This window comes from Peromyscus californicus, unplaced genomic scaffold (assembly GCF_007827085.1).
Source record: "Peromyscus californicus insignis strain IS unplaced genomic scaffold, ASM782708v3 Scaffold_6__1_contigs__length_162567912, whole genome shotgun sequence".
Taxonomy (NCBI): Eukaryota; Metazoa; Chordata; class Mammalia; order Rodentia; family Cricetidae; genus Peromyscus; species Peromyscus californicus.
Window position 1 is genome coordinate 28,582,879 of NW_026294584.1, and position 72,089 is coordinate 28,654,967.

General features: G+C 36.6%; 1 protein-coding gene across 1 annotated transcript; it reads right to left on the reverse strand.

Annotated features, from left to right (window-relative positions):
• Positions 1-11,461: 11,461 nt before the first annotated feature.
• Ppp1r3a (protein phosphatase 1 regulatory subunit 3A) lies at positions 11,462-51,057 on the reverse strand. Its single transcript, XM_052722347.1, has 4 exons — positions 50,270-51,057; positions 15,891-15,949; positions 15,671-15,795; positions 11,462-13,780 (listed from the first exon to the last, which is right to left on the reverse strand). Exons 1-4 carry the CDS (start codon positions 51,055-51,057, stop codon positions 11,462-11,464), a joined length of 3,291 nt encoding a protein of 1,096 aa, XP_052578307.1.
• Positions 51,058-72,089: the final 21,032 nt, after the last annotated feature.

The window sequence follows — 72,089 nt, forward strand, 5'->3', positions numbered from 1 at the left end:
ATTGACATGCATCATACAGTTTCTTAGCATCAGCCACTGATCTGAGAACCCAACACGGAATCAGGATTTAAAACTAGGCAGTCAGTTCCAAGAGATTTGTTTTAATGATATAGGTTCTATAGCCTGACACCTCAGACTGAATTCTGGTTCTACCTCTTAATGACTGAGTGACCTCAGTGTTTTGGAAATTCATGTTTAGAATAAAAAATATTGGTAGTATTTAGCTTATAATTTTTTTTTAAAAAATAGATTAACTTCAATAACTTATGTGAAAAGCTTTGAGCAGTGTCTATCTATTAGTTTGTCCTATGTATTAGTTGAATTAAATAGTTCAACCCTCTTGAGGAAAGCATTTCTTACTTTCCTACTTCCTGGGACAATACAACTGTAGCATCACTACAGTGGTTCTCAGCCTTGGGTCACAACCCCTTTACAAATCTCTGTCTGTGAAAAATATTTACATTATGATTCACAACGGTAGCAAACTTACGGTGATGAAGTAGCAATGAAAACATCTGTATGGTTGGAGGTCACCACAACACAAGGAATTTTATTAAAGGGTCATGGCATTAGGAAAGTTGAGAACTACTGCTTTACAAAATGGCCTATATTCCAATTCCTTTGTGAAATTATTTCAAGACTATTTATTCCCACTGTTATGTGGTAGTTGAAGGAAATCTTTATAATCAACTATAGTTTGTTGACATGAGAAATAATTATAATTTCTCTTGCAATTTTTCCTATAATAACAACAAAAAAGGATCATCTAACATTCTCACATTTTGTGTTTTAGATTCATCTTTCCAAAGGTTGACTTAAACATGCAAGAAATAATCTGGTAGTAAGCTAGACATTGTGAAAGACCCAAATGGGAATATACAAAACAGTACTTTGTACCTCATCATATGTACAGCAGTATTCTACATTATAAATTTAGGCAAGACAATCTCTCAAGCTCCCCAGGCTGTGTTAGCATTTCAAAGGTAAAGTGTTTACTCAACATGCTAGTAAAAATCCCAGTTTAACTGAATATTTCCCATACAGGAATTGTTTTAGTTTGAGGAACCACACTCAGTTTTCCAGGTTACTTTAAAATATGCTAAAGAGGGACTCTATAATGATTTATTTTCCTATAATGAAAACTAAACATGTGCCAGGGATTTTCCCTAAACAAGATCAAAAGGATTTTATAATAATTGTGTGGACCTGGTAGCTTATTAGCTCTACCATGTTCCACAATATGGTTTGGGATGGAGACATAAATGAGAAGAGAGGCAGCAATGGGTTATATTGGCACCACCGTATTTTAGCTTGGTCTTTTGAAACCAAAACACATTAACTTAAGCCAATCGTTAGCTACATGATTTTTAAGATGAAGATAATTTTCAACCCTTTTCTTTGGTGGAAATGATCTACATAATATTAGATATTGTTTTATTCTTTAGTGATTTCATAGTGGGGTAATAACAAGCACTAATGGGTTTAAGTCTTGTCCTAAAATTTTGTGAGACACTTTCTTTTTTAGTGCCTAAAACCATCTCGAGGCAATAGTAAATATTCTTTGTGGCAACAATTAGGAAGAAAAGAGAGAGTGGAATATAAAATGGATAAGTTAAGGGCAGAAGGAATGGCAAGGAGTCCAAACTTGAGTTCCCTCTCAAGGCTTCTCCATGGGATTCCATGCTTCCATGCAGGCTTTATCCTTGCTACTGTGGTAGGCATGTGAAAAATAATGTTGATTTCAAACACACATATATGGATCGATCATATAGCAAAGTTGGTCTGGTTTGCCTAGTCTTACAGACATAGATGACCAAGCTCTGAGAATTCTTGGTGTTTAAAAAACAAGCTGTTTTATAGAATGTTTCAGAACCATTCCTAATAAGCCATTTCCTTCTTACATGAACAGTATATATTTCAGAAACAATAGAATTTTATGTATTTTAAAAATATCACAGAAAAAATACATTATGGTATGATTTATTAGTATATCAGATACATTTGAGAAATTTCTTCTCTACACTGCAAATTCTAATTAGTTTTAAGATATGCAGTGCTCATCAATAAAAACAAAAAGCAACATAACCGGATATCACTTGCTTTTGTTAAAAACGGTGTTGATTAATTAGATCTTCTAAATAAGGTCTTTCCTTGGAGTGCACTGGCCAGGGATGATCTCAGATATGTATGTTAAAACTGAAGCAGCTGGTACACCTCGTGTCCTGTTTTCCTCTTGCATCCACTTTAGCGAGAGTGGTGTGGCTTACTTCTTATTCCCCCATCGGCCTCCACTCTGCCATATCCTAGAAATGACACAGACAACAAGGGAACAACTGGAAGGAATATATGCTAATGTGATTCAAAGCATAAGTGCATACAACCTGAGAACAAGGCGAGAAGCTACAGCTAAACTCTAGAATAAAAAACGATCCTCCTGCAGGTGCCAGGCAGTGCATACTGACTGAAAACAGCAAACTTACTTTTGAGACTCTATGGCATTTTTATTACCCATGTAACTTACATGACTCAGACCCAGTTAATTTATCTGATTCTACATCAGAGTACCAAAAAGCTGGGAAGAGACTACCAACAAAACAAAACAAACAAACCAAACCAAACAACAAAACAAAAACAAAATCAAACAACCTTGGAGAAAGTTTAGACGGAAAAGAGTTGATGAAGTCAAACATCAAACAAGTGTAAACAACTAAGTCCAGAACCAGGACAAAAAGCTACTCTAAGTTAGATGGTTTCCATGAAGCATTCAGATGAAAACTATGTATATCTGAATGGATAAAGGGAAGAGAAACTTTTCATTTTTGGAGCAGTGATGAGGCATGTATTGTGTAACTATTAATGCATTGTTTGTTTGCTTTACTGTATCTCCTAGGCTTGGCTTTGTTTTCTATCTAGCCTGCTGACCTCAAACGCATAACCCTCCTGTATCCTGAGTATATTGTGTTGAAGGCATAAACCAACAAAAAATTGTTTAAGAAAAAAAATCTAGTAAGACATGAAAAATTCAATTCAATATTCTTAAATATAATTTGTAATCATGAAATTCTGAAAGAACAATCGGTACTAGGTATAAAAAAACAGAAAAATAGTAAATTGGAAAGGTAGTTAATGAAATTATTAAAAATACAACCGAAAATAGAAAACATAAAACATGAACAGAGAAGTATTGAAACAATGAAATACTTCAAAGAAAACTCGATAGGAATTCTATACAGGAAAAATGGTAGAGCATTATTATCTTAGAGTTATAGATAAGAATTACTGATGATTTAGAGAAAAACACACATTCTTAAGTAAAACATATGCTCTGGCTCCCAAAAAGAGATGCTCGCAGGCATCATGTTTTCTCTGGAAGCTTCTGTGGATGGCTTTCTCATTTCCAGAGTTCTGAAATTTTATGATGCTAAGCATCCATCTGTACAAATGTTTAAGCCTTTGCTAGGATTGCCAGTGAGATTTTCCTATACAGCCATCCAGGTTCTTCAGTGCCAGAGCACCTCTCCTGATTAGCAGGCCTCTAGTCACCACAGTTTCAGTTACTGTGTCTTTGCTGGGTATTGGGTCTCTGGATTGATGCTGATTCTCTTATTTATTTTTATTCTTTTACATTTGGTTTCTTGTCAATTCATTCTATGCACTGTGACATTTCCTCTTTTTTAAATCAACCTTTACATTTTTAAAAAGGTTCATCATTATTTCCTTTCTGTACCATCTCATCCTTCACAGTGCATCTCCTGTTTTTAGTGTCCGTTGTCCAATTTTAGTCCAATTGTGTACCAGTAACAATTGTTTTGGATTTATTTTCTGTTCCTAACTTGGTCTCTTTTGATTGGTCCATTTGGTTTAGATGTATCTTTATGTTTCTGCCTTTATTTCAAAGAATTTCTTCAAATCACAGTGGACATCAGCTTTCTATTAACATTTAAGAGTGTAGTGCGGTACCAGAGAGCAAAATGGAGGCTGTGCACGCTGAGAGGGGGTCGGGGATGGGTTGGTTGTTATTTTTCACGGTAGGGTGTTCTAACAGAACTGTTGCAATGATGAGTTTCCAATAACCCTTCAAATATTATTATCCCTAAAGGCTTTTTCGCTTTCTCTCTCTCTGGATAAGTTTATCAGTTTACACAGAAAAATAAAACTGTAGTCCTTCCAGGACTGAGGAACAGAGTTGAGAGGCTGTGTAGAAGCAGTTTCAACTGAGAGTCTATGCACCCTACGTTAAGATCTTGTACCCGTTTCAAATTTCTCCAGCTGTAAATGTCTTAGACCTTTCAGAAACAGCTGGTGCCCTAAAGCTGTGTTCCTAGTGGAATGTGGTGCCAGTGCATGGCCTCTGTGCTCCTTCTGCTGCTCGGATACGTTTTAACCCTGTTGGGGCTTTGGAGTCAATTATGACTTAGCATGTGCTAGAACTCAGAGAAGTTTGCTGAAATGTCTTCTCAAGTATTTTCAGTGCTGGAGGTCTTTACATTATTTTGTCCTTTCATCTCATTTTTATGGAATGTTAAGGAGAAAAATTAATAATCATCTTGACTCTACCATGTGGTTCCCATTAAGGAGAAAAATGTTACAAGTTCATCCACGGGATAACACAGAATACCTGCTGAGAAGCCAGTGGATGAAGCAGCATCTTTTAATTTCAATGTTATATTTTAGTAATATGAACTAGTTACACTGCCTCAATTTTTGTTCCTATTTATGATGATGGGCAGAATCATATCTATAACATAGCTTCCAGCAACATATACCACTATAAGTTTGTGGTTTGTGTAGCAAGCACAGTGGCCGACACAATGTTCTCAAAAGTTTCTTCCACTTTATTCCACTTTGGGTATCTTGGATCATAGAAAGATGATGGCTTAAGCCCTCTAAATAGGCTAGAGTACGTAGCTCCATGATGCAACAGTCATTGTCTGGCATCAGTTTGTAAATAATATTTGACATACTATGACCAGCAACTTCTTTTAAAAATGTGTCTCCCTTCCCTGGTCAATTGCCCTCTATATTACTGAATCTACAAAAACGTTGCTGAATTTTCCTGGCTGACCAGGAGCTGATGCATCTTAATCATGGACTGTGGCCCTGAAGACAAGAGCTGTCAAGTTACAAATGATATTCATGTTGGAAACTGCTCCTCCTGTTCATGTGACACCTCATTATTCACATCCACTCTCCAAGTTCATTTGCTTGATTTTTTTTTACTTGAAGTTCTTTTTCATTTGTTTTATTTTAAGTTCATTTTATAATTTGTTATTCAAACCATGCTGCTTTTTAAAGTTTAAAGGGATACTAGTATTTGTGTCCTCATTCTTGTTAATATATAAGCAAAAGTTCATTGCAAGTAGGAATTGAGTGGGTCTTGTGATTTTTTTTTTGATTTCTTATGGTGTCAAAAACATGGCCTATCCATGAAAAGGAAAATATATATGAGACTGGGAAGTCTTTTTTTGGTGTTACTTCTAACCCTGAATTTTACCTTTCCTTCTGATTTCCCTTCACAAATTCCAAAGACTGTGAATGTATTTAAAATATTTCCACTAATGTCTGTGAGAGCAGAGAATACAGAACCTTAAGCCTGGGTCCATTAGGTGGAACTCAGGATCATTTCACTCAAGAAATGGTGAAAATTTATATTCACCATAAAAGAATACAAATGGATCTCCCAAGAACACTAATTGTGAATTTGTCTACTGTGTAGAAAGGCAATACAACATATTAAAGTGTATAAAAGTGATTCAAACTGCAATGTTTTCTTATATTTTCCTTGCTAAACATAAACTCTATTGTTCATACCTCCCACATACAATTGCTAAAAGTACATTATGGTTTATTTAAGTATTTTCAGAGAGAGCTTCCAGCTTCTTATGATTTTTAATTGTCATCTCTTTGCTGTTTGATATTGTATTTTATAGAGTGTGTCTTTTGTATTTTAAATGTTTCCATCCAGAACCAAGTCAAACAATACAAGACGTCAATGAATTCTAAAATGGAGTGGGGTGTGTCTGGTTTTCCTTCAATTTTAAGTGACCAAGTCCCAGTTAACTTGAAATGTTACATAACAAGCTATTACATTCCCTGCCTGCATACTGCTTTTCTTTGGCCTAAACCTCTAAAATGAGTATATCTCTACAATACTATTTTATCTAATTGATGAAAAAAATAAACTTTCAAATATTACATACAACACTATGTGAATTATTTGTAGATTGATGTATTGGTGTATGTTATATCTGTGTGTGCTTTCAAAGTCTCTCTTAGTTAGGCAAATGCTTTCCTCTTTAAAAAAGTACATGGACTGTTTTCTATCCCAAGTTCTGTTTGCTTACCCTGAAGGTTGACATGCATAACAGGTGTGGAGTGGAGAGATCAGCCATTTTCAAAGGGCATGGCAGCAGCTGGGCAGATTGGGTTTCTTGCACTTTATCCCTTGTGATGTTTGTTGATTTAAACCACTGAGCCATTTTCTCTGACAACATGCTGTGTTCCATTAATTTCCACCTTAGCCAGTTAATTAAGGGATGCATTATTTTCCCCTAAACTCAGAATACTTTGTTTATTTTCCTTAAGATAAAATGATAGGAATGTTTTATGTATGAGAAATAAATTTTTAACATGAAAAATAAATGTTAAGAGAAAAGTGAAGAAAAGGCCATTTTTCTCCTTCCACATACCAAATCCGAACACGTCATTCTATATTGCTTCTCCACATTCTCTTTGCCTTTTTGATATTATCTTCAGGAATTTACTAATCATCACAGCTACAGCTTAAGGAAGTTTAGGAAGTTTTAATTATATGTCAGGAGACAAAAGGAAGAGACATCATTGTGACAAGTACTGGCTCAGTATCCCTGCAAACTAGACCATGTAGGGTGACTGGGAAAAAAGATAAAAATCTTTGTTTATTTCTCAAGCTTATAGTCAGTTCACTTGGGATAGCCAAATGACAAATGCAAGCAATGAGAAGGATCACATAGGAAGAAATAAAAAATGAAAGATGTTGTAAACTAAGAAAGGAGATATGACAGAAAGGATGGGACTTGAATTATGCAGAGAAATTGTGCAGCACTAAACAGGAAGAGAAGAGTAGCACAGCCATGCAGTCTAGGTAGAGGGGTACACATAAGTAGTGCTCAGAGAACTAATGTGATTTGTTGAGTTTGCAAGGGGACTTCAGGGAGGGGACAATGGAGAAGGCTGAATTACTGGAGTAGTGAGATAAGAAATCTGCACCAATTTCAACCAAGAGATATTTCATTAGATATCACAGGCTATTGTAAAATCAGATCTTGGAGGCACCACAGCCAATTTAAAATGACTCCATAATCCTTTACCCTTATTGACCTTTTACTTTATTTTCTAGCAATTTGCAAGAATTGAATGTCATAGAAAAAGACTTGGGGAAACTTTTATTAAAGTTTTGCACAATGTATTGTCTCATTTAAAAAAACAAAACAAAAAAAAAACAAACCAATGTCTTGTGTATGCATTTGAAAATATTTGATGCTGGGCAGTGGTGGTGCACATCTTTAATCCCAACACTCAGGAGGCAGAGCCAGGCAGATCTCTGTAAGTTCCAGGCCAGCCTGGTCTACAGAGTGAGATCCAGGACAGGCGCAAAGCTACACAGAGAAACCCTGTCTCAAAAAGCCAACAGAAAAAAAAATGAAAGAAAAGAAAATATTGAAATGATATAAAATGAAAATCTTGTACTTTTTGAATAGTTGTTTGTTTAATAAGGTTTCAGCAAACCACAATAGAACAATTTATTGTAAAATACAAGCACATTCAAAGCTAGGCCGGAAGCTTCGTGGAATTTTTATTTATAATTTTGAAAGTTTGGGTTATGTGATAGAAACATTAGATTCTTGACTAAATGTGTTTTAAATGATGAAAATTAAGTTGTGTTGACAAGATTTTTATTATAAAATTTCCAAAAATACACAAAAGCAACCGTGGTTGAGCAGGTAAATACCAGTAGCCTTTTTGGCTGCTCTCTTCAGAGACACACAGCCGAGAAGGCACCTGGCCTTTCATTTCACACCTCGTAGAGTTAAAATGGATCTTCTTCAGTTCCACAGGAACTGGTTAAGACAAGATAACACCAAAAGGAGGTCCTTATAGTAAAGTCCAACTTCCAGAAGCACTCAATGGACTCGTGAAAGAAAAGCCTGTATCATAGAGGACATCAGTAAACAGACCACCTACGATTTTACTAGGCCTATTTGATTTGTTTAGTTTTTATTTTATTCATATATAAAAGGGATCTTGATAAAGAAGATAAGGCCTTTAAGATGAAAAAAAAATCATTGCTGTAAAAGAAATAATTTTCAACCCTCCATGAATACCACTGGAGAGAGATAAAATATCTTACTTTTTTCCCCATATTTTGTCTGGTCACTTAAATTTTTTCTACTTAACCAGAGTACTGGTGTCAGATGAGGTGTAAGAATGTCCTGTTTTGACAACATATTGAATAACATTTGAATACAGATAGTCTGAAAAACTTTACTATTGACATATTAGAGCTACTCAGGAAATTATTGTTCCATTAACCTACTGTTCCTCAATGCTGGAGAGTGCATGTCACCCACTGATTCATTTCATCCTGGTGGAGAATTCTGTTGTGACATTGATAGCTTACAGAAGTAAGATTTCTTAAAAGAGGATTGCTTTTACTAATTATACTTCCTGGACTTGTCAACTAATTTTTAGAGTTCCATGTCTAAGAGTGAGAAACCCAACAAGATAAAACGTGATAATGGTTATATCAAATTTCTCATTCAAATGAGAATGGGGTAGTCAAAGCTCCTCATTGCTAATTACCATGCCATGTCCTCATTATGCCCAAAGTCAATATCGGTGAGACATGGAACATGCAGCTATGCATTTAAAAAAAATGGCCTTTACCAACATGGTCCATAGCCAAATTCTTCTTAGCAGAGGCCACAAGTTCTTCCTACCACCCACTCTTCTTATTCAGCATAGAGATGTGAGCAAAAGAGTCTATTGAACTCTGTCTCCTCATATAGCCATCATTTTACATGTTCTTGTGACTTTATTTCAAGTTCCTCATACATAGTGTGTTGAAGAGTCAGTTCAATCCAGGTTTTAAAATCTTTTGAATCTTGTTCCTGTTTTATTACAAATGCATGAGAACCTTTTGTGAGTTAATGTTACCAGAAATCAAATAAAAGAGATAAAAGAAGTTGCATTGATCATTTCAGAGAAGAATTTCAGTTTGGGCACCTGTGCTCATAAAATAATAGTGTTCTTTGCATTAAAGAGAAATGGCATATTGACTAAAACTCTTAAAACATAGAATTAAAGAAACTCTAAGCCATAAAACACTGGAGGAATGCTTGCTAACTTTAACTCTAACTTAACTTAGTCCTGACAACAAAATATGATGGCAACAATATTGGAGATAATTTCTAAGGACGGCTTAAAGACATTCCACTTGTATTTAATGAAAATATGCTTCTTAAAAGCTCAAATATTTGACCTACATTCTACTTCAGGATATTTGTTTTTGGTCAACTAAAGAGTTGAAGCCAGTCATTCATTTTCAAGGGGACTTAAGAACAGCATGCAATTACAAGATTGAGAAATGGTTGTGTACATAAAGAAATTTAAGCAAATCACTAAGTATCAGATGAAAATCATTTTAAACATTTTTATTATTTTTTCATCAATGTATATTTCTAAGATTCATGAGATGGCATGTAAGTTTATCATTATAAGTAAAAATATCATACCGTTTTCAATTAAAGATTCCCTGAAATAAATACCCATGAAAGATGACCATGCCAATAGGCTCCCTCTATGTGACAGTTTTCGTGCTCTAAGCAAATTAAAAATATATTATTTTGCTATGTAAAGGGGTCCATATATTCAGTGTATGAAAGGACTGCCATAGAATAGAGCACACAGTGCCTTGTATATTACAGTCATACAAAAATTGCTGAAATAAATTGTATATGAATTTTGGTAATATCACCACCTAACCAAAAAAATTATATTATTTCACACTTTTACCATAATTACAGTACTCAAAATCACTGCTGTATTTGATGTTTAGTTATTTTCTAGTTAGCCTTCAACTCTACCTATTTTTCCTGCTTTCAATTTTGAGTCATCAACCTAAAGATAATATAATGAGCATTACCCAGAAAAGGTGTTTTGTCTTGTAAGTGCACGTTGGGGAATAATTCATCTCCTCACCAAGAGAAAATATTAACAACTAAATTAAAGGCAAAAGAAATATCATAAAGAACAAATAATTCTATTATCTGTTTTATTATTATCATATAAGACCTTATCCTTCATAGCAGTGGTTCTCAATTTTCCTCATGCTGCAACCTTTAATACAGTTCCTCATGTTGTGGTGACCACCAACCATAAAATTATTTCGTTGTTACCTCATAACTATAATTTTGCTACTGTTATGAATCATAATGTGAATATCTGACATGCAAGACATCAGATATCTGATATGTGACCTCAAAGGAGTCATGGCCTACAGGTTGAGAGCTGCTGCTATATAGGTACAATGTCATCCTAAAACAACACTTGCAGAAGGTTTTAATTTTCATGTCTGGACACCACTTAACTTTGAAGTTGTTCAGCTGTGTTACTGTCTACCCTTTCAATTGAAAAACATTGCTTAAAATGGGCTACCCACATGTTTTGTATAATTGCATGGAAATTTCCAGTTTGTTACAGAAGTATTGGTCAAATTTGGTTTATAAACATTCTGATGTTGTATGTGTAAAGAAATACAAGGGTGTACATATGAAATATAACATGAGTGTGCATAATATATGTCTCCACCTTAAGTTTTGATATTGTAACATACATTGGCATTTTCTTGAAGGTGTAAAATAGAAATTTCAGTATTTGATCTATAAATATGTGTAAAGGTATGAAATACAAATCCCAGTATTTAATCTATAAATATGTGCTGATAAATGACACAATGCTAAATGAAAATATCCTGGTTAGTTCTAAGGGTTAAAAGAAAAAAATTCTCTGCTATTGTCCATATTTTATCTATTTTTAAAAACCATAGGGGGAAGTACTTTCAGGGAAAAAAAATGTCCAAAGCTTTACTGTGAAAGAAATGAATGCAAGAAATAGCGCTTTAAGTAGTGAGATGTGAAGCGTTGCAACTTCACAGCCTGCTAAGGAGCAACAGCTGTACCTAATTTCAACTTGACGTGCTTCAGATCTCATATTCATATAGTTATTTAATGATCCAAGCATAATGGTCCTATATAGAATAATTACTTATATGAAGGAGCAAACTTCATACGCATTCCTTTTTAAATGTTCCTTCAAGAGAAAAACTGTTCTGACTCTGAACAATGAATATTCTCTCTCACCAATCCAAATGTTTGCGACTAAATGGCTTATCTTTCAGGAGAGAACAGTCATTGTGCCATGCTCACTTCTTTCTGACAGACTCTCTTTGCTTCCCCCCTTCCCAGTATAACCAGTACAAGGAAAAAAGGTAGAAGGCCAACCCAATCATTAAGTCATAGTAATAGATAGTGGCAAGAAATATCAGAAACAAAAGGAGATAAGGTATTTTAGAGTTGATGTATCTTGAAAGCAGAGAGTCCCTGCCCTGAGCTTCGACTTCCTGGGTAGGGAGGGTAGCAGAAGCAGGGCTCTCTGATCCTTTATCATCCGAATAGCATCGTGAGTGTCCAAAACACATCAATTCTTCAATGTCAGACCTTGCCTCCTCCAGATTCTCAAGAGGTTCACTGATTAAAATCATTGGGCCTTGGGATTTTTCCAAGCTACCATCTTTGTGTTGGAGAATCGGCCCCACATGTCGTTCTCTTCCACTACCTGATTCCATTATTTCCGAACTTTGGGAAACATCATTAGGTTTAGACATGGCATGGCCCAGGATCTCACTTTCTGGGTGGCAAGTATATTCCGATTTGATCGGAATAGATTGGAGTATTGAGTTAGTAACTGCTTTCTCTTCAGCAACTCGCCATCCAGAAGAGGGTACTGAATTTTTAGAGTGGCATCTGTAGACTTGAGGGCTGCCCTGAGAAGTGCTGGGAGTGTCCGAATTAAATGCAGAATGAACAGCATCCAAGTCTGTTCTCCGTGGTAATTCTTGAAGCAGCTCAAGATCTTTATTTTCTGGGAATATTGCTTTGTCTGTTGGTAAAACTCCCAAATGTAAATCCAGCTTTGACGTAGCTTTTTGATTGCCTGTAATGACCTGCGAAGGTTCGTCTATAGATGTTACAATTCCAATTCCACGTTTCTCCTTGTCATATGTCTTCCTACGATTGTATGTAGATGTGGTTGCCTCCTTCTCCATTTCATCTACATGTACATTACAAATAGCTGAATGTGACTCCCTTTTAAAATCATTGTCATGGATTACACCTGCTGTATCTCCATGACAAAGGGTATAATGTGAATCATCCTTCCTCCCTTCATGAGGATCAAACGCTGTTTCTTTTACCTCGATGGGCCTGTCACTGCGTGCTGTCTCTTGAGGTAGCTTAGCAATTATTGCTTTTCCTCTAGCAGACATGCTTTCTGGAGTACTTTCTAATGTTGTCTTAATTATATAAGCTGTAACTGCTTGTGCTTTTTCAGTAATACCATGATGGGCTAGAGAAGACAGTTCATAGCTCTCTGTCTCCTGGCAGGTAAACAATTGTTCTGTAGGAGTAGCTTTCAGACCTCTCGTGTTATCTCTTTTTTCCCACACATCTTTACACTCTGCTTGTTCTTTGATCTGCTTGGTTATATTTGTTTCAATCCCTCTTGTTTCTGGCTGACTTTCCAGAACATTCCAACTTTTTTTATGCTGTGCATTCATATTCTGATCTTCAGGATTACTAGAGTCTGATTTTCCCCTTTCAGCTCGAAAAAGATAATCATCCATCAGAACACTGCCATTTCTTGGTGAACCAAGATGAGTAGTTCCTGGTTCTAAACTGGAACCTTCGCCAGCTTCTCCCCAATTCACTTTTGTCTTTGTTGAAGGAGAGGGATCTACTGTTACTGTCCAGGTGGTAGTTGTAGTGTCTTTGCTTAGTAGGGTGGTTGTGGTTAAGTCCTCGTTCTTAGCTTTAGTGCCCTCAATGCTTATTTTGGGGTGCTCCATTTGCCTCTCTTGGTTCTGGAATATTGATTGAAAATTCTTGCTTTGGTTTTCACTAATACCTAAGCATGTATTCTGCTCCTTTCCATCATTGCCCTTGGTATAATCATTTTTGGAAGATGCACTTGATTCTTCCAGGTTTGTGGATGCCTCTAAATAGAAATCACTTCTTGAATATCTGTAATCTTTTATTCCAGGTTTCTTGATTCCTGCTTCATTATTTTTCTTAAGGCCATCTGCCATTAGTAGGTCAGAGGATGAACATGTTATTTGCACTTTGCCACTCTCATGGGCTGGGTTGGCATTATCATCCAGGACTTCTTTGCTGCAGAGGTTCAATTGCATTAATTCATCAGAGCTAGCATCTCCCAGTGATGGCCCCATTTCTCCCACATATGAAGGAATCTCCTCTGAAGTTTGGTGACCACATTCATTTCCTGGGGAATGGTTTTTGCTATGGTAGGCTGGTAAACTTGGAGACAAAGGCCTTCTGAACAAGTCAGTATGAATTTCATGATAATCTTGCTTCTTCTCTGACCCCTCAGCTGTATTTCTGAAATTGACTCCATCTGTTGAAAATGTATTCTTTTCATCCCAGGAAGTTGTTAGCCGTTGGTTTATCTTATGGAATAAAAACAACAAAAAATAAGGACAATATGATCTTTTAAAATATATGAAAAGTGAATTACATTTTATTAGCTCAAGTAATTATCTGGTAGATTTCCTTGGCTCAATTCATTTGTGGATTTAACACAAACTCTGAAAGTTGGATGTTTGGGGCAAGATCTTTGTAAGGTATGACTTGGGAATGAGATCAGTGGGAAAAGGCCCAAATTAATCACTCTCCTTCTCAGCTTCCAAATATCAGATTGTATTATTCACCCATTCTGCTTGTCAGTGCATTTTTTCCTCACTTAGGATATACACATTGATAGCTCCATGCTAATCAATTAGAGAGCAGCTTCCTGGATGCCCCTTGCCACGTTTATATGTGCTGTAGGTGCCCCCATTACAGTTTCTCTTATTAATATGTTTTCTGCAAAGCCTCTGCAAACTATTAATAGCAAAACGTCACTCAAAGAAAAGTGAGGGAGTTAATGTTTCTGCAAATTCTGTTTTAATGACCCTCTGCCAACTGGTACTCAAATGTATTTGAGCTCTTCAGTGATGCCAACTGTCAGGATTTAACAGTGAGATGCCTGTGTTTTTTTTTTCCTCCTCATAACTGACATTTGCATGATCTCAATAATTATATGCAAATCTTACGTTTTCCCCTTCTTCTCACATAAGGCTCATGTTACTTGTCAACTGCACAGCTGTCTTATAAGCCAATGCCTGTGGGTTCTACAGATTTGGTTGTATTTCCATCCATTATGGAGCTTCATTGTTTTATGCAGTCACGTCAGCATGGAGCAAATTAGCATCTAAATTACAGCTCCCTGTTCATTTACTGGGCGTATACTCTCAGTAACTTCTAAACAAACTTTTATATTTGAGGCCGCTCATGGTAATGAGGTGTATTGGTGAAGTATGTGATTTTTCAGGGGACTTTCATTATATTCTGTGGTTTGAAAAAAAGGAGATGTTAACTTTCTGCTGGTAAGAACTCTCACAATGGGTGACAACTTCGTACTGCCTTAAAGTGGGAGCCCAGTAAATTGCATACGTTAGTGGTGCCGTTGCCATCTCAAGATCGCAGAGGTGAAATGTGTGGGCAAAGAGAAGAGTTCTAGTTCCTTTTGGCTTCAGCACTGACACTTGAAGAGGGAAATGTCATTTTAATCAAATGTGATTATGAATCCATGTATCCCCATGCTATGAGCTCCAACCGAATACAGTAACAGATAAATTGCATTATGTGACTCATTTACTTCTATTTCTCATTGTGTGTTCAAAGTGCAAACTAAACCATTTCCTCCAAATTTCAGAACAGATTTGATGTGCACCAACTGTGAAATTTGTGCTAACAAATATTATACTAAATTGTACATTACCAAATTTGATTCTTGTTTTAAAATTATGTAGCACTCAGTAATTTACTATTTTACCATGATAAAGAACTTTGGGATTCTTACTCTGACAGAAATAGTAAAGCAAAAGACTGCAAAACATAAGAATTATAGGCTTGTCAGTTGGATAGGGCCTTAACCATTTTCTATTCCAGCCCTCTTATTTTACAGACGAGTTTATTCTAAGTGTACACTTGTTACAAAGATTAGACGTACACATCAGGATAGTGCCCCTTGCTTCTAATTCCCTCAAACTATTATTCAGAGCCAGTGGCAAAGAGATAGGAAATGAATGTCATTAATTCACCACTGCAAAGCGCAGAAGCAACACGCTGAAATCAAAGTGCCTTGTTGCTCTAGCTCAGTAGAGATGCTGGGACAGAATAGGCTTTCTACATTTGCAAATTATATTAACTGAGGCCATTGGAAGGCAGGAATTGCAGCATCTTTGAAGCATAAATAGATTCATCTTCTCTAATACCGTGGCAACTAAAACACTTACCACCAAGTCTAATTCTTTTTCATTATGTTCGTCATGCTCCCTTTTGGTATCTTCTACATTCTGATGACTGGCTCCCAAGTCATCCTTGTCTTCATGAGAACAAATGATTGTTGGGATGTAGGCCTCTGAAAAGTTAATATGATTAGTTTTTAAGTCGAAGATTGTTTGCATTGCAGAGTTTAACAAAAATGGATTTTGTTTAATTTTAAATAAATATTACCTGTGAACTTCAAATTCTCAAACTTATTTTCTCCAGTGGTTAACAATGATTCTTCTTTACTGCTAAAAGTCAGAAAAACAGACATTTGTTCTGAAATGACATCTTTTAAAGTATCTTTACATAGTGGAAAATGAACAGTAAAACAAATAAATATTTTTATAACCTTTTGTAATTCTGTATTACTGTCTATAATTTTAAATAAAACTTAAAAATTTAAGTTTTTAATAAATTTTTTAGGATGGCACAGTAATCAATACTGATTCTAGAAAAATTTAAATAATTATGCAATGACATATTTCTAAATGAGATTTTTTTGTGCTTGTTATGCTTATTAAAACATATCCAGAGTGAAACTATAAGCAAAAGTGTACCATTCATTATATTTTTTTTAACCTTTCAAATTGAGAGCATTTCCCTTTTGGTTTAAATGACAGTAGTTTATGAACTGATCTTCCATTGTTGTTATGAAATTGTTTTCTAGCTTTTCAATAATTACGTTTTTCATCTTCTTTATCTTTCAATTTTATTGAAAAATAAAGAAAAATAAAATAAAACAAGCTCACTAAAACCTGAAAGGCAGCTAAATTTATACTCAAAAATTTCATGCATGAATTGCCACTGGCCAGTTGTAAAATGGAGACTTCAGAGTGCTCACAGGAAAACACATAACTTCACTTTCAAATTATTCAGATTACATTGCGTTTTCTAGTGTATTCTGCGTTCTGACTAGAAATGGTAAGTACTTTTCCCTCCAAATGTCAGTAGGCAGATTAATGATGCCTTTATAATTATATTTGTCTGTGATATTCAATATGAAAAATGTAATTAATGAAAATTGCAATTTATGTATAGTTACTCAAAAGTTAATTTGTGTACCTTTAAATCATTTTCTTTTTAAAATATTTTATTTATTGCTATTATTATTGGGTGCATCTGATGTGCATGGGTAGGTTCAAGTGTGCAATGGCACAAATGTGGATAACAGAGATCAACGTTTTGGAGTTGATTCTCATCTTTCTATGAGTGCTGGGGATTGACCTCAGATCATCAGCCTTGCATACCAAGCACTTTACCCGCTGAGTCTTCTCAGCCTTCTAGTCTTTATTTCTTCCTTCCTTCCTTCCTTCCTTCCTTCCTTCCTTCCTTCCTTTCCTTCTTTCTTTCTTTCATCATCATCATCTCTCTCTCTCTCCCTCCCTCCCTCCCTCCTTCCTTCCTTCCTTTCCTTCTTTCTTTCTTTTTAGACTGGGTATCTCTATGTAGCCCTGACTGTTCAAGAATGCTCTATGTAGACCAAGCTGACCATGAACTCACACAGAGAGCTCCTGTCAGAGAGCTGACCCTGCCTCCCGAGTGCTGGGATTAAAGGCTTCTACCACCATGTTTGCCACACGCCAATCTGTTTTTCTTGTACTCACTTTTGTCAGTGAGGTTTCTGCAACCAACCAACTAACAAAAAAAACCAAACAATAATAATAACAACAAAACAGCAAACAGGACAGTGTCAATTGCTGATAAACTTCTATGCTCGAGTCTAGTCTGTTTGTATTGAAACTTTTATATAAATCCAGCATGGCTAATTTTACTTCTACAAGTCATGTGAAATTTGTACATTTTTCCATCCTGATAATGTAAGAAGGTGACTTAGTTTTGCATATATTTTTGTTATTTCATTTTAGCTTTACTGAAAACAACAGTAGTGAGCATGGCAAAAAAACCCAATGTTCTATGTACATAAAAATTTTTAGACGATGGAGCTTGAAGTACTGATACCACATTAATCTAAAAGTTGTAGTGTTTGACAAGATCTACAACTATGCAATGATTTTATTTTGTGAAATTCACCTACAAACCAATACATTTTGCCTCTCTGACTATATAATATCTATCTATTTTAAGAACATGTAAACCTGAAGCAGCCACCACCTCTGGCTCTTCTAAGCTATCTACCTCCCTTTTGAGCAAAGTTCTCTGAGCGGTGGGGGAAGTGAAATTATATACACATCATAATAGGGCTGAAAACCATGCTATCTCCTGTTCTTTACACTTTGATCAGTTGTAGCTCTCTGTGTTAATTGCCGTCAAATTCCCAAAGAAGCTTCTCTGATGAGAGTTGAGAGACACTGATCTATAGGAATAGCAATAAGTTATCAGTGGTGAGTGACTCCAAAACAACTGTCTTACTGGCACAGCGAGCGAACAACATCTGTGTAAACTCAAGCCAGGTAAAATCCCAGTAGGTAGTGGACATGAAGTCCCACCTCAAGCAGAGGAGTTATTGGCATTTGATAGCTGCTGGGAAAAGAAGAATCAGTTTTCTTTAATGGTACACTTTCTGGTAAGTCAACTACATTCCAGGGAAGGCCCTATAGCTAAGAGTAGTCTATCAATACAAAACATTGGACACATGATTTTTTTAAGATAGATGGATAGATAGATAGATAGATAGATAGATAGATAGATAGATAAAGAGAGAAAATAAGTATGAAGTTGTGTGGGTAAAGAAGTGGGAATGGATCTGGGAGTAATTGGGGAGGAGGTTGAATACGATCAAAGCACAATATATGATATTCTCAAAGAACTAATAAATATTTTAAAAGAATGTGTAAACTATTAAAACAATATTTAACTATTCTTGTTTCTTATTTGTTCTTAATTAGAATTAGGAACTTTCAGAATTTTATTTGTAGAGAGAAAATATTTGCTATCAAACAATGTTTTATTTTTATTTGCCAAAATACCATCCCTGAATTTTCTAATTATTTTAATTGCTTTGTTAAAAAGTAGTTGTTTGGAAAAGATAAGAACTTCATTTTTAAAAACTCATTCCAGAGACAATTGATTAGGGTTGAAACCACCTTAATGTGACTGAGTCTCATCAAAACATGTAAATTCAGGAATACAAGGGAAAACATTATAGTCAAGGATACATGCAAGGCAGAAAACTATATACCCATGGAACATAAATATTAAATAGAACAAATATAGAAAAAATTTACAGAAATGAAAAAATTCCTATAAATAAAAAGTGATAAACTTATATAAACAAATATTAAAGTAACATATACCATGTTTATAGATAGTAATGAAATACTGTGAAGGTATAAATTCTCTCCAAAATTGATGCATAGATTCAACAAATTGTAGTCAAAATTATACAACCATTTTTTATAGAGTTTGGACATGTGAGTCTACAGAGAGGAGTGGAGGGATGGTTAGCTCTATAGCTGTGGGAAATATAGGGGGGAACCTGCTGTAGCTAATTTCAAGAGTTCTTACTCAGTATGAACATCGAAGATAAAGTGCAGCTAAAGCGCAACTCATTTGAGAAATCAGACTTGAAGTTTAGTGGGAAGAAGGATGTGGTATGGTATTCCCCCAAATATTGTGCATGTTAATAAACTTATCTGGGGTCAGAGACAGAGTAGCCACAATATTAAACATAAAGGATAGGCAGTGGTAGCACATGCCTTTAATCCTAGCATTCTAGAGGAAGAAATCCATGTATTCAAGGATACAGACAAGCATGGTGACTCATCACGCCTTTAATCCCAGAAAGCAAGCCTTTAATCCCAGGGAGTGGTGGTAGAAAACAGAAAGGTATATAAGGCGTGAGGACCAGAAACTAGCAGCATTTGTCTGGTTAATCATTTGGCTGCTTAAGCATTTGGCTGGTTAAGCTTTCAGGCTTTGGAGCAACACAGTTCAGCTGAGACCCATTCTGGATGAGGACTCAGAGGCTTCCAGTCTGAGGAAACAAGACCAGCTGAGGATCCAGCGAGGTGAGACAGCTGTGACTTGTTCTGTCTCTCTGACCATCCAGCATTTCACCCCAATACGTGGCCCGGGTTTGTTTTATTAATAAGAACTTTTAAGATTCCTGCTACAGAAGGAACTAATACATCAGAAAATAGGGAGACAATGGAATCTTCAGAAATGAAGACATGGAAACAGCTACACGTAGAGAAAGTAATGACACTAGAACATGTGCAAAATCCAGGTGGACTGAATTCTTAACATGTCAAAACCTTGAAAATTCCTAGGAGAAAATATGTATGAATATAGACAGCAGGAAGTATCTTCTAAATGATGAAAAAAGACAACAGACATTAAAAAAAAAAACTTGGCTCTATTAACATTTAAATATTTTAAGGACTTATTTATTTTGATACTTTTAATTTTATGTGTATGTTTTGTTACATGTATGTCTATGAACTGCATGTCCACAATGCCAACAGGAACCAGCAAAGAAGCTGTGATCTCCTGGAACTGGAGTTACAGGTGATGATGAGCCACCATGTGGTTTCAGGGCACCATATCCAGGTTCTCTGCAAGAGCAGCAAGTGCTCCTAATTATTAGGCTATCTGTTCAGCCCCACTATTAAATTTAATCCCTTTGTTCATTGAAAGACATTGTAAAAGGGGGCCTAAGAGGTGGTTTAGTGGTTAAGAGCACTTGTCATTCTTGCAGAGGACCCAGGTTTAATTCCAAGCACCCACATTGCCGCTCACAACAACCAAAAACTCTGGTTTCAGGAATCCAACAGCATCTTCTGATCTTTAAGAGCACCAGGCATGGGTGTGCTGTACAGACATACACGCATGCAAAGTACTCGCTCTTATAGAATAAAACAGAATAAATTTTAAAAAGTCTTCGTAAAGTTTAAAAAAAAGATTAAAATTGGGGAGAAGATGCTTACATTGCATGAAATCAACACAATCAAGAACCAGTAATCTATATCTGTATACAGAGAAAAACACAACTTCAAATGAATAAAATTACAACTTATCTTGATAGCAAAGGGAAAGGATGCAGAAAGCAGAGCACACATATCCATATAAAGGGACAACTAGCATTATTAGGGAGCAGAAATGAAAATCAAAACAAGGTGGTAGCATTGATCCCTGTTCAACACAACAAAGTCAAAGTATATCAGTCCAGAAAGAGGAAGGTGGTCTGGAGACTCGGGCTTTCTTGCACATTCGTGGTGTGAAAACGATTAGGGAAAAGCCATTTTGAAAATCAATTTAACATCATTTAAAAAATTTAGCATCTGTATACTTCAGTACCATTACATGCATTTCATGGTGTACACTAATGACTTCTCTATGTGCCACCTGAGATAATTACAGTAATACTTGGAATGGCATTGGTGTCCAGCTGTCAGTTTTGAGTGAACATAAATACACATTCACAGAAGACTAAATAGAAAACTACAGAGTATCCTAAAAATGTATATTATATACAATTAAAATTAATAAAATATAAAAACATACAGAAATATAAACCTATCTTAGCAATGTAGTATTAAATGAGAAACCTGGAATGATTATTTCAAGGAATTTTTCCCCATAAGTTTAAAGCAAACTAACATGATTCCATATGATTACCAAGGAAGACAAGGCTATAAAACAGTTGTACCCAAAGGAAATCTAGATTTTAAAGATTATAGTGACTTCAGGTAAAGCAGTTTATGAGGAAGGAATCAGTACATGTGATGACCAAAATCTGTCATTGTTTTGTGTAGAGTTAATAGATTATTTCAAATGTCTAAACAGTTCAGTCCTCATTTCAGATAATCATGAAATCAAGTGGCTTGCTCTTTGCCATATATTATAGGATGTGTGTAGACAGAACACCACTCTTAAAGTTGAAGTAACACTTTTATGACCAATTACATATAAAGAGTTTAATTAAACAGGTTTACAATTGAAAACTCTATTGGTTGTTTACGGCAAGTCCTACCTACATCAGTACATCTGACTATGACATAAATAAAGTCATCTTTACTAGCTCTTAGATCCCTTTTGTGTTCCTGAAAATTTTTTGATCAAAAGATTTTCTTTCTTTTCCTTTTTCTTTTTTTTTTTTTTTTTTTTTTTTTTTTTTTTTTGTATTCCTGGTGATTGACACACTGCCTGGTACAATCTAATGGCAAAGAAGTGTTGTTGAATCAAAGCCTAGCCTTCTTTCTACCTTTCATTTTCCTTTCAGTCTCTTGCCAGCATTTTAATAACACTATTTCTTCTTTACACAAAATTTACTCAGAGAAAAACAGCACATGTTCATCTATATACCTTCTACAGATTAAATTATTACCACTTCCAAAGTTTAGAATTCCAAGGTCAAATGATTAAATGCAAATGCTTTAAGTCAGGTTTTTAAATTTTAAATTTTGTTTAAAGCTATTCTTCTGAATTCAGAAGAATAATTAAAAAATAACAAGTAGTAAAAGATACACAGCACAAAATGCATGCATCCAAGAGTAATAAGACTGTCAGAGAGTTTGAATTATGTTTAAAGGCAGAACATCAAGGATGAAACTGGAGTTAGCTTAAGCCGGATTGTGAAAAGGTTTACTGTATGTTACTGTGTTGCGGGGTATTTGATCACACTGAGAACCCAGAGGTTGTGTTGTTTACTGGAACCTGCTTCTAGCTGTACTGTGGCTCAGCCTGAGCACATATCTTTAACCCAAAAGCTTTCTGATTGAATATTGTAAACAGGATTAAATAAAATCAACCATTGGTATAGAGGCAGAGCAAGCAACCAGTTGATAGGAAAAGCTATAAACACTGAGAGGAAGTCAGGAGGACAGAGAAAGAGGTGCACAGGAACAGAAGGGAGTGACATCCTGTTGGAGGAGTTTTTGTTTGAGAAAGTGTAGAAGAAAGCTCTCTTTCTGGGAAGATAGCAAAGGAGGAAACAGTTGCATGCTTTCTCTGTCTCTATGAGCTAGGAAATTTTTACCCCAGCATCTGGATCCAAGTCATTATTGGTAAAATAGAATGACACTTAGTTAAATACAACATTACTGGACAAGCAGAATGTGGTTAAATAAATTCCACAGTTGTTATTTTTGTTTGTTTGTTTGTTTTGCTTTCCAACAGGTGGACTCTGGTAAGGGACATTAAATGGAGACAGATATGGTGAGTTTATTTTTATCTCTTAGCAAGGTTTATCTAATTTACATGGGATTTAGATCTACAAGGGACCTTATACTAAGATAATATGACCAAATTTTCTTATAGAGAAAGCAAAGTTTCAACTCCACAATGTTGGCAAAATTACAAAAAGCTAACTAGTGTCCAGACTAGTGATCCTATTGTTCTGGTCCCCAGGCAGGGGTTCTTCTGAGAGGATCAACACCCTCGGAAAGAGCACTAATTCTTCCATTCCTATGTGCCTTTCCAGTTACTAAGCTTGCACTTAGCCGCTGCTAACCATGTCACTTCAAACCAGACACATGGCATCTAGATGCTTAGTTTTCCTTCCCATATCACTTAGTCCCTTACAGAGTGATTATTTGGTATAATTTCCAACACAGGGACTTTTAATACAATTATTATCACTGATACTATTACTAACAAGGATATGAGTAGGCACATGCTGATCACATTTTATAGCATAGCCACTGACTCCCATCTCCCTTTTTACTAGAAGTTTTGTTTTTAATATCTACTGCATTTTTCATCAATTCATAACCTTCTTGTAAGACAACAACTTATAATCCGAGGCATTATACTCTCTTAAACTTTAAAAATAGTCTCTCTTTATCACTAGCTCACATTCCATGAAAACGCACCAGACATTCTAAACAAGCAACTTTTATTTAAACATATCCTCTCCAAAAAAAGGCCTGCTTGGGTGCCAGTTTCCACCTTCCTTCACTACTCTACTGATTTATTTGGTATGAGAATGTCACCACCAAATTACTAATTCTAGAGATTTGAGGGCTGCTGTTCTTCCATTCATGGGGTACTGTTTATTTTATCACTGTCAAAACATAGCAGTTTTAGGATAATTAATAATAGAATTTTCCTAAACTCCTGTAATACCATTATGCTAAAATCTCATACATGTCACTTAACATATTGGAGAAACTTCTCAAAGACTAGTTCAACAAAATCAAAGCCTGGTGTGATGGAGGTCATCAAGCATCAGGGTGAGTGGCAGGATGAGGGCGTCAGGAATAGAACATAACCATTCAAAAGGGGTCTAAAATGATGATACGGATAAGATCAAAGGACCATTTCCCCAAAGAGTTGTGAGTGTTGAATTGACCACCCCTTAACACTGCCTCAAAGTGCACAAAACTGTCTAAAAAGGACCAGTCTTAGCCGGGCGTGGTGGCGCACGCCTTTAATCCCAGCACTCGGGAAGCAGAGCCAGGCGGATCTCTGTGAGTTCGAGGCCAGCCTGGGCTACCAAGTGAGTCCCAGGAAAGGCGCAAAGCTGCACAGAGAAACCCTGTCTCGAAAAACCAAAAAAAAAAAAAAAGGACCAGTCTTCAAATCCTTCTTTATCATCTCTCATTTTATGCTTAAAAGCAATTACCATGACACTCTTGATTATCATCTGTGTTTAAAGCTTGTGGTCTCATTTACTCCCCAATATTGTTTGTTGTTGTTGTTGTTCCTTTAATAAATGACGCCCCAACGTAGCCAAGGAACCTAGTCTTGATTCTCCTGCCTCAGCCTCCAAAGTACTTGGATTGCTAGTACAGGCACCACTACAAACAGTTTATAAGTGATCTTTTAAATAATAAATATTATGAACCTTATTAGGAATATCTTTAAGTCCATTATAAAACTACATACACCAATATTAGTATTATGTAGATACAGACAAATATGATAAAAAAAAATCCCTGGGTTAAATAAAAATCAGGTAAAATTATTTTCCATTATGTTGTTTCCCCAGTAGTTGGCTTATAGGATTTAGATAATTCATATCCACTTGTTATTGGAAGAGGAGAGAGAGAGAGCAAAGCCCATGCTTGAAGAAATGAAACATTCACAATGCACTAGCCATCTTACTATGTTTTCCTCTGGCATCATAATACTATCATTATTTTCTTGGTCAGGAATAAAACTGAAAACGTAGGAGATATTAGTTTAAAGAGATAATTATGATAAATGTCTAATAGTGAACAGACATGTCTGAAGAGGAAAGAAACAAGGCATTTTTCAGAGGGCGTTTTGGATGGAATAATACATTAAGGCTAGTTTTCTGATGGTATCACCAGATAGCCAAGCATAAATTACACTTCTACACTACTGACAGTCACTCAAAAAACTAACACATAGTCTCTAGTCTAGAGGAAAACATTAGAATGTTAAAACTGGCTATTTTTTTCTTTTTTATCTGCTAAGGCTTCAGACTAACACCCAGCATGATGTGCTTTTTATATATTTGTTTTTGCCTTATTGTTTTTTGTTTGCTTGTTCAATTTTTTTCCTTTTTGTTTGTTTTAAGACACACAGAGAGAGAGAGAACACATGAAGCTAGTTAGTTAGGGAAGTAGGGAGGTTCTGGGAGGAGTTTGGGGGAAAATAATATGATAAAAACATAGTATATGTAAAGTTTTTTAAAATAAAACAATAGAAGCAACTATTAATTTACAATTGTAATATAACCAGTTCAAGCAAAACTACAGATCACAGTATTATGACCTACATAGTTTTATCCACTGTGTATAGTGGAATAGTTAATACCAGATTATTTATACATGATCAAGTAAAACTTTGCAAATATTAGAACTTTGCTAATATCTACCATCAATCAAGACAAGCAAGTGTTTTAGATAACACCTATCACAGGGACTAAATTCTTAATTTAAAATAAAATCAAAAGCTGTGGATAGTAAACCACCAGCTGGTTGAAAGAACTATATGAACTGCTCAATCACTGAAGGATCTAAAAACAACCTGCTAGACGATCTAAATTCTTAATTGAGCTATTTTTCTGTTTTAGAGAAGGTTGAATTACTGTCCTAATAATTCCTAGCCAGCCTAAATGCCACTGAATTTCTCTCAATAGGCTGAATTGCTGTGGGATGGTCTGTATGTCAAGTGTGCTGCTGATTGGTCAATAAATAAATCACTGATTGGCCAGTGGCTAGGCAGGAAGTATAGGCGGGACAAGGAGGAGAATAAAGCTGGGAAGTGGAAGACTGAGTAAGAGAGACACTGCCAGCCGCCAGGATGACAAACAGCATGTGAAGATGCCGGTAAGCCACGAGCCATGTGGCAAGGTATAGATTAATGGAAATGGATTAATTTAAGCTGTAAGAACAGTTAGCAAGAAGCCTGCCACGGCCATACAGTTTGTAACCAATATAAGTCTCTGTGTTTACTTGGTTGGGTCTGAGAGGCTGTGGGACTGGCAGGTGACAGAGATTTGTCCTGACTGTGGGCCAGGCAGGAAAACTCAAGCTATACTGAATTTTCTTGTTTTTCATCCTTTAAATTTTTTTAATTAATTGTGCGTGTGCGTGTGCGTGTGCGTGCGTGTGCGTGTGCGTGTGCGTGTGTGTGTGTGTGTGTGTGTGTGTGTGTGTGTCCATTGTGCCTGCAGAGAGATCGGAGGCAACCTACATGAGTTAATTGTGGATATTAAGCATTGAACTCAGGATGTCAGGCTTGGTGGCAGACACCTTACCTGCTGAGCCATCCCTCCTGCTTTTCAACCCCTTAAGACCCTTCAATGAAACTAAGATCATCCTGCTTCATGATCCCAATGAGTTATTTTCTTATATAGAGAACTGAATTACTATATTCTAAAATATATTTTATATCAATATATTTTATAAATTAGAACACTGTTTCATCATGACACTTCAACTTAAAAACAATGATGCTTTGTCTTTTTGATAGAGAATAGTTTTAATAGCAGAGAAAGAAGCAATTGAAAGTCACCCTTCCATGAGGAAATCCTTGGTAGGTTTTATTTTATTTTATTCAGAGATTCTTCATCATTTTCTACCAAGAAAATTTACAAGTCTGATTGTGTTTGGTCATGTCAGTGTGGTGGTTGCTGTTTTTTCCTAGCTCCAACCCACAGCAGAAGAGACATTTCACATTTTGTTATTCTGTCATTGAATCAAGCATCACACACTGACGGAAGTGATGTGCACTTTTCAAGGCACTGACTGATGAGGGTCTAGTGCATCATTAAGTAGAATCTTGGAAGTTGAGATGTGGACTAAAAAAACATTGTAGGTTGCTTGGGAATGTGATGTAATTACAAGCAGAATTTATGAATTTTAAGTAGAAGAAGACTATAGATAAACCTGGCTTAAGGGACTTCTCTGCTACCACCTGCCAATTATATTTTATGGAGAGAAATGTAAATGTCTTTAGGTGATGGGTACTAGAACAACTGAAGAATGTATATCAGCAAGCTATCTGGGGAAAAAGGTGTCTCAAACTTACTGCCCTAAGGTCCTTACTTTATCTAAATGCTTAAAAGACATAATTACACCCCTGCAGCAGATAGATGTCAAGAAACTCATGACTGTCCAGCTGAAATCCTTGCTGTCTCCAAAGCCAGACTGCCCATTCTTCAAAATCTACGCAAACTGATTGCTAAGAGCTTCCTACCTTCAAAAAAATTCCAGAATGTTACTGTGTGTTAAACTCTGAATTAATACATTTCAACTCTTACTTTCTTAAAAATTATATCAAATTGTGTTACATAAAAACTAATTTTAGCAGAGTTGAATCTACTGAGTGTGCCATGTTGGTACACAATTTTCAAAACTTCTATAAATATTCTGTTTTCCCAGGGAAATCTGTAGTGTTCACATTCACCACTTAAGTTATTTAGTTTCTTAAATACAGTGGTTTGGGGACAGAGAAATGGCTCAGTGGGCAAAGTACTCACATGGTATGTGAGTTCAGATCTCTAACACTCAGATACACAATCCAGTTCAGTGGTACCTGACATCTCAGTTCTGAGGAAGCAGAAACATGAGGTTCCTGGGACTTGATGACTAGCTAATTTAACCAATTAGTGAGATTCAGGCCAAATGAGAGACCCTTTCTCAAAAAGTAAGGTGAATAGACACTTAAGAAAGATACCTGATGTTGACATGTCCTCCACTCCCATGAACATGCTCACTCTATCCACATTTGTATGTATATGGGATTTATTAGAGTGGGTTAAAGGCTGTGGTCCAGTTAATTCAATGGCTGTCTACCAAAGAAAAGTCTAAGAATCCAGTTGTTGTTAGTCCACTAGGCTGGATGTCTCAGCTGGCTTTCTGGAATCCTGAAGATGTAGGGTCTAATGCCAGTGAAGGAATGAATTTGCCAGTGAAGGTGAGGGCAAGCAGGTAGAGAGCTTTTTCCTTCCATGTCCTTTATATAGGCTGCTACTGGAAGCTGTGGCCCATATTAAAGGTAGATCTGTCCACCACAAAAGATCTTCATCAAAGGTATATCCTTCCACCTTCAAAAATCTGAATTAAAAGTGGATCTTTTAAAATTCAAATGATATAAGTAAAAAAATCCCCCACAGGTGTACCCAACCACTTGGATTTTAGTTAATCCCAGATATGGTCAAGTTGACAATCAAGAATAGCCATCATTCTGAGGTTATAAGTGTGAGGCTAGAGCATCACCCTGCCATCACCCACCTAAAAATCAATAGGCCTCCCTTATCTAGAGTAAGTCAAATGAAATAGTTCATTATTCAAGAAAAGTATGAGAAGAGCAAGTACTCAGTGTTTTTATTTCTTATTTATTTATTATGTATATGGATGTTTTGTCTGTAGGTATGTTTACCTGCATGTATTACTTGCATATATAAGAGACCTTGTCTCAAAAAGTGAGGTGCATAAGCTTAAAGAAAGATGTCTGATGTTGGCTTGAGTTCCCCTACCCCACCCCCTCAGACTACTTGTTATCCTGGTGCCATTAGAAGCTAGAGCAGGGTTTCAGATCCTGGGTTTACAGACTGTCATTAGCTCTCATGATGATGTTGGGAGTTGAACCAGGATTTTCTGGAAGAAGAGCTGGTACTCTTAATCTCTGAGCCATCTCTCCAGCCCCAATTCTTCAGTAGTTTTATGGTACATCATAGACTCAGTGTTTGTTTTAAAGAATCAACTAGTATTCTTAATATAATCATTAGAATTAGCAGAAGATAAAGTGTCTCAAGCAATTTAGAAATGTGAAGATACTAGAAATTTTGCTGTTTAGCTTTTAATTAAATGTTGAATGTAATATTATGAAGTCATTCTTTCAGATCATGAGATGTCCAGCCTCTTATTAAATCAACTATGTCTTGCATTTCCTGTATATTTTAAAATTATTTATATTAATCAATGTTTTAGTTTAAATAAATATTTAGTAGAATGCATGTTATGAAGTCTGTTGGAATTCAGTTCTATATTTAAGTAATTCCATTTCATAATCATACTTTAAAACTAGCTCTTCTACTTGTACTAAATATCAGAAATTAATATATCAAGAAAGTCAGGAACCAAGTAAATTAGACTAGACAGTTCATATTCCAAAGAAAGACTCTCTTCCCAAACTTGGATTGTATTTTGCTGCATTTGGAAACTTTTTTAGGCAGCCTTGGTAGGTCTTAAGGCACTATTTCTAAATTTAATGCTTTTGTGAACTTAAGTCACACATTAAAATTATCTTAATGGGCCTTTTTGTCAATTCTTCACAATAGTATTACAAAGGGAAGGGATGAGAAGATACATTTAAAAAGCAAATGAAAAAGAACTCAATGGGAGCCTATTTAGGCTACCTGTTGATGAGCCTGTTAGAGAGTCATTAATATGCGGATCATTGACATGATAGACCATAATGACTCCTCCAGGGACATATCAGTCTATTGTGTCAGAAACTAGTTAGGGATTCATTAATGTGAAGGCTCCTGACTTCTTAATATGCAAATCATCGATGCAAAGCAATGAGGCATACCTCTCAAATGTCCATATTTTGTGTTACACATTTTCTTTGCCCTCCCCTCACCCACACCTTCTGTGAACTACTTTCCCCTTCAATCTTCTGTGACAGATTTCTCCACAAAAGATTCAGTGCTCTAGTGGCACCCACCAGTTCATATTCAAACGCCTCCTCCCCTTCACTCCCGCTTCTTTGATTTAAGCCAGGTTTTAAAATGTACAAACCACTTGAAGCATTTTGACTAAATCAGTCAAAATTTAGTATAAAATATGATTTCATATTTTTCTCCAATGTCTAATTGATTTTTTTGCTCACAACAGAGCAAACTGAGGAAAGCATTTTTAAAAAGCCATAAGCTTCAGAAACGAGTAGTGTAACCAGCCATTGCATAATTTGTAGTGGGAGTGGGTGGAAGAAATAGAATGGAGTAGGTTAAGAGCAAGAGAACAGAGCAGACAACAGCTCAAGGAAGTATGTAAGAAAGAAGATGTGAAGAACTCAAGGAAGAGTAAGTACCCACACGAATGTGCAGCACTGAACAAAAAACCAATATAAAGCGCACAGTGTCCATCACATAGTAAGCACGCCCTAAATAGTATAATTGCTTTGGCATTTTGTATATACGTAAATACAGTAAAGTTACTACCGATATTCAAACAGTATGGAAAATGTCAGAGAAGAAAGTTGTTCAGTCTTTGAACTAATATACTTCTGCAATGGGCACCAAGTGCATAGTGCTGTGATAACATTGTGTGCAGAACCCTCAGGAAGGTACTGAGCTGCCCTTCGAAGCTTTTCACACCCTTTGCATCTGAGACCCTATGTGCTGCCCATATTCAATTTCTTGCAACTTTAAAATATTAGTCTACTTTAAAATATAGTACAGTCTTAAAATAGAAAAGAATGTGGATTTATTAATGTGTGTAAGGGAAGCAATATACTTTGTGGCTATTTTCTGTTTAATTTTGGGAAAAGCAGGCAGACTCTTAGTTTTTAACTTATAAATTCCATATGCCTTAACCTTTTATGCTGTGTCCACAGAAATCTATATTAATTTATCATAAAACATAACACAAAACACAAAATAAGTCATACAAATTTTAAATTAGGTTCTCACTACCTTGAATAGATTTTACATCAGTTTTATTTCACTAAAGCCATTTAAGTAGAAAGTAATATTATTTTAATATAAGCAATATTTATTAGAACAATTATCACCAGCAGCAAATTATAGTTTATATTCAGGCTGGCATTCATTGCATTGTTAAATGCCAGAAAACACCTAACCATTTTTTGTCCTGCTAAGGTTCCAGACTGGAGTATAAAAGTGCAGATTTAGGGTTTATGTATCTGAACAAGTACATTCAAGGGAAGAAATCTGATTTGAGGAGCTCACAAATCAAACACTGGTACATTATCCTTATCACTTACAACAGGTAGCTTTAGGGAAGGTCAGAAGGAGCTCATAGTATGAAGATGGGTCACCAGGATAAATGTTTTAGGTCCCACTTTGAACAAAGTGATTTTCATTACCAAGAAATCCTAAGAAAATGAAGTAAAGAAAGCTGAAACAGAATAGGGTTGGACTATGCACAATAACAATATGGTGCTTAGGAAATCAGACTGAAACTTGAACCACACACTGAGATTGTTGATGTTGGTAAAAGAGTCTAGTTTTACTGAGATGGAGTTATGTTGGCAAAGATCTAAGCTACACACTTTGAGTAGTACAGTACAGAATTTGCAGTCATCCATGTAACTAATTCTGCAAGTGGTTTTGAAAGCACTCAATACTGCTGTACATTTACAATAATGCTGGATAAAATTTAACTTGCATCCGTTACAAGAAAATTTAGCATGTGCTAGACATTAGGCTTAAAATTGAGCCACAAGCCCAGGCAGATATTGAAGTTACTATGTCTTTATGAAGGTTACAATCTAATGAAACATGAACACAAACTAGTGCTTTGAAGTCCCCTTAGAGCTGGCTGAGATAGTGCAGCAGATCAGAGGACTTGCTGTGCAAATGTGATGACCTTGGTTCCGATCTTTAGGACCCACAAAAGATTCTGGTTTTATCTGCCCACCTGCTCCAGCACTGTGAAGAGAACAGCAGCACTCAGGAGCTTGCTAGCTGCCTCACTAGACCTAGGTTCAGTGAAAGAGCCTGTGTCAAGGGAACAAGGCAGAGAGTGACAGGTTAGGACATCTGAGGCCCTCCTTGGAACTCCACATTTGTGCCTATACAACACACAGACCCCTCATGTGCAGAAATTAATGTGTATGAGTGCACACCTGAACAGGCACACACATGCACACACAAACACACACACACACACACACACACACACACACACACACACACACACACACACATACACACATGCACACACACACAGCATTTTAAACCATGTGTATATGTTTCTGAAGTGCCATGGACTCCTACAGCTCAAGCAGCAATAATAATAAAGGAACCACATCACACATGGGGAAGTAGGGTGGCAGGGCAAGGGATTCCTACAGGAAACATTTCATCTGAGATCTGAAAGTCATTGTGATTATACAGATGAGTCAGCCTGGCAATAGTCTGTGCAGTGGAAACCCAGGAACAAGATGGTGGGAAACTACCTAGGTTAAGACAAACAATACTAGTATAGTGTATAAGAGCTCAAAGGCATAGCCCAGGGTAATCCTACTTACCCTAAAAGCCCTACTCTTGTGGATCTCAAGGCCATTCCTTTCACATAAAGCTGTTCAAAGGAGTGAAGGTTATCTAAACCTACAGAAAGGCAGAATTTCAGATCTATTATTGCCAATTGAAGAAATCACCTGATTAGACCTTGACTAATTGATACTTACTTGTTGACTTTGCACTTTTCTGACTATTCAGATGCCTTTGGTATCTAACTAACATTTCTGTCTACATATCAAGTGTAGTTAATGTTTTCCCTGTTGTCAGGGTTTCATAATGATTAAAATATGTCTTTAACACTTCAATGTCTAAACAACAACAACAACACTTCCTAGAAGTTCCTTTTATTTTTCAATAGAAATTCACTTTATCATGCTAGGCAATGCTCCTTTTTTCCTAAAAGAAGCTACTTTCTTTTTTCCAATCTGCTGCACAGACAAACATCCAAATATCGTTGACAAATACAAGGCTTATCCTCTGCATTTCTGTGTCTCACAAACCTTAATGCTACTACTCATGCATACAAATTGCTCATGTGACATTTTTCCAAAGTTCCATTTCATTTAGATTCCTAATTTGCCATAAGTTAAACAGCCTTATTCATTTTCAGATACTATAACTAATAACAGATGTAGATTTTTTTTTTTTTTGTTTTTTGAGACAGGGTTTCTCTGTATAGCTTTGCACCTTTCCTGGAACTCGCTTTGGAGACCAAGGCTGCCCTTGAACTCACAGAGATCCGCCTGCCTCTGCCTCCCAAGTGCTGGGATTAAAGGCATGTGCCACCACCGCCCGGCTAGAATATTTTTAATATTAGAACTCAATAGCATTTCTACCCTTTGTTCATACTCTGTTCAACCTTGCACATAACAGAATCATATGGGAAGCTTTAAAATTTTTCTTGTACCAATTAAATTGGAGTCTTCATAGCAGAACCTGACTATGGATGCCTCAGTGTTCTCTTCCTTTAGTGTAGCCAGGTTTGAGAAGCATTGGTTACCAATACTCTGTACTACTTTTTATGACATGAAGGTGTGACTAGGATGAAAATTAAGTACTACAGTCAAAATTTCTTGCTACTATGGATATCTTGTAGGCGATTTCATGGAGTAGAGGGTTAAACATAATCAAATGCACTATTGTGGATTCAAATTATTGATATATTCTATTTCTGCTACAAGTAAATCTATAAAACATTAATTTTAATTTATCGTAAGAATCACAGACCCCGAGAGGCTAGGTAACCAGGTAGACTCAAGGTGGGACACTCAGATCTCTCAGGGAGGGGAAAGCAGAAGAGATTTTTGTGCATTGACTGTGGGTAGGTGTGGATGGGAACATGAGGGATCAGGTAGGGGGATGGGGAAAGAGTACTGAAAGAGACTATTGGAAATGGGGGAGGCAATTCAGGGTCAGGTAGAAACCTGGTACAAGAAAAACTTGAATCTACAAGGATGGCCTAGCTAAGACTCCTAGCAAGAGGGGATACATAGCCTGAACTGGCCATTTCCCATGACCAGGCGAGACTTCCAGTGAAGGGACTGGGACACCAACCCAGCCACATAACCTTCGACCTACAGTCTGTTCTGCCTATGGGATGTGCTGGAGTAAGGATGACACAGAGATTGTGGGAGTGGTCAACCAATGATTGCTTCAACCTGAGACCCATGCCTTGAGAGTAAGCCCCCAGCCCTTGACACTGCCTGGAGTGCCAGAATCCAGAGGCTGGAAGGCCCAGAGACCTAGGATAGAACCAAACATGACTGGGGGTAAAATGTCAATGTAATGATGCCTAACACTATTCTGCTATACTCATAGATTGTTGCCTAGCCCAGTAGTCATCCGAGAGGCTTCATTGAGCAATTGATGGAAACAGATACAGACCCACAGCCAAACATTAGACAGAGCTCAGGAATCCTGCTGAACAGAGGGAGGAGGGATTTTAGGAGCCAGAAAGGTCAAGGATATCATAAGAAAACCCACAGAATCAACTAACCTGGACTTCACAGAGACTGAACTGACAACCAGGGAGGCTGCAAGGGACTGAACTAGGCCCTCTGATATATGTGACCATTCTATAGCTTGGTCTTCTCATGGGACTCCTAACAGTGGGAGCAGGTGCTGTCTCTGACTCTTTTGCTGGTTTTTGGGACCCTATTTCTCATACTGGGCTGCCTTGTCCAGCCTTAATACATGGGAGGTGCTTAGTCTTACTGTAACTTGATATGCCATGTTGTGCTGATATTCATGGGAGACTTGTCCTTTTCTGAAAAGAAACAAAAGAAAAGGAGGAGGGGTGGATAGGGAGGGGTAGGGGCAGAGTGGAGGTTGCCAGGAAAGACTGGAAGTGGGGGGGAGACTATGATCGGGATGTAAAATAAATAAGTAAATGTAAAAAAAGGAATAAAAAAATGTAAAAAAAAGAAGAGACAGAATTACACACCTATGCCTCAGTGACTTTATATTTCATTTTTGTGTTTTTGTACAGAAATGAAACAATAGATTTGTTTCCTCATTGTTTAAGTATGTAATTGTAAAAGACAACCATGACTTTTTTTTGACAATTACTACTTATTATAAAATTGACCATGTTTGTAAAGATTTTAATCTGGCCTAGCAAAATGTTTTCTAGTTGTTGTACTCAGTGGCAAACTGCCAAACAATTACTGTAAATGCAAGCACCATAAAGCATACTGCCAAGGACACTAGTAGCCTAGATCCCATAAAAGAAACAATTAGAGTCTGGAGGTGAAAGTATAGAGATGAGGTGACAGTCGTTTAAAAAGGCAGAACATGCAGTATAATGGCTTGAATGCAAGTTCACGGACAACGCCGATAGTTTAATTTGCAGATATTTTATCATGTGAAAGGGAGTATTTCACATAAAAATACCAGTAACTAGATTTATTCTGATCTTTATTTCCCTGATACAGTATATGAGTGAAGACACTTACAAAACTACATTTGCTGTCTTTCAGACTCAATTTTCAATAGTTAGGTTGATTTCTATGCGCATTATACTGATTTTGTAGAAAATACCTTCTTCTCACAAAAACCAATTTACGCAAACTTGTCTAACGTGTACAGAAAGCGTACTGTGTATTCAAGACAAAGCATTTTGAAAACAAGATGATATATAGCAATTTAGAACTATTAAAAGTAAACTTGGATGGTGAATTTCTTCTTTGCCCACACTAACTGTAACAACTCTATCTTCATGCAAAGAGAATTAGTAAGGAGGGCATTCAGTAAAATCCAAAGACCTAAACAGTAGGATTGAAAGAGAGCTTGGTGTTAAAGACACGGAGGGAGTCGATTCATGTTCTCATCTATGCCTTTCCTGCTCGCATCCCTTTGTGCTTTCAAACTGTTGGGTAGGAACCATCACTGCAGGAAATAAGCACAAATATCCACAGAAGACTGTAAAAAATGAAGCGTCTATTCTGTCACTCTTAATCTTAAAACTCTTCAGGGAGGCCCTTCTCTTGCCTTCAGTGACAGTTACACACAGTGGTGGAAAGCTTCCTCAAGGAAGGGAGGCTCTCTGTCTTTTCACTTACCTAGCTGCATCCATCTTCTGAAAGCATGTGGTTAATCTTTTGTTTATTATTACAAATTATTCTATTATTATTATTATTATTATTATTATTATTGTCCATTAAAATTTGAGCTACATGAGAACAAAGTTCGTTCATTTTCACTGAAATGTCTACAGTGCTTAGGACAACACCTGGAAAAGGTATTCAGAAAATAGTTCCCAAGTGATTGAAGATCCTCCAATCATTTTTTTTCTGGTAATGGATGTTTATTAAAACTGCCTATCAGTGCACAAGAGGAGCACAGTAGGTGCTTTGTTCCTGGTATTTATTTCCTTATTTTGTGTTAACCAAGATCCCAAACTTCTCAATTTTCAAGTTAGCATAGAAGCAATTCTATCAATTTACATGAATTCACCAAAAAATTATGCTGAAATGCCCAGGCTAATTGTGTGTGTGTGTTTGTGTGTGTGTGTGTGTGTGTGTGTGTGTGTGTGTGTGTGTGTGTTTCAACTTGTTTTTCAAGTTTGACTACTATTATTTATTCTCTTTTGTGTGATCTGACTGGCTAATAAAACCTGCAATTTGCCCTTTTTTGCTATTAAATTCATGAGTGATTTCTACTCCATAGAAATGTCCCTCCATACTATTTCTCTAATGCTTATTTCTCTATCTGCCTCTGAATTCCATTGGATATATCTCCTTCCATGCGACACATGACATATCAGTACCAAATACTATTCCATTCAGATGGCATCCTTTAGCAAACAAATTTGAAGACAGAAACATATTTGAAGATAGTAGTTATGGGTAAAATAAGTACTCTGCAAGCTCTTTATGAGTGATTTTTTTATAGTCTATGACGGCAATATGAGGAAATATGGACCCTAGATATAAACTCAGCTTCTCTTCTTATATATTCCCTGAGTAAAATTTCTTTCAGTGCAAAATGGAGTGGGGCCTGCTTGCTACAATGTATGATGAGATATAAAGGATATAAAATATATAGTCCTAAGTTTGTATAAATAGAAATTTCTAAACTGAGGAAGAACAGGCCAATTTGCCAATGTAGCAAAAGCTGAACTCCATTGAAGAGATTTCATTATACACAAGAATGGCTTTTGTCTCTGGCAAGTTCTAATAAATGTAATGTATCTTCATGTACAAAATTAGACTAATGAAATAAATTTGTTCAAAATGATCAAGAGCATTCAAGGAGTTCTACAAGAATTGAGGGCAGATACTAAAGAGCACAATATGGCCATTCTAATAATATCAACACAATTTTGAAGATAATTCCAAAATAACTAATTTCTTAAGATACTCTAATGTGTCACAAAAAATATACTTTATTGTGCCATGTTGGTTGGCCAGCAGGTAATCCTCAGGAAAAGCCTACTCCAACCTAACAATATTTTCAGTAGGAACATCTTCATATTTGTCTGTTGAAAGTTAATAGGAAAATAACAAAACACATGCCATAGAGCCTCAGTATGCACTAATTTCATTGATACTTTTATTCTAATAAAGTAAAATGTACTTATAAATGCTATAATTATCTACTTCAATAGTATATTTAAACTTAGTATAAAGAATTAAGAGGTTTTATAATTGAGGCATTTAGGTTACTTGCATATATGTTAATATAAGAACGAGTTGATGTACTATTATAAATAAGTCAGATTTCTATTTTTTTTCATAAAATACAATGATTTAAAATTCATGCTAGCTTTACTATATGTGCGTGTTTCTAATTTTTATTGTCATACAATTTTTATCAGATTTATAAAGTTTTAAAAGCATTAATCTTGCAAAATAGTGGTAAGAATACAAATGGATCACATGTTGATTTTTTTTAAATAAATTTTATATGTAACTTACACCAGCAAAATAAGTAATTGGTAGCACACTAGAATATTGTCGCTATGTAAAGTTCATTTTCTTAAACTATATTTTGCTGATAGTGACAGTGTGGATGTGACATGTATTTGGGGATATACACATGTGGAGATTAGAGGACAAATTCTGGAGTCAGTTCTCTCCTTCCACCTTCAAATGGTTTAAGAGATTTAGCTCAAGTCCTTTATCTGCTGAGTCACCTTGCTGGGCCTATGTAAAGAATTTAAAATAATAGCTTTGCCTAAAATAACCGTTGGCTGGACCCTTGGGCTATAATTTTAAGACATTTAGATATACAAAGACCTGAAAGCTTTATATTCATATACATCTGTAAGTCTGATGCCACAGTAAATTTAAAAATTAATGTTTCAATAGTCATTATAAGGTAAGAGATATATCAGATTACTTTTCATAAGACATAACATTTAAAACTTGCCACACATTACCTTATTTTTTGTCATTTCTGATTTTCTTATTTTATTGGTTTCATGTAAGGACAGGCCTAGACTCCTAATAAGTTTAAGACCACATAGGCTTCTGGAGAGCATTAACATGGACCAGTCTCATAGGGAAGAAAACAGGAAGAAAGGAATCTCTCAATCAGCAGGCATGCAATATCTGCCTTTGTCTTTTCTTGTTCAGTCTTGGGCTGTTCTGCTTCTCTTCACTTTTTTAGATCATAAAAAGAGGGAAGCCAAATATTGACCAATGAATTGGTCTCTAGTATGAGAGTTAAGACTTATTGATATTACTGAAAAGTAAAATTGTGATAACTCGATGAAATGATGCTTCCAAAGGCATGGAAAAAAAAGGCTATTTTTTTATGTGTTCTTCACATTGATAGTATATTTATATCTTAATAGCCTAAAATAACTTTATCTACATGTAGACTGTCTATAAAGTAGTAAAACAATAAACATATTTAAATCTATATTTAGTTTTTAATCAATTTAAATAAGCATTTAGTATTACAGGATGAAACTAAAATTTTATGTTGTTTATGTTATATAAATATATTATTCATATGATTTTTCTTAATTTCAAATACTAAAAATATTATTACCAACACAACTATAGACTATAATATAGGTATACAGTTAACAGAAGTGTTCCAAAGATGCATAAATTTTGATTGATGAAGCTTCTTATTTTCATGAAAGAAATGATGATGATGATTCTAAATACAATGAAGACTAAAGAAAAGAAAACTATTCACGAGGGTTATCATTGAGATGTGACATATGAGTCCATTAATTTGTTACTTTAGATACCCAAATATAGATGTACAATAGGCATCTACATTTGAAATATGATGAAATTACAAAAAGTCTTCAACATTAAAACTCCGTTCAATTGTTTAGAAGATGCTTTTGGATTTTCTCAACATCTAGGTTATCAATAAGAAAACAAATTGCTTTTAACGGATACTTTTTTAAGGTTAATTTTTCTGTGAATACCTGTGCAAAGCATTATGGGGAATAGTATTTTAGGCTTGCACACAATTCCTTATTTTACAGAATGTGCAATCCAGTTGTGAAGAAGGGCATAGATAGAAGGCTTTTATTAGTGCAAGAGGAAACACATGAATAAGCATCAGGTGAATAATGCAAGCATTAAATGCCAATTGTAGGGAAGGGAGAAACTTGGAAAATATTTAATTCCAGAAAAAATCCTTGAGTAGAAAGGAAAAATCGATCAAGTCCTTGATTAAAGAGTGATTTGGAAGAGATAAAGAAAACAGAAAATGATTAAGTTAAGATGGGAAAAGAAACAGTTAAAGGAAGGTGGAAGAGCTAGAGGCTTCACACTGGAAGATGTCTGTGCTTCCAGGGGAAATGGGATTCCTTCACAGAAATTGTTGAACTCACAATGCACTGATATGGCATCATTGCTTCCTAACATCCCTAAAACAACAAAAGACTCACTGATTTGTTTTCATAAACTCTGAGGGTCTTTCTAAATATTTATATCCCAGAACATTGATGGTTCATTACATAATTGAGATTTAGTATTTCTAGTACCTGTGTGGCTAGGTAGGTAAGGCAGTGGTCACCACAGAGGAGAACGCAGTAGTTCAGTAATTAGAACCGGCTGCAACCCAACTTTTTGAAGGATTACACTGAGAAACCCGGGCTGCAGTTCCTTGGTCTGTAATAAGCTGCTCACAAGTTTAAAGGAATGTATTTCTGTAATTTAACTGTGTTAGTCTAAAGATTTGTTGCCACCTTTTTGCCTATTTATGGCCAGCAAGATGTAGCCTTGTGATTGTTTTTTTCAATAGTCCTGAGAGACGTAATAAATGGCCATCTTTGAAAACAGATTTAACGAAGTGCTTGACAATGAAGCCTTTTTGTATTTTATATTTAGAATTTATACAGAGGAATAAACTGTATACTAAAGTGGAAAACTTTTTAAATATTTTTTCTTAATTAAGAAATTTTTTATACATTTTACATACTAATCACAGATCCCCCTCTCTTCCCTCCTCCTGCCCTCCCCAAGCCTTTCCCTCCTAACCTAACCCCCATTCCCTTCTCCACAAAGATAAGCCCCCGCATGGGGTGTCAGCAAAGCCTGGTACATTCAGTTGAGACATGTCCAAGCCCCCCCCCCCCCCACTTCCTACATCAAGGCTATGCAAGGTGTCCTACCATAGGTAATGGGCTCCAAAAAGACAGCTCACGCACCAGGGATGGATCCTGATCCTACTGCCAGGGGGCCTCTTAAGCAGACCAAGATACACAACTGTCTGGCTTATACAGAGGGCCTAGCACAGTCTCATGGAGGCTCCACAGCTGTTGGTCTAAAGTTCATGAGTTCCCACTAGTTTGGTTCAGTTGGCTCTGTAGGTTTCCCCATCATGACCTTGGTGCTCCTTGCTCATAGAATCCTTCTTACTTTTCTTTGACTGGAAAACTTAAAAATGATAAAATACATGAGAAATTTTGAAAAGTAAAATCATTTGTATGGGGACTGCCTAGAAATGTCCTATAGTCAACATTCTGACTCAACTTGTAAGGACGACTGTATGTCGGGGACTTTTGCAGCCAGATACAGAAATAGTAAACTAAGTAGGTTCATGTTGATGCTTATTTGTTTCAAAAAATAAGTTGTATCAAATATATTTTGCCCCCAAAAAAGCTTTTTAGTTAAGGAAAACTATTTTATTTTATTTTGTATCCTATGAGCAGTAACTCCATAGGGTAGAGTAAAAGCATGAAAAGTAATGAAATAATAAAGTAAAAAAAATAATCCATATAATGAGGCTAAGCCAAAAGTAGCACCAAGATTCATGTGGAAATATATTTATAAGACTTGTAAACAGAATCTTGACTTTTTGTATTTTTATAACTGTCTACTACTTAACCTAGTTTATAAACATCAGCTTTGAATAGGATGTTATAATTCAGAAAGTAGAAACTGTAGCCAAATCATTAGCAGTTTGAAGAGGGAGTTATGTATATGTGTCATACACACACACACACACACACACACACACACACACTCACGCATGCACTCACATGCATAGGCTGGGGGAGTCAGGAAATTTTACATATATTCTAATAATTTCTACTTGAAGATACAATATTAACTTCCCACAGAAGGAAGTACTTATTCATTTTAAATTTCATCTGCTCTACAAAACTTTGGAGTTTTACAAATTTATTCAAAACAGTCTTCAATGTCTTATTTGCATAATTTCATTCTTGGAGGAAATTTTATTTTAAAATTGGATATCTCTAAACTAGCATAATTATTATTCTAAATTATTCCATATTTTTCTAAGAGGTTTTAAATTATTCTAATACAGCAGTTTTTGTGTAGATTGAAAACAAAACTAAGTGATCTTCTGAAGTACTTTTAGCTTTCCCTTTCCTAAGATGAAGTCTTCTCTGAGATGTAGAGGACATGCCATCATAACAGTGCTCTGTCATTAATAAGTCAGTGATGGACTGGGAAACCTCCTTAGCCAGCTGAGACTGACCCACTCAGTGTCACCAAGTCTTTGGATCTGGCAACACCAGTTCATTGTAATGGAAGTGTCATTCACACCTTATCCAGTTGATGCATTAATGGATTCATTCTTCTCTGACAGAGAATTAAGCCACTGCAAACTAGTTTACATGTTTATTGGCTCAGATCTCAAGGAAAACATCTAAAATTATTGAGGACACTTAATATGGAAAATAGAAATCGATGATAAAAAACATACCTGCTTAAATTAAAATTGTAATCTTAGAGATTCCAGTGTTTAATTCAACTGAAAGCTGGAATAACTGAATGACTAAAAATGAAGTGTTATGAATAGACATATTACAGTCACAGAACTTCCTTATCAAACTTATTGCTAAATAACACAATATTCCCAGGAAAGAAGTAAGAAGAAACTATAGAGACCTGGCAACTTTCATAATTATTCTGTTTGAAAGTAAAGAGTAGGATTGGGTGGATTCTCCTACAATTTGACCCAATGAAAATCATTCAGAAATCATGTCCTACGAACAGGAGATTCTGCTTAATGTAGAACATGAGTCAACCATGCACAAGACCCTTGGTTTGAGCACCCAATACTGACAAAACAAGGGGAAAAAGAGAAAAAGAATGAAAACAAAAAGATGACCATAACTTTCTTTACACTAAACCAAGTAATTATCTTGTCTTGCTAAAGAATGTATCACTTTTTCTGTTGTGCCTGGTTATGATTTTTCTGTTGGGTACTTTAAATAATTAAGTTGTTATCAGTATTTTATAAAACAAAAATCTTCATCTCCAAAAGCAGATACCAACAGTGTGCCTTGTCAGTTTCCCCTCATTTCCTGAACAATGTTATGCAATTTGAAATTAGACAAAGACATTTGCTGAAATCTTTAAGAACAGGAGCTCAGTGTTCTTACCCTAGACTACAGTTAATAAGTAAGTCTCATGGTGGCTGAATTATGTGAGATAAGTCCGAATTCCACTGCAGTGTTGGTATTCTGGTGCTGTTAGAGGGCAAGTTGGTGTTTGTGTCTTTCACTATTCAACAAGACATACAAATATCAATTTGAGGCTGAACTATTTTGACCATAATTACTTCTATAAACTTCAAAAAGAGTAAGATTTAAGCTCATCACTCAAACACAGGACAATTTTTTCTTACAGTATTAGAATTTCCTGTGTAGTTGCGGTCTGAATATCAATCACGGCAAGCACTGAATGTGCAGAGAACGTGAAGGGAGAGAATATCAAACATTCTGAAGATAGACTTGTTGAATACACATTTGGTCTTTGTAAACAAAAATTATAGAATATTAGTCCAAATCATTAATTTAATTTCCAGTTGGACTTTAAACACAAAGATGTATGATTAACCCTTCAAACAAATTATGGACAGGAACATGCTCGTTAAGGCATCAGAAGAGAGCTTGGACAGATCTGAACTCTGTGTCTGAGAAAATTTTTGTTACTTAAAACTCAGAGGTGACATAGATTCAAGGATGCATAATATATTTTCTCTGACTAAAGGAACCATATAAATTTCAAATTTAATCCTTCAGTCATAAATATAAATGGACAGCAAGGTGAAGTCTGTGTAGCTAGAGCTGTTTGATCCAAAGAGCATTTTTAATTATAGCTCATCTTAAAAATTACCTAAACTCCAATTTCCAAAAAGATTAATAGCCCCGTTCCATACAAACACACACACTCACACACACACACACACACACACACACACACACACACACACACATACACATATACGCAGACACACACATACACACACACAAACACACACACATATACATAAATACACACATATACTATGGATTATATTATGTATACATATATATGTGTGTTTATAATGTGACCACATGTGTGTGGTGTGACTAACATATATATAAAATTACATATTATACATGTAGTAACTATATATGTAGATATTTATATTGAGTAGCCTACAAGTGACTGAGATTTGGAAATCATTTTTTTTCCACAGAAGCAACATCCTGAGGTTTCTTGGTTAGTGTCACGAGCTTATTGAATGCGACTAATTTAGAAACTATTTATATTACCTTGGGTGGTGGCAGAGGAATGGTAATGAGGGGAAAGCATTTCACCATTAACCCTGGGTACAGAGCTAGGCCACATTCAAGGTGGTAAACTGTGGAATGTATCACCACTGCCACTGAGATTCCATTTTGGAATATCTCCAAATGTCAGCAACTTGGTTTGGTGCATTGTGTGTGAGTTAATATGTTTCTTATTGCAGCTCTGAAAAATAGTATTATAATCCCAATTTTATATCTTAATAAAATGGAGGCAAGATACAGTTTTTCCAAGTTCAAACAGTAACTAATTAGAGAGGAAACCAGAAATCGCTTTCTACTGTACTTTACTGTTTTTAGAAGTCAAATACACAGGACTACTCTGGAGCCAACCTTTGCCACAATTATCCATGCAAATCTGCCTTGCACCCAATAGCACTCTGGACTTTAAAATTCTCCATTTGCATTATCTTAATCAAACCCAAAGATCTCTGTGTAACTGATCTTGGTGAGTATATGACAACCCTTATGAAATGTGTCTTACTTAAGAGATGGAGACGATGGCTTTGTGAGTGTGTGTGTGTGTGTGTGTGTGTGTGTGTGTGTGTACATACACCTTTCAGGCAACAGCACTACAGTAGGTGTCAAAGTACAGCATACCTTTGTAAGTCCAATAGGACTCTGGACAGTCAAACCCACCTGAAGTTTGCTGAAGTCATTCTGCCTATTTTATTCTTAGTGGTGTTTGGAGTAAAACACAAGAACAGATTGAAAAGAAAGTGAAAATTTACTTTCTTTTACTTCACGGTACACCACCATATGTTGGGGGACAGTAGGGAGTCTGGTTCATAGTTTTGCAGTTCTCTCTAACCTTGCAGGTGGAAGATGGACTCCAGTAAAGAAGATGGAGTCAGATACTCAGAACAGGTACTTAAGATATGACTTCCACAGTGACTCCTTTAAATAACATTTCAGGACAACCTCCTGCTCATTTCTTCTCACAGAAGAAAAATCCGCACTCATCTAGTAGTCTAGGCTTATAAGAGTGCAGACTTCCACAACACCAGGAAGCCATGGAACCTTGGTGGGTCTCCAAGGACAGTCAGCAGGTTGGCCTCTCACTGTCAAGCAGCTGGCAGCTCTCGGCACCCTCTTGAGGGGCCTGTGCAGCTGTGTTTTATGTTTCCATGTGGCCTTGCCAGAGGTCCCTCCCCTTAAACAGGCCCAGCTTCCACAATTAGTATGTATTCAAAATGAGCTAGGTATGGAACACATTAGGTCCCAGAGGCCTCATGGAGCTATTTACACTGCTTTGGACTATTTCCAAAATCTCAGACTATGCGGGATGTGTAAATTAAAGAAGTCTCACAGTCCAATGGCTGTGACTGGAACATATACCATGGCTTTAGTTCATAGCCATTTTCTAGTGCTTTTCTTGGCCTCATTTTCACAATTTTATTGTTCCGAAAGACAAACGCTCTGTATTTTTAAAGCGACACTTTAGAAAGAATTTCTCTTTCCTTTTCCTCCATGTGCCTAGTTCTATTCCTCAAGCATGAAGAAAAGTAAGACTAATCATTCTTTTCTTGGCATTAAGGCCACTTGGGGCTTTTATTTGTAGTCACCTGGCCAAGTCGTAAATACCATTCAACACCTATGCATACTGTTTCTTTAGTTAGAATAATAAATTGATTTCACTTAATAAAATAGAAAGCCAGGTGAGGTCATCTTGTGTAGAGTGGAGAATACATGTTAGACAGGTATGTAGGAGAAAAACAAGGTACCAGGAAGGCCATTCCTCTAACCTTAAAGTCTAAGAAGCCCAAGTCACAAATATTTATTTGTTTGTCTTTGGCTTCCCCTGTATACCCATAGCATATGAGATTGGCTTTGCTGTTTTTGTTTTGTTTTGTTTTTTCTCTCTCCCACGCTCCTCTCTGCCCTGTGAGCTGTTTTCTCTCGGAGTTTCTCCATATCTTTAAAGGCCCAAGTATTTTTGCCTTAGTTACCAGTTTCCTACTGCTGCTTGGTAACAGAGGACCTGACACAGTGGCCCTGAATGGACAGTCACTGAATCCTTTGGGAATCTGAACAAGGAAATCTTTGATGTCAGGAGAAACAATGCAAGCCAAGGGTCAGGAAGTTAGGTATGAGGTGAAGACTTGTTGATGGTGGTGGTGACAATTCTGAGAGCTTGGGATGCTTAACGTGTATGTGTTCAGCATTCATTTGGAATTCTTTTTTTTTTTTTTTTTTTTTTTTTTTTGGTTTTTCGAGACAGGGTTTCTCTGTGTAGCTTTGCGCCTTTCTTGGAACTCACTTGGTAGTCCAGGCTGGCCTCGAACTCACAGAGATCCGCCTGGCTCTGCCTCCCGAGTGCTGGGATTAAAGGCGTGCGCCACCACCGCCCGGCTCATTTGGAATTCTTAAAGATGCAACACCATTTAGTTTTCATACTGGCCATCATGATATCCCTACTAGGCTAACCTGACTTCTTTTTTTTTTTTTTTGGTTTTTCGAGACAGGGTTTCTCTGTGTAGCTTTGTGCCTTTCCTGGAACTCACTTGGTAGTCCAGGCTGGCCTCGAACTCACAGAGATCCGCCTGGCTCTGCCTCCCGAGTGCTGGGATTAAAGGCGTGCGCCACCACCGCCCGGCTAACCTGACTTCTTAAAAGACATCCACAGCCAGGCAGCTATCTATCACATCTTTTTTTTTTTTCCTACTTAGATTAAAATATGTTCTTTTTCAATGCCCAAAAGAATGCCTCTTTTACTCCTTCAAGAATGGTCTTTCAGGGCTGGAGATATGGCTAAATGGCTTGAAAAACGTGTGGCCAGACCTGATGACCTGAATTCAGTGCCTGGAACTCACACGGAGGAAGGCGAAAACTGACTCGTAGAAGTTGTTCTTTGATGCTCACATGTGTGTTGGGACATATGGCACCCCCCACAATGGTTTGGAAGAAAAGGAATAGATCTTCAATTTTCACCTATTAAATGAAGAAATTTTAGCAGTTGCTACTAAGTTTTCTTCCTATTTTAATGTACTCAAAAATATAAGATGAAATATATCTAAAAAAATGACACCTTAAGTTTTTTTCTTGTTGAATAAAATCTTGCAAGAACAAAGGAATGCTCTCCACCTGAACATCTAGGAGCTGTGAAACTGCAAGCCTGCAATTTGGAGCAATCTGAGCCTTAGTGTGTGTTTTACAGTTTCCTAAAGCTGAAGTTAGTCTTGGCCTGTTTCAAGCAGCTAACTGGAACTTCTAATAATTTACTAGTAAATTTCTATGAACTAGAAACTATGCCAAGTGTCAAGAATATGCCCCAATAGACTATTGCTACCCACACTATACCTAGGAGGAATCAATCCTACTTGCCCAAGTCCACATGTCTAGTCTATGGGAAAGCTGGAATTTAAACTTAGATATGTTTAATTTTTAAGCTTTCAGGTAGTGTACTTCATCTGCATTCTATTTTTAGCTTGCCTGGATCTGGACATTGAATATAACTTGCATCAATGACTTTTCTCACTAAAGCATCTGCTTAGTTTGCTCACTAGCACAGTCCCCATTGCAGCATGTGTGGTGACATCTGAGAGATGCCTCATGATGCATACCTTACACTGATATTAGATACTCTGGGTCACTTGCAGTCACATGTCTGTGGGTAACTCTGATTTTCCTTCTCTCTATATATTTCAAATCACATAGAATAATAAACCTCAAATGAAAGCAGACAACCCACACCAGAGAAGACATCTACAAACTCCAACTTGAGAAAAAACTCCACAAAGAAAACATCAATCCTGTGTAGGTGATTGGCACAACAGAAATCCTGCCTCTCTGAATGTGCGCCTGCAGTCTGTTCTGTACTTATTAGAAGGGATTATTGACACTTTCAGAAAATACAATCTCAGGGACACCGACAGCAAATTAACTTTGGTATTAAGAGAAATTGAAGTTAGTTGTTGCTCAGTGCACTAGGACAGCCTAATTTTCATTTTAACTCTGAGTTATTTTGCACACTCTTCTTAATCTATGCAAGATCTATGTAAGAAACACAAATTCACGCATATTTCTATTCAATTTTTACCTCACAAAAGAATTGTCCTCCAAATCAAACAGCACAGGGAGTACAGAATTTTTTGTAAAAGACCTTTCAAATCTTACAACTATTTTGGGTATAGGAAGGGTACTTTGGAGCTATAATCTTTTATCAAATGAGTACAAGTTTATTTTAACCATTGGAGCATTTTTAAAAATAATACTAATGGGGTAGCCCTCTTCTTTCTTAACCAAATTCTTCCCAATTAAATCCAACTGTACTATTCATTTAGAAATTTGATAATGCTCTCTTGTACGAGTTCTAGAAATATTTGAAAGCCCATTGCATATAAATTATATCATGGAAAAGCTGTATAAATATTCTATTATGGCACATGCTGTTCTGAGGATCTGTCAGGATTTCCTTTATACACTCCATCTTGAGTGGTATATAAATCAGATGTAAAAATTCATGTTGGACTGAAACAGCACAGAAAGCCTCCTCCAGAGGCAAATGCTTTCTTCAAAATGTGGTTTGAATTATGTTGGTCATTTTTAAGTTATAGAAGTACAGAAAATGTATTTGTGGTTTTGAAGGAAAGAGGTTTTTCCATTTTCATAACTCATTAGGAAACTTTACAGGCCTTCAGACCATTTTGTGGTTTAGTTTTTCTCAGCTTTTTTTTTTCTCCAAAGCAATATTAAAAGCTGAGTGCTGTCTGCTATGAACTGATGATTACTGTTCTTAATACAAAGGTGTACGTGGATATATACATACAGCTAGATGTTCCCAATGATATTGTGGCTAGAGTGCATGATTGGGCCTAGGCCTATCAGCTGCCCACTGTTTACTCTGGTTATCAAGTGAAATATGGCCTATCACCGGAAGACCTTCTGAACTCAGATCAGAATGTACTGCTTGACATTGTGAAGCTGCGTTTTTAACTCACAGAAAAACCTACTGAGTTAAATATTGCTTCTTTGGCCAAATGTTTTTACCTTTCTTAAATCCCGTTAGCTCTAACAGACACAGCAAGTGGCTGGCTGAATGTTTAAAAAGCATTCAATAAAGTATTAAAAATGCATATGTTTTTGTGCAAAGGTTCGTTTGAATTCATTAAATTTTTTTTGTGTAGATAATGTTACTAAATATTATCACAAACACTTCAGTTTTTATTTTAGCACATATAGAAGTTATGATTATATTATCTCTTTTAACAATATAAGTATAAAACTATGAAACTTTCATTTGGAGTGAGAAAGTCGCCATAGCTCACATAGTAGGTTAAGTTTCTTTCAAGTGACTTGAACATAAAATTAAAACAGTATTATCTCATATATTTGAATTGCATTACCCTATATGAGCTTAATTCACTAATCCACTAGATCAACAAATTGAGTAATTACTACTTAATGCTTTATCCATTAAAACACAAAGTTATTAATGTCTTCTCAAAGTAACTTGTAAAAAGTTTCTATTTAGTACTTGGATTCTGAGTGTTTTCATTCTTTATCCAGTTCCCATTTCATCATGCTAAATTATTTCTGGTGAAGTTACTGAATTATTTGTTTAGGGATAGTGGGGATGAATCACTCAGAGAATAACCAAACAATGCCTGTTGCTATAAGAGCAATGGGGACTTTTCCTTTGGGATGCAATGAGGAGTAGACAGTGGTCTACCTGCTCCTGAATGTTTTATCTGCTAACCTAGTGTCACAGAAATTAGCCAGCTCTGTACTACAGAGCATGCTGAAGGCTACTTCTATTTTTCAACATTAACAGACATGCAAGGTTACTAATGAGGGGTCATATCCCCAAACTCTAATCTGTAGAGCTGAATATTCTTATTTCTATCTGGGTCATTTTTTTTATTCTGCTCCACTTACTTTTACTAAATTACACTAATTTGTGTTTCATAATGGTATACTTGTTATAATTATAAAATGGTATGTACGATTTATACATCACTACAATTATCTTTTTGTTAGTTCATTATTAAATTCATTTCTCTTATGATTTAATCTAGTATACGTTGCTCCAAACATCTTTATATAACCCCCTCAGTCATTAAGTTCACCATTGCAGCTTTGGAGGAAAAAAATTTACACATTTTCTGAGCACCAGGTACATACTGAAATACAATTTTACGTTAGTTAAATATACTTCAAAGTGAAGTATGGGGATTTAAGAATCATTGAAAATAAATATTCTCTAAATAAAATAATTTCATAAATGAATCTTCCATAATTCAAGCAAATAGTACATTCATCAACCAACACTGTATTACACACTCATTTTCCTTAATTTAGAACACTAGAGTGATATTACTTAAACAGCATTGACCTGCTAATTCTAACACCATTATTTTTCTGAGCAACCAGCAGATATTTAGGTTTGTTATTTCTTATAGCCTGCAAAATAATAACATTTTAGAAATTTTCAAGTATGTAAAAACATCTCCTCACCTTGATTTTACCTTTAAGCAGCCTTTTATTTGTCTGCTAGGAGCTTCTTCCACTGGTTTTACAGGCTCTGGATCTTTCTTTTTCTTTTGACAAACCAATACGTAATTGGTGCCATTATTATTTGACCAAAATGTACCAACAGAAGTTTCATAACGTATACAAAACTCAACTTTACTGCCATCTTTTTGATAAGGAGGAATCAATGAAATCTTAAAAGAGAACTGGTCAGTTTCACCGTCACATGAATTAGGAACATATTCTGCTAAAATGTCATAATGTGTCTGCCAGCCATCCAAGGACATGCGCACATACACTAACTTCTCAAAAGAAATGTTCAGAACTCGAATAATACCCTTCACACTTGTCGACCCAGGGAGGTGTTCAGTTGACTCCAGCACTGCTTTCTGGACCTGAAGTTGTTCCATAAGCTCTTCTTTTGAAGAGGGCAAGTCAAAGAGTGGAGATAAAACATATTCCTCTGCGTGGAAGACATCCCTACTTAGGTCAAAATCAGTTGAAACACTTGGTAATTCCCAACAATCAAATTCTTTAATGGACACAAGACTGAATCCAAGGCTGTCAGCAAAGGAAACTCTCCGGGACGCTGAAGTTGGGGTGTCCAGGTACGTGTCTTCAGAAGATCCTGATCCTCGTCTGCTTGGCTGAGGGGAGAAGCCAGGCTGGAAGGTCGCTTTAACCTCTTCATCTTCACACACAGAATCAGACAGATTAGGAACTTCTAAAAAATTATCTTTGCTAATCTGACCAGGTACTTCAGCGGGCTCCATTGGGCTGTCTGATATCAAATAAGAGAAAACTGTACAGCTAGTAGAGGCTGATATTTGAGATACTGAGGCTTAAAATAAGTGTAAGGTTACAGTTGACATTGCAAAAGAAGTCAGCTCTATAAATAGGTCCAATGGCTTGTAAACTATGCTAGCCTGCCTCCAAAGACCTTTTATATGATAGTGTCCATGCTGCTCTGGCTCGGATGTTCCAGATTTAACTCTTAATGTTAAAAAGTTGCATTTGTTTATGAACTCAGTTCGAGACATCAAATAATCATTTTTGTCATTAAGAATATTAAAATTATGGGTAAAATGCTACTTTAATTAGTTGCTATAAAAATTTAAATACATCAGAGACATAAAAGCAGAAATAATGAAGCAGGCAAGATTAGAAAGGGAATGTATGAATGTTTGTAACTTGGAGAGATCTACAACTTGCTAGTAATTAGTTAGCATTTTCTGAGATTTACAGTGTCAAATGTTGATTGTCAGGGGGTCAAATACAGGTACTAAAAATGAGTAAGAAATAAACTAGAAAAAAATTAAAATACTCATATGCCTTAGCCCAGTGAGATAGCTATCTACTAATATGACGGGAGCTTTGCAACAAGTTAATGTCACTGTGTACTCACGCCTAAAAGTTTATTTTTAAAAAGTCTCTAAATACTACTGAAAGGCTGCCATGAAGGAAAGATATAAATAATGCTACAAACAAAGATAGAATCCTTGCAGTCATTACAAAAATTAAAAAGCTAAGTAGAAAAAGAAAAATAAATGTGCACAGGGGTGTGTGTGTGTGTGTGTGTGTGTGTGTGTGTGTGTGTGTGTAGAAAGAGAGAATTCCTGGAAAGTTTCAAAAGAAATTGTAGTGATTTTAGCAACTGAGATACTTTTTGAAATGTTAAACATGATGAGCATGGTACTTTAAAAATATCTACAATTTGAACTTAAGAAAAATATAAAATATAAAGCAAAAGACGTAACTAGATTTTTTTCAAAATCAAGATGCAATGGCACCCTGTCTTTCAAATGACAACTTCATAAATATTGTAACTTATTGTATAACTTTAATTGCATAAATTCTGTGACTGAAAATTTATTCTCCAAAGTTGGAAATGGATGTCATCTAGTACAATAATAAAGTGAAACTATTTAGGTTTTACCTCATCTACATAGCTAGGATGGATATGGGTCATATGAATCTTTTCAGAGTGACAAATGTATGTTATTGCAAATCAGGGGATTAGGAATAACCATTTTTCAAGGTACATAAAGTACATCATTATGTAGTTAAAGGAATTGGCAACAAAACATTTCATAAATGTAAAGCACCCAAATAAGCATGAAAATAATCGAGTAAAGGAAGTAACGATGTAATTCTTTTCACATGTAATTTATCCTTTGAGATGAAGACCCTGGGTCCATATTATGCTTCTGCGGCTTAATATTTCTACAACTTTCAGTAGGTTTCCATAATTTTCTGTTTAATTTTTACAGTGTAGTGTGAGCAATGAAGTATGATGCACAAAAGTAGTCCTAATAGAGACAATCGTGCTTGTCCCTTGTGAAAGGCTGACTTACATATCAATCAATGATACTGTAGACAACCCATATAGGTCATATTAGGAAAATATCTGTAATTTGGTGTATCAATATGTTTTTCAGTGACTATAGTCTGCAAAATTAGCTTTACAAATTATAAAAGGGATGCACATTAGAAAATGGTCCTGTTTACTTGAGTTGAACACTTCCCTTTCGACTGCTCCTCTTCAATGGAGAGTATTCTCTTGACTTGTGGCAGCCACCACCTTTCTTTAGAGTTGGTAAGCTTTACATAGTCGGAGTCAGCTGGCATGTCCCTTTCGTCACCACGTTGCTGACACACAGTGACCTCATCGTCCTAATCTCTTCTTTCTTGTCAACTTTCCATTGCTTTCCTTCTTTTTAAATCACTGTGTTACTCCTCTCTGAGCTCTTGCCATCTTCCTGTGTTCCTCTATTAGTGAGCTGCCCATGGGTGAATGGAGGATCACAGACCAAGTGCTTATGCAGCTTGTAAAACAAGCAAGCAAGCAAAATAACCCACTGGCGCCCTCATTCTCATGGATATTTGTGTAAAGTGAAAAATCAGAATTCATGGTCATTTCCACATAATGGCACAACATCCACTTTCTCACGCCCACAGCTCTCAGTTTCAACAAGTTATGCTGCTCCTCTCCAGCTGCTCAGATGAGCATTTTATCATAAGGAGAGCTTTTGAAAACTAAGCTTCACATTTTTATCTACCTCTGCCTTTGTATTGATAAAGCATTCTCAAGTACCTTTCTTTCACATGAAGAAAAAAAGATCACTTAGGATCCCAGTAGATAGGGTGTAGGTGACACACTCAAATAAAATAATCCCATGAGTCTATTTATAAACTGTAAATAAGGATATGTCACATGGCTAGTGTAACAAACTCAGACCAGTTACATAATAGCTATTCCTATTTCTAAAGGCATAGGAAGGGACATGAGCATAAGAACTTAAAAACATAAAGTGCCCTGGGGTATGTACTAAAGAGACCTGTTCAAGGAACAAAACTAATAACCTTGCTAGCAGCAGTACAAGATCATAAATAATTGGGTTGATTATGTGCTTTGCTAAGGCGTTCTTCAAGGATTACCAGTGGCTGAGAGCATGGAGGCCAATGCTTCATTCAAATCTGTCTCTTGGGGCACAAAGCACGGTGGGAAAGGTTGAAAGCTGAGTAAAATTGAGGAAAATCCTGGAGATGAAACACACACATGTATACTATATACACATATGTGTGTGTGTTTAAAATGTTATACATGTAAAACTTAACATGTTTTATTCTTTATAAATATTCCATATCAGGCAGTGAAATTTTTCCTTGATCATTTACTGTCAGGATGTTTTTTTTTTTTTTTAAAGGGTTAAGAGTTTATGGCCTATAAATTCTGAAACATCAGGAATTACAAATAAGAAAGACTGGATAATTACACAAATGACTGGGAAAAATGATTTTTTCAGATGAGTTGTAGCTTACTTTCCTCTTTTATAGATATTCATCTATGACCATAACCCAAAGTCAAGTGAAATCTATGTCAATGGCTCTTAACTAGAGACCCATAATAAAATTGCTATGAGAGATACTTAAATTAAAAATGGGATGCAAATTTATTTCCACAGACTAAGATTTCCCCAGATGAAGACCTTCTCTGGGGGTCTGGCACACAGATTTGGTTTAGTTGTATGATCAGATGATCTGTTGACCTTAGAGTTGGGGACTTATATTCTACTCAATGAAATAGTTGCAACTATCATTGTTCCTGTAATGGGTGCACTTCTTGCCATGAACCCTATAAAACACTTTGCCAAAAGGCCACGAAAGTACACTAAAAGTATACATTAGCAAATTAGGTGCATTTAGCAATCATTTAGAATTATCGTTCACATAAGGAAAAAATTTGAAGACAATGAAATATTGCATTGTTTAGTAACTGAGCTTAGAGTTGAACAAAGTGCTTGTTTTCAGCCTTTGCTCTTCATAGTCTAACAGACATATACTATCTTGTTTTAGAATTCATAATTAACAAATTAACCAGTCTTTGAGGATTGTCATTAAAATCCATTTATTTTTAATAATTAACTTTTGTGAACCTTCTCTTGTTCCCATTTGATGGAAGATCTCTGGGGTGTCCAGATAATTTTTCTTTAGGACAGAGTCTGTCAGCCCTTTTGACCTGTGTGTGCTCTAGCGGGATATAACATTTCAGGCTATCCTTTCCCGTCCTCAGAGACTTCTGTTTGTGAATGACAGAATGACTGTACAAAGAATCACAATCTCTTTAGATTTCATTCCAATGCTGTCAAATGATTTTTAACAGACACTATTCCAAACAAAGTTTTAGACACAGATTTATTTGTTCAAAAGTGCCAATTATTGAAAAGCAATCTGCCAATAAATTGTGGACATAGAAGTCAGCAGAAAATAGAAAGTTTATCCTGGATAAAGCTAAAATTTTAAGAGACATGCCTTTCTTCTTGGATAATAGAATGATGTAGCATAGACAAATGATTTGTTGTAGTAAAGAGCTTTGTCATCAAAAGCAGCATCTCAATTCTTTTCATTTATGTGGTTAAAGCTAGTGCAATGCTCAGCTATTGAGATCTTATTTTATGTTGGTTGTACATTCTGATCTACAATCAGTGGGCCATTTAATAAAAGCATGTGAACATAGAGCACTGAGTGTACTTAGCAAGAAATTATTGGTTAAATCTTTCATTTAGCATATAAAAAACTAAAATCTCAGAATTATTTTCTTAGAGGGCAATCAGCATTATCTCTAAATCAAAAATAAAACTACCTAAAGGCAGATATTACTGATAATGTATTACCAAATTATATCTAGACCAATACAATGTTCATGGCATGACATATTTAAATGTTTAGAAGTATAGCAAAGTATTAGGATTAAATACGACAAATTCTTAGAGTTATATTTATGAGAAGTAATATGATTTTGGAAATCATTTAGGTGGTTTGAAAAACTCCAAATATTTATTTACAGTCTCAAAACTAGAAAATCAAAGTAGATGTGAGCCATTTATCAAGAAAGATGTTACTAGAAGAGATCTCATGGGTGGGCAGGGGAGCTGGTGGAGAGGGGAAGAAGAGGGATAAAGTTGGGAGGTGAAAGGAGAGAGTATTCAAAGAGATGGCTGGAAGGGGGTACACATTTCAGGGTCTGGTAGAAATTTGGTGCAAGGGAAACTCCCAGGAATCTACAAGGATGACCCCAGCTAAGATTCTTAGCAATGGTAGATGAGTAGCTTGGACTGGCCATCTCCTATGACCCAGAGGGACTTTTAGTTGAGGGATTGGGACATTGGCCTAGCCACACAACCATTAACCTACAATCTGTCCTGCCTATGGGATATGTGGTGGTTGGGGTGGGGTGGTAAGGATGGTGTGGAGATTGTGGGAGTGGCCAACCAACAACTGCTTCAGCCTGAGACCCAGACCACGAGAGTGAGCCCACCCCTGACAATGGCTCGAGTGCCAGGACCTGGAGGTTAGATGACCCAGAGATCTAAGATAGAACCAAACATGATTGGAGAAAAAAAAGTATCAACATAATGATGCCTAACAATGTTCTCCTATACTCATAGATTGGTGACTACCCCAAATGACATCAGGGAGGCTTCATCCAGTAACTGATGGAAGCAGATGCAGAGACCTGTAGATGTCTTATTAAATAAGAAACACAGAGCCAAATGCAGAGTTAAAAGCCCTAGAGGTCAGAGTAGTAGCTAAGAGCTGATACTAAAAACCCTTTCTTACCCTTCGCTGCCACTGTCGTGCTTCGCCTCAGAAAGAGACCTACTTCCTGTGTGTCTGTCTTTTTATTGACTTTCTGTTCTGCCTTCTCATTGTTGTAAATCCAACCACATGACCTCCTCATCACTGCCTGTCTATACAGACCTCCAGGTCTTCTATGGTTGGTATTGAGATTAAAGGTGTGTGTCTCCATGTTGGCTGTATCCTTGAACACACAGAGATCTGTCTGTCATGTGATCTGGATTAAAGGTGTGCAACACCACCGCCTGGCTTCTGCTATTGCTTGCTATTAGCTCTGACCCCCAGGCAACTTTATTTATTAACATACAAATAAAATCACATTTCAGTACAAATAAAATATCACTATATTTCCCCTTTTCTATTTTAATAAAAAGAAAAAAGGAAAAAAGTTATAACTAATATAAGAAAAACTATATACAAAAGTGCAATAACTATATACTGTATATATAAGCAATATACCTAAACAATGTCTAGTCCATTTGCATTTGACAAATTCAGAGAAAAAAATTCCATTATCTATCCTATTTTGGTAAGTCCAAAATGTACCTGATTCACTTTCTATCCTAACTTATATTACTAACAGAACTATCTTATAATGTCTTTCAAATTTATACACTTACTCTTTAGTGAGTTTCTTTTCTAAAATTCTTAACAAGGAAAACTATAACTATCTAAATTTAACTATAACTATCTAATCTTCAACTCTAACTAACTAATCTTCAACTCCCTCAGAGACCCAAGAAGTAAATAATATTACCTAATAAAAAATAAAAACAGAAAGTGTACGCAAGCAGCTTCCAAAAAAAAAAAAAAATGTGAGTTGGCAGAAGCAGCCAGCTGCCTGGGCAGTCACCCGAGGTTTCTCCACAGTGTTGGGGCATCATCTTCAACCTATAGGCTTAGTGTATCTGACAGACTCATTTGTGAAGTAGGATGTACACAAGGTCTGAAAGACCCTAACCCTTCAGGCTTATATCCCCAAGCCCCAGGAAATAAGGAACTAAAAAGAAAACTAGTTCCAAGGGCCACCTGACTCAGCCATTATTCAACCTGTAACAATGTAACAATGTAAAAAGATTTCTGTTAAGAGATGTGTTCAGCTGTGATGGGGATAGTTGGAAGTGTTCCAGGAAGGACCACTGTGACCTTTGTGTAAACTCCACTCCCGCCCTGATACCCCCGCTGAGGTTTCATGAAGAGTGTACATGTGGACGTGACTGTACCCACTCTGTGATCAGACCATGATCTTGTGAAACGAAATTGTATGGGAATTGTAATCTTACGGTTTTTATGGGCTTTTCCTTTAAAAACCCCCATGTGGCTGCAGTAAGATGCGGCTCTTGCTCTTAGGAGCAGAGTTTGCCCGTCTGTACAGTTGCTTCTTCAATAAACACCTCTTGCTGTTGCATCAACTGGACTGGAGTCTGGGTTCTTGGGGCACCCACTTGAGACCCTAGATTTGGGGTCCAACAAGTCAACAGTTTGACCTCACATTTGGTGGGAGCAGTCCATGTACCAGAAACACCTGAATTTCACTAGTGTCATGTCTTGATTCAGGATTTTAAATTCTGGAAATTATTGCTATTTTTTTTTAATTCAGCTGTCCATTCTTCTTGGCTGTGTGTGTGTGTAGCTTCATCTCAGCATCCCATTCTTCTCCACATCCCTCTATCAAATGCCAGTCTACTATTGAGAGGCATGAGCTTAGTTACTCTTCAAGAATAACTGTTTCAGCTGCTGTTCCACTGCACATCAGAAGCCATCGGCCCACTGCCTGTTCAGCTGCCTTCAAAGAAAAGGGCACGGTACCTTTTCCGGATTGCAAAGGCCACTTCAGGGGTGGTGCCATATTGCCCTGGCCTCAGATGGGTTGGCAAGGGTTTCCACCTAAAACCTGAGAAAAAGGATTCTAAAACAGAGCTAAAAACAGCTTTCTAGTTGTCTCTCTCAAGTTAGCTAGTGCAGCCTGCAGGTTTGAGCTGCTATGGCGGGTTCCTGGCTTGCATGCTTGACCTGCAGTATGGCAGGAATGAGGTATCTGCAAGTGGCACATTATGCTGCATGGTGGATTTAGCCTTTGCTAGTACAAAAAAAAAAAAGGTTTCTGGGCTACATGCTGCTTTGATAGAACTGCTTCTGATAGTTGATGGTACACATGGCTCCAGACCCAGACCCACCATGTTAAGAAGCTGACAGGAGCACCTGGGGGCAGCCAATGAGAAATGGTTGTGGGCAACCACTCCCTTAGAAGTAATTTCTAGAAGTCCCTAGAAGTGAGCCAATCAGAATTGTACCCGTACTAGCACCCCTAAATGATGTAACCTTGTGATTTTTCCCTTTAAAAGCTGAGCTTGCAGATAAGTGGGCACTTCCTCCAGCCTCCACTGCATTGGATGTATTGGACAAAGTCCCTGCCTAGGCTTGTATTGCTTTTGGATATCCCAGAATTAAACCTTGCTTTTGCATTCCGGGGGCGGGGGAGAAAAAAAAGAAGCTGACAGGGGTGGAGCCATCAGGCACCATTTCAGTTTTAGAATGCTGCAGTTTAAAGCAATAGGTTCACAATAAGACAGATTCAGTTGTAATAGTTTACAACTGTGTGTAAAAATGTACATAGGCTTGAAAGATATATATATATGTATATATATATATATATACTTATATATACACAGTTATATGCAGTTATATAAAGAAATAGAAAGTTTTAAAAAATAAAGTCTTTAAAGAGACAGTAAAGGTAGTATAAAAATAAGCCACATAAAGATGGATATTACACAGAGAATCTGGATTGTGTTGTCTTTGGGATTTTTAACTGCAGAAAAACATTTGATTGTAAAAGCTGTTGAGTTAAGCAAATATGTATACTTTAAAGGTACCTTGACTTCAAAATTTGGATGTAAGGATATGTTGTTTGGAAAGGAGGCTCTGCTTTTGTTTCCACAGAAAGCAAGAGGCTATGGATTTGTTCCAGATTAAGATACATCAGGTTTGACCAGCCAAGACCCCCTGAAAGGTCTCTGATGACACCATGGCCCAGATGATCCAACATCCAGAACGGTTTCAAGGCAACTGGTTCAGATGATACACCCTCACGGACTACCCCATAATCCTAAAATTTTCTTTGTGTCCCCATAAGAAACAGCCCCCCCCCCAGCAGGAAGTAGTAAGAGAAGGTGCACCCAAATTCCCAAATATACCAAGCTGGCTTTGGAGATGGAATTGGCTCACTCCTTCTGTAAACCCAAGCATATTACTAAAAGAAAAGGTTAAGAGATTCTTGTGTCCCATATCAGAAGAGCCCTCCGGTGTGGGACAGAGAAAAATCAATATTTTTATTTAAATCAGGTTGATTATAAATGTGATCTTTCTAAAGAAGAAAAGGGGATATGATATAGATATGATAGGATGAAAGGGTAGATTGTTGAATATACTTTTAAAGAGCAACTTGTTTAAAATGTTTTACATTGCTATGGATTTTAGTTTATTGATACAAGTTTAAACTTAATTTTGTTACAATCTCCCTCAAACCAGATGTCTAGATGTCAGATAAAAACACAATAATAGCCAGGACAGTGTGTACTGGAGCCCAGCAACCCTACCACAGGAGGCCCTGAATATTACAACATTGCTGAAGTACAAGAAAAGGCCTTAAAATAGAATTCATGAATATGATAGAGATCCTTAAAAAGAAAATAAATATATAGCTTTAAGAAATCTCTGAAAACACCAACAGTGGGAAAAAATGAACAGTTCATGACCTGAAAGTAGAAATAGAATATATCAAAAAAAACTTAGGAAAATCTGCAAATGAAAAATTTAGAAACTTGAATAGGTTCCTCAGAGGCAAGCAGCCTCACCAGCAGAACACAAGAGATGGAAGAGGTAATATGAGGCATTGAAGAAATGACAGAAGATATGGATACCTCAGTCAAAGAAAATATCTAGAAAACTCATGGCACAAAATATCCAATAAATCTGGGGCATTATGAAAAGAACAAATCAATGATGCCCAAGTCAAAGGCACAGGAAACATTTTTAACCAAGTTATACAAGAAAAATTTCCTAACCTAAAGAAGGAGACACCTATTTTGGACAAAGAAGCACACAAAACACCAAATAGATGCACCAAAGAAGATAATGTTGCACCCACTTCGCAAAACCACCAGAGACCATCATGGAGCTGGTTTCCAATGAAAGCATACAAGGGTCTTTTTATTGTCAGGTTCAAACTTGGACCACCGCCTGGTTGATAGAGAGAAAAAAAAAAACACAAACCAGGAATTGCATGCCTTGGCACTTTAGAATTGGGTGAAAGGGATATGGGGCAAGGCGATTTTTTTGAAACTATTGGTCTAGAATTTTGGCTCAAAACAGAAACCTGCTGACAGGATATCTGGATATCTGCAAGGGTCATAAACAGCCAACAGGATTTTGCAGGAGTATCTGGATCTTGTTAAAGTTTACTGCCTTCTTTCTTAATTGGCCGCTTCTAGGGTGTCTGTTTGAGTTGTCATGGCACATTCCTGAGGTTCTTCCTGGAACTGAGTACAGCCCCTGGTAACCAGGTGGTCTAAGCTGGTGGCCCTTCTCTAAGATGGAGTCTGCAAAGTCAAGTCTAGGTCTTCATCCTGCCTTCATAAAAGTCCCCTGAAAACGTAATAATAAAAACACTAAACACACAGAGCAAAGGAAGAATATTTAAAAAGATGACCTCCCCTTCTCTGCCCCTTGCTGTCTGTGGCATTTGGGAGAGCTGGCCCTGAAGTCATGAGATCAGGAGAATTGGCGCTGTCCCTACCTGAAGCAGCTCTAGGGAGAGCAGGCCCTGCACAATAGAGCTGATCCTACTGACAGTAGGTACAGGTGAGCAGGTGGGGAGGGGTTGGGGAGCACAAAAGTAGAGGAGGACTGACCCCGCCCCCTCCTCATCTGACAGTGGTGGCTTGGCTTAGGAGGCTAGCAGGTGGCAGAGCTGGCCATTGGGCAATGAAAGTGGGCAAATCAGCCCTACCCCTTACCAGCTGCAGCACACTGGAAAGCAGCCAGGCACCTCTGCACCTCGCCTGGGAAGCACACTAAAGCTGAGACCCTGTTGGTGGGGGAGCAGGTGAGCTGGGCCTGTAGGTGTGAGAGCAGGAAATCTGCCCCCACTCCTACCCCCAGTACGCCATGTGGTGGCAAGGGAAGTTAAATCTGCCCTCCTTCCCCACTCCTTGCCACATACAACAGGTGGAAGAGCTAGTCCTGGCCCTCACCAAGTGCAGCAATCCAGAGAGCAGCCCCCGAACCTCATCTCAAAATGGTAGAGCTAGACCTGGTGGTATTAGCACAGGTGAGCTGGACCTGAGGGTGTGCGAGCAGGAGTACAGTCCCAGCTCCTTGCTGTCTGCTGCATTGGGTGAGCTAGCCAGGGCAGTGCTGAAGAGCTTGCCTGGGTGGTGACGCTGAGGGAAAACTGGCAGACTGACCAACCCAGCTACCACCCAGGCCCAGAACCAGGACTATGAGGTAGTCCATCCCAACATCCACCTCATCTATGAACTATTGGAGCATGTGAAGGGGCAGGACCTGAAGATCCAAAGCTACAGGATCTCCATGACACAAGGCAACAATAGGATATCCGAGAGGAGTCCCAGTGACGGCCCAGTATCAAGGGTGTAGCAGAAGCCAGGGGCCACAAACTGACCAACTACTCATTGCAATAAACACAAGTAAAGATGTATGGGCTAAATTACAGCTTCCATGCTGAGATTTTTTTAATTGTTTTGTTTGTTTGTTGTTGTTGTTTTTACTTTGAAATTTTGTTTTGGGTGGGAGGTTGCAAGGGCAGAGGGCAGAAGTGAAGGAACACAGAGATAAGTTCGATGGGGATGCATGATGTGAAATCCACAGAGAATCAGTAAGAAGGTTTTTTTTTTTGTAAAAAAAAAGAGAATATTAAAAGCTGCAAAGGGAAAGGATCAAGTAACAGAATCTAAGACAGAACTACCAGCCTGGTCTACAAAGCAAGTTCCAGGACAGACTCCAAAGCTACACAGAGAAACTCTGTCTCAATAAAACAAACAAACAAACAAACAAAAAAGAACTAATAGTATTACACCTGACTTCTCAATGGAGACTCTAAAGACATTCCATGATAAATACAAATTTAAGCAATATCTAGTTGCAAATCCAGCCCTACAGACGGTGCTAAAAGAAAAACCAACCTAAAGAGATTAACCACACCCAAGAACACACAGTGAATAAACCTCCCATACTGCAAATGAAGAGAGGAATCCCAACCCCAACACACACCTCTCATAACAACAACAACAAAATAGCAGGAATCAACCAACACTGGTCCTTGATATCTCTCAAAAGTAGTCTCAATTTCTCCCAAAAAGGACAGACTGACACAGTGGTTCTCAACTTTCCAAATGTTATGACCTTTTAATACACTTCCTCAAGTTATGGTGATCCACAACCATAAAATTATTTTGTAGCTAACTCAAACTGTAATTATTTTGCTTTTATGAATCATAATGTATCTGTCTGATGTACAGGGTATCTGATATGCAACCCCCTTGGAAGAGTCATTTGACACTCCCCCCCACCAGGGGTCAGGACCCACAGGTTGTGAGTGGCAATGCTTACAGAATGGATTTAAAAACAGGATCCATCCTTCTGCTGCATCAAAGAGAAACATTTTAACATCAAGGGTAGACATCACTGCAGGGTAAAATTATAGAAAGAGATATTCCAAGCAAATGGGTCTAAGAAGACGACTGGTATCGCCTTTTTAACATATGACAAAATAGACTTCAAACCAAAACTAATGAGAAGAGAGAGAAGTACACTACACAGTCATCAAAGGAAAACTCCACCAAGAGGACGTTACAGTTCTTAACATCTATGCACCAAACAAAAGAGCACCCAAGTTAAAAAAATAAAAACACTGCTACAGTTAAAATTACACGTTGATGTTTACATACTAATAGTGGGAGACTTCAATACCTGACTCTAGCCAATAGAAGGGTCATCCAGAAAAAAAACTAAACTAAAAGAAATGCTGAAGTTAACTGATGTCATAAACCAAATGGACCTAACAGATATTTGCAGAACATTTCACCCAAACACACACACAAAAATTACCTTTTATCAGTACCTCAAGGAACTTTCACCAAAATTGACCACATTCTCAGAAACAAAGCAAGTCTCAATAGATAGAAGAAAACCATAATAACCCCCTGTAACTTCTCTGACCAACATGAAAGCTGGAAAGCTTACAAACTAATGGAAACTGAACAACTCACTATTGAATGAAGAATGGGTCAAGACAGAAATAAAAAAGAAATTCAAGACTGTATAGAATTGAGTGAAAACAAATACACAACATATCCAAACTTACAGGACTCAATGAAAGTGGTTCTAAGAGGCAAGTTCATAGCACTAGTGCCTACATAAATATACTGGAGATATCTCATACTAGTAACTTAACCAGACATCTGAAACCTCTGGGGGAAAAAAGAAAGGAATAAATAAACAAATAAATTGCATAATTACATCCAAAAGGAGTAGATGGCAAAAAAAAAACCAAACAAACCGGGCGGTGGTGGCGCACGCCTTTAATCCCAGCACTCGGGAGGCAGAGCCAGGCGGATCTCTGTGAGTTCGAGGCCAGCCTGGGCTACCAAGTGAGTTCCAGGAAAGGCGCAAAACTACACAGAGAAACCCTGTCTCGGAAAAACCAAAAAAAAAAAAAAAAAAAAAAATCAAGCAGAGCTTAAATCAATAAAACAGAAACAAAAAACAATACAAAGAGTAAATAAGACAAAGCCAAAGAGTAAATAAGACAAAGCATTCGTTCTTTGAGAAAATCTGTAAGATTGACAAACACCAAAATTAACTAAAAGGCTGGGAGAGACTATCCAAATTAACAAAAATAGAATTGAAAGGGGAGGAACACAGTAACAGACACCGAAGAAATCCAGAGAATCACAAAGATATATTAAAATCCTGCACTCCACTAAACTGGAAAATCCAAAGAAATTGATAATTTTTTAATACATACCTCTTATCAAAGTTAAATCAAGATCAGATAAGCAATTTAAACAAATTTAAACAAAGCTTCCCAACTGAAAAAAGCCCAGGACCAGGTGCTTTAGTATAGAATTCTAATGGACTTTCAAAGAACAGTTAATGCCAATATTCCCTAAATTATTCCACAAAATAGAAACAGAAGGAACATTGCCCAATTCATTTTATGAAGCTAAAGTTACACTGATATCCAAATAACAAAAAGACCCCCAAAAAGAAAGAGAATTACAGATGAATTTCCCTTACAAACATAGATGAAAAATTTCTCAGTAAAATAACTGAAAACCAAATCTAAGACATCAAAAAGGTCAAAAACCACGATCATGAAAGCTATATGCCAAAGATATAGGATCCCTACATACATAAATCAATAAATGCAATCCAACATATAAACAAACTGAAAGACAAAATCCACATCATCATCTCATTAGATGCACAGAAGTACTCTGCTAAAAATCAGCACCCCTTCATGATACTTTAAAGTCCTAAAGAGATTAGGAATACAAGGGACATACCTCAACAAAATAAAAACAGTTTACAGGAAGCCCATAGCCAACATCAACTGAAATGGTGTGAAACTCAAAGCAGTTTCACTAAAACCAGGAACCAGACTTGGTTGTCCACTCTCGCCATATCTATTCAATACAGTATTTGAAATCTTAGCTAGAGCAATCAGACAACAGAAGTCAAGGGGACAAGACCAAGACGAATGGGAATGAAAGAAGTCAAAGTATCTTTATTTGCAGATGATGAGATAGTATACACAAGTGACCCTAAATATTCCACCAGAAAATTCCAACAGCACTTTTAGTAAAGTAGCTGTGTACAAAATTAACTCACAAAAATCAGTGGGTCTCCAAGGCACAAAAGAAAAAAAGACTGAGAACGATACCAGGGAAACAACACCTTTTACAATAGCCTCAAATAATATTAAATATCTTGGGGTAACGCTAACCAAGCAAGTGAAAGACTTACATGATAAAAACTCCGAGTCTTAGAAGAAAGAAACTGAGGAAGATATCAGGAAGGTACTTAGCAGGCTACTAAAAGAGAAATATAAACACCAACCGGGCCACAAACTGTTTTATCTACAATAGTTTAGTGTCCTGCCTTGAAGATGTATACTAGGGTAATGGCGGCACAAAACTTGTGTGGTATCCAACCAATATCTGATTTGACTTAAGGCCCACTCCATGAGATGGAACTCATATCTGGTGGCATGGCTTATATGACCAAGAACCCGAGACTAGATAGTTCAGAGACATAATGTAAAACCAAATACTGCTGTCCTAAAATTGAAAAAAAAAATAGCAATAAAATGACTCTCAGTGACATTCTACTATACTCATAAATCAGATCTTTGCTCAGCCATCATTTGAAAAGCTTTCTCCTGCAGCAGATGGGAACAAATACAGAGATCCGCAGCCAGACATTATGCAGAGGATTAGAGACCTTATAACACTCAGCCCTAAATGAGATATCTCTATCAAATCTCTCCCCTCTGTGCTCAGGGAACCCTAAATGAGAAGAGGGACAGCGGGGATGGAGGACACCAAGAAAACATGGTCGTGTAAATCAACATGATGAAAGCTCCTATGAGCTCACAGAGACTGGGCAGCATGCACTGGGCTTGCACAGGACTGCACCAGGTCTTTCGCTTACATAGTATGTCTCCCGGCTTAGTGTTCTTGTGGTATTCCTGAGTGTGTGAATGAGTGGGCCTCTGTTGCTTATGTCTTCTCTTGGACTCTTTTCTTGCTGTTTGTTTTGTTTGCTTTTGTTTGTGTTTTAACTTACTGTATCCTATTCTAATATAGATTATATTATTATCCCTTGAAAGCCTGTTACTTTTTTCTAATGAGAGACAGAAAGGTAGTTGATCCAGATGGCAGTGGAGGTGGGGAGGAACTGGGAAGAGTAGAGGGAGGAAATATCATAATCAGGATATATTAAGTGAGAAAAATATATTTTTAATTAAAGTGAAAAAATAAAAAGACTCAGGAGGTAAATAACTCACAAGTTTCTGGAAGTCTCTGAAATGTTCCTGATTGACAAGCTCTACCTCCCACCCCAAGTCTCCAGAAGTGTCTGAACTGTACCTAATTCACAAACTCCATACCCACTCCACCCAAACTCTCCAGAAGTCTCTGAAATGGACCTGATTCACAAGCCCCACCCCATCCCACCCCATCCCATGCTTATATAAGCAGATTGCTAAGGGAAGGAGACACTCCTATTTGTTGACCTGTCAGTAAACCTGCAGTGTGCTCCCCAGGGTTCCAACTTTTGTAAGCTGTCTCCCATACTGGGATTGGCCTTTGAGCTGTCCATGCTGCTGTAAGTAACTTCAGTAAACTCATGGTTTCACCACCACCACCACCATCAAAAAAAAAAACAAAAAACAAACGAACAAACAAACAAAAATCCCAAAAACAAAACAACAAAAAACAACAAAAAAAACCCACAAAATATACACACACACAAACTGACAAAAATGTTTTGTTAATAGTTGTATCAGTTTTTGTCCCATGGTTTATAAATTGATTATTTAATGGATGGATGGATATACTGATTAACTGATACATAAATAAATTTGGGGTTTTTTTTGTTTTTTTTTAATCTTAATATGTAATTTTGTGTCATTGTCTCGAAAACATCTTGTTCAGTGGGTTAAAAAGGGTTCACTTTATGAGCATATGGTATGGTAGAATATATAACTTTAAAATAATTCTTATTATTCTATTAAGAGTTGCATTTATTGCTATATACTAACTATAATATAGAAAAATCAATGTTCTCAAGTTCCTAAAGTAAGTAGTTTTAATTAATTAATTAATACAAATGTATGCATGTGTGGTATACATGGTAAATATCTATCTCTTAAATATATTGTCAGTCCTAAAATTCTATGTTTGACATGATGGTGTAACTCCAATACTCAAACAAGTGCAAGAGAATAGTTAGTTTAAGGCCAGGCTTGGCTACAGTGAGACCCTGTCTCCAAAACTAGGAAAGAAACTGAACAATACAAAGCCAATATCCAGAAATCTCTGTTCTTGCTTCAGGCCACATATCTCAAGAAAGGCACATAGCAATCTAAGCTACTCATGGCCTTCTGTTATGTGCAGGAAGAGTGAAAGAAAACTATTTTACTTCAGAGAAAAACTCTTTTACTTCACTTTATTTTCATTCTCACAATTGAAAATGCCTCCTTCATTAAATCATTTCTTAATGTCATGGAGTTAAAAATGGTTTGGAATGGATAAAAGAATTTAAAATACAAAATAAAATAAACTAAGAGATTTTAAGACTATTGTGAGAGCTCGTACAATTGAACATGAAAGAATTACATTTTCCCAATTTGTTTAGAAGGTAGTAAGATCAAGATTTGTTACTTATATTTTCAAGGATGTTCTGCTACTTGACTTACCTAATAAAGGTAAAATATTCAGCACCTATGCATGCCTCCAAAAGTTTCAATGATTAATGCATGCAGTGCTTAGCAAGTTTGAGTGGAAACGAGACTTGGGTTTGCTGCAAAAATTTAATGAATCGACTAAGTTTATCATGCAACATAGGAACTCTAAAAGTGTTTTAAGCCAGAACCATTGTTAATATATTTAATTATTTAATTAAATGTTTATTATATTGATTTTCCAGGAGACAATTTATACCCGGGTATTGCAGTATATTATCAACAGAGTTCATGGATGGAAAGTAAGGGCTTTAAAATCCTCCATAATGATGAGTTAAATTTGTGCATATCTACATTTCATTCTGTTAAAAAGCACAGAATCTTAATCTCAGACTCCAGAAATATGAATATCAAAATCTATAAGTAATTATTATCATTGTTATCTACAAAAGAGCACTTAGTAATTAAGAGAAACTGGTCTGATGAGTCAAAAGTAAAAGACAGGTAATCTGCTTTGGGGCACCTAAAATTACTCTTCAGTTCAAACTGAGTAAGTATTCATTGTAAAAATTCTCTTTTCTGTGAATTATTAAAAATACATGATAATGTTTATATGAATGCATATATGCATTATGTGTAGCTAATCTGAATATATGGGGAGAAATAAATAGAACTTGCTTCATTTTTCATATCATACTTTCTCTCACAGTGGCTAGATATATTTAGCATCATTCTAACTTTTACAGTAGAAGTCAGTCTTTACCAAAGGAAAGTCAATGATCTTCAGATTATTTGCGGTATTTTCTTAAGAACAGAAGAATTTTTAAAAAGAAAAAAAACCCTAAGAACATAATCTCTTGTTTATACTTGGTGACTCACTCAGTCATATGTATAGACATATCTACGTAAGTAATCATAGAACAGTTGGCCAAAACATAAGGAGTAAGATATATGCTCATCAAGTAGAGCCGCCATGAAAATTTAAAAGATTTCTTCACTGATGGAAATGACGTATGACAGCATCTGTCAAATCATGTGGTAGCACCCAATGTTATACAGCATTAGAAGTCATAAAATTATACTTTACAATGAAAGTTGCCTAGAAATCACTTAGCCTAGAACCCATTTGTGGAAGATAGTCCCTTTTTAGACATCTTACTCAGGCACCTCTGTGCTCAGTGTGCATTCAACCAATGACTATTGACAGGAGGTCCCCCTCTCCAATTCAGCTCACTTTATTTCTTATATCTTTCTTACTGCTTTTTTTTTTTTTGGTCGCATTGTAACCTATATTATTTATACTTTATTTTGTTTTGCAAGAATGATTTGAAATCCTTGAATAAACAATTACATGAAGCAACATCTTCATAAAAACTTTTAGTATCAACTGACATAATCTTGTACTAATAAGTCATTGAAACATTACCATTGTGAACTTACAAAGTTTAAGAAATTTATTATTAACACTACTGGCAGCAATCTGTCCAATGCAATACCACTATTTTGATACTGGTCATTGGGAATATTGAAAATATTGTTTTGATGATTTTTGCAGTTAGCAGAAAGATAATCAAACTCCTTAGTGTTACCATACTATTCAAGAAATTAATTCCTTCTCCTTGCTATATAGTATTTTATCTTTTGCAGCATTTATAACTAATTCTCTGCTTACTAATCACACTTTTCTAGGATTGTAATACTAAAGATAATTCTGTTCTGGGCATTCTTTGATGTACTATTTGGTACACAAGTATATGAATTATATTTGATACACAAGTATATGAATTAGTTTTTTTTCCAAGAAATGGTTTCACTGCATCATAGGAACATAGATATCCAGTGTTAGTGGACACCACCAGTTTTCTAAAGTAGGACAAACATCCCCCAGACTGAAACGTATGAAAGCCAGAGCTGCCTCCTGCCCTTTCAGCACTCACTGTTGTCCCTCTGTCTGTTTGTCACTTGTGTCTGAAGAGTGATGGCTTATGCTCTTACTTTGGCCATTTAGATAGTGATTTATGACATGGATGGTCAGTCAGACAATAATGAATAGACCCAGACATGGGTCCTTTATCACAAACACTTACCTCCCTCTGTATATGCATGCTGCGTCTCTCAATATATGCCTTATCTTACCACTGTGGTATCTTTTGATGAACAGTACTTATTTTAAATACAGCCCATTTGTCAGTTTTTCCACCCATTTTCCTAATTTCCATTTCATATGTAAACATACAGTCTATCTGAAGTTGAGGTGAGGGTGTGCTAAGAAGAAAATGAAGAGTTATTTTTAGTGCATAAAGTTATTGAATTAGCCCAACATTATTTGTTGAAAAGCTCATTTTCAGTAACACTATGGTCCCCTTTGTGACAAAACTAATTTCCATGAGTATGGGATCCATTTCTCTAATCCAGACAATTGCCCTATGTCTTAGTTGCTGTCCTGTTGTTATGAAGAGACACCATGACCAAGAAAACTCTTATAAAAGAAATAATTTAATTGGGGCTTTTTTATAGTTTCAGAGGCTTAGTCTATTATCATCACAGCAAGGAGCATGGCAGCAGGCAGGTGTGATGCTAGAGAAGTAGTTGAGAGCTATGTGTTCCTGATCCACAAGGGAAGAGAGAGAACTGGACCTAACATGAGATTTTGAAACCTCAAAATCTACCCCCATGGCATATCTTTGGTCCTCTGCAACCCCATTTAAATTTTACAGTCATCTCAACATTTTAACAAAAAGCTACTACTTTGATTCACTTCTGAGTCCAGGGTACTTAGAAAGAATTTCATGAGAATGTTCTCTTCATAAAATTAGCTTGTTTGCTTACTATTCTTCCAAGCTTGTAAATATTATGTAGCTCTCCATATTCCAGCTTATAATTGCTTTCAGTAATATTTTGTAGTATGCAATGAAGGTCCCTCAATGTACTATTAGATTAATTTCTTGGTGTTTGATATATAACATTAGTTGGGAGCATGTCAACTTAGCTTATTACTTTCTTTTGGCTTTGGTTTCACTCACCAGTTACCCCCACTTGGCATTTGTGCAATTGAACTTATAAAATTAAAGCAGTGGTATTTTATAAACATTTTTTCATACAATGTATTTTGGGTATGTCTCCTTTCCCCAACTCCTTCTAGATCTCCCCCTACCTCCCTACCCACACACCTACAGAACTTCACCTCCCGTGTATGTGTGTGTGTGTGTGTGTGTGTGTGTGTGTGTGTGTGTGTGTGTGTGTGGTATCTCTGTCTTTCCCTTGCCCATTCTTACTCTCTTGCTCTCTATATTTACTATAATCTCCTGCTTTCCTATCAGTAAAACTCAGATTAATCACCAATAGTTTTCCTGAATAGAATATGAGATTTTTCAAAATAAATTTGCATTGGACTTTAGTCCAGTTTTTCTGAATATTCTCACTGTTTGGGAAATTACAAACTACCAGGGATTGTGTCAGGCTAAAGTAGGAAATTGATCACCAAAAACAATGGCTTCACCCTAAAGAAGTGATTAGAAGGATACGTTTTGATACCAAGAAGAAAATTGTAGCTGGAGAATTTTTCTCCAGCTCCCACCACCAAGTCCCGCCAGTCCCAGAGCCCACTTATAAAACAATCACACAGACTCTTACATTATTTAAACTGCTTGGCCATAGCTCAGGCCTATCATTGTCTAGCTCACACTCTTATATTCAGCCCATTTCTATTAATCTTTACTTTGCCACGTGGCTCGTGGCTTACCGGTACTTTACATCTTCCTTGTCTTGGCGGTGGCTCCAGCTGGTCTCCCTTTCCTTCCTCCTTCCTCAATTCTCCTCTCTCCTTGTCCCGCCTATACTTCCTGCCTGGTCACTGGCCAATCAGTGCTTTATTTATATCGAGTGATATCCTCAGCAGAAAATCATTATTTTCTACATGCTTGCATGGAAAAACAATCTTAAACAGTAAAGCTTATCTGCATAAAAATAAGCATCTTTATCTAGCTATTCCTTTTCAAAATTAAAAAAAAATTAAAGGTGTACATAGCAACAGGCAGGGAGATAAAGTTTCTTGATGCCATCTGATCTAGTAAGTTAAGGGGCAGCATTAACCCCATAGCTAGTCCACATCATCTACTCCTCCTTATACAAAAATTCAGTACAGTGAAAATCCACTGGGGAGATAATAGCCTGTTA

Coding starts and splice junctions, on each gene's coding strand:
- Ppp1r3a (XM_052722347.1), bottom strand. CDS start 51,057: ATGGAGCCCGCTGAAGTACCTGGTCAGATTAGCAAAGATAATTTTTTA. Junction 15,950..50,269: donor TGCTTAAAGGTAAAATCAAG/GTGAGGAGATGT, acceptor GACTTTTAGCAG/TAAAGAAGAATCATTGTTAA. Junction 13,781..15,670: donor AAAAAGAATTAGACTTGGTG/GTAAGTGTTTTA, acceptor TTATTCCATAAG/ATAAACCAACGGCTAACAAC.